The sequence below is a fragment of the Peromyscus californicus genome, unplaced genomic scaffold, assembly GCF_007827085.1.
Source record: "Peromyscus californicus insignis strain IS unplaced genomic scaffold, ASM782708v3 Scaffold_9__1_contigs__length_137607984, whole genome shotgun sequence".
In the NCBI taxonomy this organism is placed as follows: Eukaryota; Metazoa; Chordata; class Mammalia; order Rodentia; family Cricetidae; genus Peromyscus; species Peromyscus californicus.
The window spans coordinates 85,685,751-85,756,509 of NW_026294617.1; the positions used below are offsets into that span (position 1 = coordinate 85,685,751).

The 70,759-nt window shown below is 47.1% G+C and overlaps 2 protein-coding genes across 2 annotated transcripts; one reads left to right on the forward strand and one right to left on the reverse strand.

Annotated features, from left to right (window-relative positions):
* Window positions 1–5,111: 5,111 nt before the first annotated feature.
* Alx3 (ALX homeobox 3) lies at window positions 5,112–15,436 on the forward strand. The gene is made up of 4 exons (XM_052730998.1): window positions 5,112–5,408; window positions 10,474–10,793; window positions 13,899–14,027; window positions 14,415–15,436. The coding sequence occupies exons 1-4, from the start codon at window positions 5,132–5,134 to the stop codon at window positions 14,721–14,723; spliced, it is 1,035 nt and encodes a 344-aa protein (XP_052586958.1). The 5' UTR covers window positions 5,112–5,131; the 3' UTR covers window positions 14,724–15,436.
* A 6,064-nt stretch (window positions 15,437–21,500) lies between these two features.
* Strip1 (striatin interacting protein 1) lies at window positions 21,501–41,191 on the reverse strand. Its single transcript, XM_052731215.1, has 21 exons — window positions 40,989–41,191; window positions 37,470–37,539; window positions 36,687–36,761; window positions 36,223–36,357; window positions 36,002–36,122; window positions 34,759–34,827; window positions 33,487–33,593; window positions 33,251–33,378; window positions 30,731–30,913; window positions 30,151–30,368; window positions 29,217–29,282; window positions 29,048–29,111; window positions 28,095–28,166; window positions 27,496–27,570; window positions 27,206–27,303; window positions 25,992–26,118; window positions 25,649–25,749; window positions 24,902–24,968; window positions 24,337–24,441; window positions 23,588–23,792; window positions 21,501–22,433 (listed from the first exon to the last, which is right to left on the reverse strand). Exons 1-21 carry the CDS (start codon window positions 41,166–41,168, stop codon window positions 22,186–22,188), a joined length of 2,514 nt encoding a protein of 837 aa, XP_052587175.1. The 5' UTR covers window positions 41,169–41,191; the 3' UTR covers window positions 21,501–22,185.
* Window positions 41,192–70,759: the final 29,568 nt, after the last annotated feature.

The window sequence follows — 70,759 nt, forward strand, 5'->3', positions numbered from 1 at the left end:
TGCCCTAGCCAGCATTCTCTGTGAGAGCCAAAATCCCGCCACAGAAGGCTGCACAGAGGGACCCGCCTAGCCCACATCACACACTCTGCCTTTCTACTCATCTCTCCACTTCAAGGCTTCCATTGTGAGTGTGTTTTCTGGCTCTCTGGTCTCAGCCTTCTTATCATTGCTGTTTCTCTGCTGACTTAATGTGTGCCTGCTGGGCTGGGTGCTGGTCTTGGGGGACCTCCTCTTGGAGTAGACTGAATTCCTAAGGACTGGAGCTTTCTCCTTTTCCCCTCCTGTGGGTGAAGAGAGTGTTTGAAGCTAGAGACTAAGCTGATGCCCCTGGAACCAACCTCCTGCTCTCTGGAATGTCTCTAGATTCTGTGGACTCCTCCTCCTCCTCCAGCCTAGGTCCAGCAATATTCACCATGTCTGAGTTCCCGCCAAATGGCCTCCTCTCTCACCTGGGAGCTACTCTTTCTGGGATACCCTCTCTTCCTGCCCCTCCATTCACCTTTACTTAGGCAACCCCCCACTCTACCTTCTAGATTCAACCTTAGAGTAGTACCTCACGACCACCTGTCCCCTGCTGTCCCCGTTACTGAGTTAGGCATCTATCTTGTGAGTCCCTCACAGCTTCCTGAGCACAATCCTATTCTGTGAGATAAAGCTTTGCATCCTTCTCCTAACCATCTGGAAAGGCCCTGGATATAAGTGGTACTGTCTCTGGCCCGATCCTCTGTGCAGTCCCGATCTCGGCCATGTGGCAGGCATTGCACAAATGTTTGATGAACACACATCATTGCATACGATTAATCAAGGTGTTAGAACTTCCCCCAAAGTCTACTATTGCCCATTTCTCCTTTATACCAAGAATGAGTTCATAAAACTCCTCCACAACGTGGCAACATGGTCCACATGGGGCACTTGCTAGAGAATTCATTTATTTTTCACACACAATAAAAGCAAGTCAGCAGTACTATCTCAGGTCCTCCAACACAGTCACACTACAGCCATCCTTCTACTTCTGCTTCCCTCCTCTCATCCACCTAACCCTGGTGAGATAGATAGAGGCCTGTGTGTGTGTGTGTGTGTGTGTGTGTGTGTGTGTGTGTGTGTGTGTACTCGTTCAAAGGTAGATCTAGGCTCAAGAAACATCTGTATAAACACTAGCTCTCTCAGTCCAGGAAAGCTGACTACAGAATCATTCCTCACACTTTTGTAGTATAGAAACTTAGGTATGGAGAGGTTAAGGGGCTTTTCAATCAAACACATTAAATTGATAGAGAAGGGAAAACAGTCCTTAAACTCGCCAGAAATTTCACCCTATAAAGCATAGGATCCAGCCTACATTGTTAAAAACCTAGTCAAGGACCCTGGTTCCCACAATACAAACCTTTCTTAAAAATATCATCCATGGGCGAGGAACACCGGATCTTTAGGTTTATTTACCATTCCATAGCCTGACCTTCCAGGAAGAATGTAGCTAATGAGAAACAATCCACTTGGGCTCCCAAACCCGGCATTTTCGTAAGGATCAATTTAGGATTTCAGTGTCTAAACAGAACAAGGGCAATGCTGACTATCTTCCCTTCCAAGGGAAAAACAAGCAACTGGAAGGCAGTTTTGTATTTATTAAGAAAATCTCAAATGTGAGGTTCCATTGGTACCGTTGTTCTGGCTCCTTTTGGTTATCACAGAAGGATATTCCACTTCATGGGGTAGAGACAGAGGGATGGAGAAAATAAAGGGGAAAGGTAGCTGGAACTGTTGTTTTCCTAATCACAGAGCTGACCTTATACTTGAGCTAGGAGCCAGGACTGACCCCCACTAATTCACATCCAAGAGATGGTGTGCTTAACACCACTGACCCTCTTCACTTCAACAAAGCCTAAGCCCCATGCAAGCAAGGATACCTTTTGTCTCCTAACTGTCACCAGCAGACCCTCCTGGGAGATGAAGTAACTCAACAATCATCAATAAAAGTATCATTTCCATTTTAAAACTTGTCCTACTTGGCAAGTGGAGAATTTTTTTAATAAAGTTTTTTTTTGTTGTTGTTGTTGTTTGTTGTTTTTTAATTAAGGACCTAGAAGTCTCTGGATCATTTATGGGCTCATCTCTTTGTTGAGAATGGATCAGTGAGAAATGCTATTAATTCAATGGTTATTAAACAGCGTGAATAATAAATTCATGAATCCTCTTAAAACTCTGCCCCACATCCAAATTAGTCTTAAAACCACTCAGGTGTTAGACCTGTTCCATTTGGTCTCCATTTAAAAGAAGCCATCCCCTTCCTGCTCCCTTGCCTTTTCTGGCCACCATAGCTGGGTGCCAATTGGTGTTCCTGAAGTCACTGGGACAGCTCAGTTCAAACTAACTCTGTCCCCATCTGGTCTCAACTTCCCTTTGGGGAACAAGCTCCAGCTTTTCCATGGGGAAAACAGAATGTATAAGAAATGATTTCTACCTTATTTTGTTAGCTGAAAAAGAATAGAGAGCCCCGAACTCACAGAGATCCGCCTGGCTCTGCCTCCCGAGTTCCAGGAAAAGGCGCAAAGCTACACAGAGAAACCCTGTCTCGGAAAAAAAAAAAAAAAAAAAAAAAAAAGAATAGAGAGCTTGTAGGGTGGGAAGAATGGATCTGAGAGCAAATTCTGGTTCTAATCCTAACTGGTTCTGCCCACCTTGAACAATCGGCTCTCTTACTGTGTAAAGGTGGTCTAATAATTGTGCCCACTTCATGGGTTGTTGTGAACATACATAAATCCGTGTATGCTGGCTATCTGAGCTAAGTCCAGCACACTGTGTCCATGCACACAGCTATGAAGTGAGGGCTCCTGGGTCTCCCAATGCTCCCCAACTCTCAGGCCACCTAGGAAGGAAAAATAAGACCTTGGAAGTTCTCCTGTGTTATCTATGCACCTGCTTCACCAGACTGCTCTCAACTGGAGACAAAGGCCTGCATTTGGATCAGTGATTTAAGGGGAGCAGGAGAGGCTCCTCCAGGCTTCTTGTTCTCCACAGTTCTGGGAGAAAACCCTTCCAGAAGAGGTAACTTCACCAACCTCAGCTGTCATCTGGGCCCTCCTATCTCCTTAGTTCAGTTAGTAACACCATTACAGCATGGAAATGGTCTCTGTGCAGAGTGAAGGAATGTCAGGAGGAATCTCTAGGGCTGGGAAGGGCAACAGAATCCATCGTTCAGCTCCCGTGCCAGGGCCATTCCATCTGGAGTCAGGAGACTTCCACAGATTCAGTGATAGAACCCTGAAATCTGGGTTCCCATTTTCTTGAGAAATCATTATTGTCAGTAAATTAACACAGTATAGCAAAACACAAGTGTTTCTCAAATACCCCATGTCCATATGTGTGTGGCCCATTTTTATGACAAGAAAACTGAGGCAAACGGCTCAGCGTTTAATCCAGGCTGCCTTGTTTAATTTGGTAGTGACATTTTTCTTGTGTCACACTTTCGTCCTCCAAATTAAGGTGCTTGGTAACTTTGTTGATTAGATGTCCTGAAATGGTACAATCTCCTAGATAGTCAACAATATCCAATTGACAAGTATTGAGAACTTTTATTAGTAATCAATTCAACGGTGTCCACAGCTGAGATCCAGTGGCCTCCCCTCTGGTACAGGCAGAGGGAAAACATCATTTGGAGCCAAGCTTCCCTAGCTGGAAATACCAGCCCCAGGTGCTCCCATCTCTGCCCAGCCTGCAGTCTGTGATTAGGGGCCCTAATGGCCATAATGCCTCCAATGTGGTGTTTAAGCCAATAAGGCTTCAGAGAAGTTACGGTATGTTTAATAATGGCTTAATGACTCCTTGTGAGACGCAAGGCTTCTGGTTCCTGTTTGGCCTTGATTTACAGCCCAACTCTGGCTGAGGACAGCCAAGAAACCCCCTCTAAGCCTCCAACGGAAGAGGGAGGTGTTCACACCAGGCCTCTTGGATTCCTTTAAAAATTGAGAATTCAAATGAAATACAAATGACGTTTGACTCCCTACCCCTCTCGCTAATCTCCAGGGGCACTAAAACTATAAATGGTTTAACCCAGACCTAAGGAATCTTTAAACTAGGATCCGAAGGACCTCTGGCATTTCTTCCCAAATCTTAGGTACAGCAAGGGCTGTTCTATTTCAGAAAAGCTAAAACTATACCCTAATCCCAGGTTTCCTTTGGGCTGGGGAGACTCACTTCACCTCGCATCCTACCCTCACTATGTCCAAAATAGCAGGTCTGAAATAGTCCCTTTGCAGTGGGTCCCTGGACACTCTGAAAGGCATTTCATGCTGCTCAGAAGGACAATGACCCTTCTACTTTTTCCATACCTGACTCAACAGCTACCTGGGCAGACCCCCGTGATGTCCTGGGAACCTGTTGGCTCTGGCCTGCCTGGCTTTGGAACTCACCACTAATATATAGAAGGACCTCCACAGTCAGATGAAAACACTAAGTGATGGGTTCAAGGCACCACAGCAAATTAATGATAGTATCCAGGCCCAAGCTTCCCAAGCCCCCGCTTAGCTTAGAGCTGTTTCCACAGTGTCCAATCACTGATATGCCTGTGCAAAACAAGTGTCTAAGAGAGGTGTGCTTGCTTTTTTCCTCCTGCTACCAGCAAAAAAAGCCAGGAGACCTGTAGCTCAACCACTGTAGGGGGCTCTCCTCTCAGGCGGACGAGGTCAGATCAGGCCTCAGAGAGTATGTTGGAGGAGGGCGTTTACCCACACTGCCTCACCTCTCCAGGGACAAGAGCCACTACGATGGATATCAGGACTCAGGGTGCAGCTCAGAGCCAAGGACTCACCCGAACTGGTAGACAAAGGGGATCCTGCCCTCGAAAGGAAGCAGCCTTCCTCTTCCTCTCTTCCAACTGCTTGTGATATCGGCTCGGGGTGAATCAGGGGGTTCCTGGGCTCCGAGGGGTTAACCCGCGCGGGGCCGCACGTGACGTGGATAGTTCCAGCATTAAGTCAGAGGCGCGGCCCCCTCTCCTGCCCCCCACCCCCCGCGGCGCGCGCCGCTCCCGGGGGCTCCGCGCCCCCGAGCCCAGGTCCCTCCCCCTTGGCAGGCGCTCACAGGCCGCGCGGGTAGCGGGAGCCCCGGAGCCCCGGCGGCCTGTGCGCCCGGAGCCGGCATGGACCCTGAGCGCTGCGCGCCTTTCGCGGTGGGGCCGGCAGCGGGTCCCTACGCGGCCGCGGGGGACGAGCCTCCAGGCGCCCAGGGGACTCCCGACGCCGCGCCTCACCTGCACCCCGCGCCACCCCGCGGCCCGCGGCTAAGCCGCTTCCCGGCCTGCGGGCCCCTGGAACCGTACCTCCCAGAGCCCGCCAAGCCGCCCGCCAAGTACCTGCAGGACCTCGGGCCGGGCCCGGTGCTCAACGGCGGCCACTTCTACGAGGGCCCCGCGGAAGGTAACGCGCAGCCCGACCCCGTGTCGTTCCCTTCCCCCGGTTCCTCCTCGTCTCCCCGACCCCCTCTCCCGCTTTCCTGCTTCCCAACCTTGGGCCCGTCTCTCATTTCCCACGGTTCCCTCTCTTGTTCGCCACCGGCCAGGGCAGGCAAGGCCAGTGCGGTGGGGACCGCACAGTCGTGTCCCCGGCGCGGCGGCAACGGGAGGCAGGAGGTCAAAGGAGGGTTGAGTGGTCACGATCTTGGGCCCATTCCGGCCCCGAAGGCGACAGAACCTGAAAGGAGAAATCATGCTCATCTGGAGCCGGGCCTCTGCTGCCACCGACCCAGAAGTGAGGACTGGATCGAGGGCCCGGGAGCCTAACTGGGCCTCGACGCTGGGAGAGAAGAGCTCGGCTTTTGTGTCTGGCGTCCGATGAGGGCGCAGAGGCTGTGTCTCGACTTAGTGGCCAAGCTGGACTCAGCGAAGGGCTGCGGCCTGGACTTACCCAGCTCTCCAAGTCGGGCCCAGCCTCTTCAGGAAAGGGTGCCGCCGTGGCCGTTAGACGCTCCGCGGATTAGCGGTGGCTGATGCACTTCGGTGCCTGGGACCGGTGTCAAAATCGAATAATTATGCTCTTGTTCCTCAGACTAACCTGGCCTCCCCGCACGGGGATGGCCGCCCTCCTGGTAGTTGGCATCCCGGCACCGAATCGCCACCTCTGAGCCGTCGGAAGCGGCCTTGGACAGTCCTAAACCCCAAGGCGCCTCCCGCTCCGGGGACAGTGCCCTGTGTGCTAAAGCGGGTAGCCCGTGCCATTATCTGAGAACGTGCCTGAATGGCCGGGCCTGGGCAAGACTAGTTTGCCGCCCATTATACCCGCTGACCCACGGGAGCCTCGGCGCCCACGCCCACCCCTTGTATGCTGCCACATTTCGCGGCCCAGACTCAGAGCTGGATCTCTGGAGATCCGCCCATGCGGCAATCGCCTGCGCCTCACCGGCCTCCTCGGAGTGGCTGGGCAGCTAGCAGCTCCGGCCTTCGTCCGGTCAGGGTGGTGGGAGTGTGCAGGGGAGGCCTGGGAGGTGTGTTGGGGTCACCGGAGGAAATGAGCAAGTCCGCGGAGCTTCGCGTCTAATGCCCTTTGAAAGAGGCTCTCCTGATAAAAACCACAGTTGGGACTTAATGAGAAGCAGTTGGCCTGGCTCCTCTGATCCCTGCCAGACGGCGGCATCCGCGCAGCGGCCAGAGCACCGCCAGGGACAGGTACCCGCTTGGGTCGGTGTCGCACCCGGCAGCACCCACCCCACAGTCCAGCATCCCGGCCGCTGCACAGCATCCTGCACCTACAGTTCGGGGTCCTGGACAGCCAAGGGGTTGGGCGCCTGTCGAAAAGCAGCGGCAGCGAGTCTGTTCTCGCAACGAACGAAAGAAAGAAAGAAAAAAAAAAGTAAAAGAAAGTTAACAAAAGAAAAGAAAGAAAGCAACAACCCAAAGGGAGATGAGGACGTTGAACAAAACAACGAATTAGAGGTTGAAGAACAAAGGTAACAGGGGAAGTCAATCGGTGGGGCGGACAGAAGAACGGAAGGGAGTGAATGGAAAAGAGCAAACAGCAGATCGAACGAAGCGGGTAAATGAGGAAGAAAAAGAGAGAGAGAGAACAGAACAAACGAAAGAAGAGGGTACTTCCTAAAGGGATAGCGCACACCAAATAGGAACAAATGAGATAGGAAAATTAATGATTTGGGTTGTGCCGGGGACAGGCCAAACGCAAAGGAGGCGCAGCCGAGCGAGCTCGAGCCTGGGCTGGGATCCTGGCCACTGCTCCCTCTCAACTCCCTGACTGAAACTCCGCAGTTCTGGTCTTGGTTGTACGTGGATCCTTAGTAAAGGTGACCCCCAACCCCCCCCCCCCCCCCCCCCCCCCACACACACACACCAATGTCCCTATCTTTAAACTATCAGTCTCGGAGGCGCGTTGGCTAGTCTTTGCTGAGACCCAGTTGTTGCGCTCCGAGCCTGGCTCACATCTCTTCTCCTCAACCCGGCGGCGTCTGCATCCCGGCTGCCTCTGGCCGCACTTTGCAGAAAGCGCCCTGCCCTTCTCCTGACGCGGGCCTCGTTTCATCCTTTCCAGCCACCCATGCACCCTCCTCGGGTAATACCTGTGTGTGCCGGGATGGTTCCTTCCGGTTCCTCCAGGGCTGCCAGTTTGTCCCTAAGCATGGCTCTCTGACCTGGGAACGAATCCTCTGGAAACGATTCCTGTTGGAGTTCTACCCACCTGCTTCAGTTGAGATCCACAGCCCTAAGACCCGGCCGATCGGGGAGAATTTAAGTCCTTGGCTAAGAACCTCTGAGGAGAACACCACTGCCTCGCTGATGTCCCGGAGCTTGGCGCTTATTATGGTCAGATCTGAGGAAGCCCAGGCTTCAGAGACTACTATGACTCATTTAGAGACCCTAGCATGACGACAGAAAACGAGCTCACCTTAGAGCAAGGCGGCCGTAAACGCTGAAAGCCAGGAGGCTGATTCTGTGACAACAGTGGATGCCACAATCTGGACTTAGGAGCAGCCAGGATTGGTGCTGCTCACCAATCAAGTTTGAGGTGGCTTGAGACAGCATGTGGTAGGGCTGTGGTGCGCTTCTCCCTGGTCAGGGATGCACAGGTTTGAAGGCCAGGTCAGAGATAAAGAATCCTGACCCCTGTTGGTTCGGTAAAGGTCCCGGTTCTTGCACCTGGCTTTCATTCAGAGTGCTGTTGCATTCCTGCAGGTGTACAGGCTCAGGACACTCCTTACACTTTGCTTCAGGCTCCCAGTGACCAACAACCAACTTGAGTACTCTCTCTGGACCACCCACAGTGTGCTATAGTAACTGATAATAGCTCAAACCTCAAATGGACCCTCCTTAACGGAATGGAACGACCTTCCCCTAGAGAGTTTAAACTGCTAGCTTCTACTCCTGGACACCCTTCCTGGTGGCTACTCTCCATTTCTCCCATTTCTGTCTCTGCTCTCCTTAGGCTTGACTATTCAGGAAGCTGCTTGGGGATCTCTGAAAAGTGGCCCTGGCCCTGGAGTCCTCCCGCTAGATCAGGAAGGTTTTGGGGAAACAGTTATGAAGAGGGGAAGCAGTTGTCTGTCACTCGGAGAGGACTGTAGAGAGGGCAGGCATGAGAGAGGAACAGAGGCCAGCAGGCTTAGCCTCTTTTGGAGGGGAGAGCTGCTCTGCTGTGTTTTGATCTCTTGACTTTATAAGCTTATGGGCTCAAGATCAGGAAAGCAAGTGACCGGGCCCTAGATCAGAGTATTTCCTGTGAGCTGGCTCTTATGGGAACAGACACTGGGGGTAAGGAAGCAGAAGACCTCGGGGAACTCTGTGTAGTGAAGTCAGTACTTCTAAGCTCCTGCCCTGAGCTCCTCTAACCCTTTTTCTGCCTGAAGTCCACCCTTCCCTCCCTGAGAACCCAAGACCCCAAGGCTCTTCCCTGCCAGGCCATTTTGAGGGCCTGATATCTCCAGGGTGACCCATTCCAAGCTCCTGACGCCCACTGACAATTTCTTATGATTTAGGTTGAGTTCTTTGATTCCTCCTTCCTAGCCAAACGTGACGATGGGGAGCAGAATGTAAGGACTGCAGTAGATTCCTCCCTGTGCTGCCTGTGGGTCATGGAGGAGACTGTTCTACACGCTGGTGCTGCCAGAGGCCAGGCCTTGGGTGTCTGTCCTAGGTCTTCAGGACACACACGGGAAGCCTATTTCACAGCCTAGGTGGTCCTGAGGGGGTCATGGACCACTTTCCAGCTGAAAAGGGTTTAACCCAAGTTGCCCTCCAGATAGGGACTCGTCTGACTCAGTGTACCCCTCTTCACACACATTCACAGCTATGATCTTGACATTAAGTCTCCAGGAAGAAACTGTTTCTTGGTGCCAGCTAGCTAGGCCTCCTGAGGGCCAGGCCCCCATTGGAGATGGGCCTGGGGCCAAAGAAGGGGCCCTCTGAGTCAGCAGGGCGTCTTTGTGGCATCCTCTTTGTCATGGCTTCCATCCCAGCAGACCGTTGAGGGGGATCTTTATGGGGACACTGCTGGGGGTCTTTTCCAGAGGGAGAGGGTGGGGGGTGATTGTGGTGACCTATTTTTCACCATGCCAGGTCAGTCATATGGGGTTCCTGAGCGAGAGCATATCAGAGTGAGGCTGCTGGGAACTGTTCCCAGCCTGCAATGGCGCCCTCCCGCGCTGCCTGTTAATGGAGGTGATGAGGAAGCATTCAGAAACTCCTGAGGTGGGAGGGGCAGAAATTGTTGAGGGTTATGGGGGAAAGGGAGCTGTGGTACTGGCCTCTCAGAACGCCTCCAAAGCACAGCCTACCTGGCCTCCACCTTTCTTAAGCTGGAGCTTAAGTTCTTGCCCTGACATCACAACTTAGGGATGAAGGAAGGCAGGCAATTCCTATGGAATCAGCATTGTCCCAGCTTGCTCTTCATACCTCAGAGTTGGGAAAATTAATATTAATGTGAGACTTGGACTTCAAAGAATGAGGCGCAGGGAAACCAGCCAGAGGTGGTCTATGCATCTCTGTCCATGCCTGCCTGGCTCTGGTAGCAGAGGCATGAGCCCGAGGGCCTGGGAACCAAGGCCGGCACAGCCAGAACAAGGGAGCCCTCTAGAAGGGGTGGGAGATGTCAACCACCCCATCCTTAACCCCTGCCCCCACTCTTGGCCCTGCCGGGGGTGGCAGTCCCTGCTGTGGCGCCAATCCTGGCACCTCCACACCCTGTGGGAGACACCACCACAGAGCACTTCCCCGAAATGAACCCCCCTCTGGCCCCAGAAGATCTGCCCAGACCACAGAGCACATGGTTCCCTAGGGCCCCCTCCCCAGCTGGAGGCTCAGCAGCCAGGCCTCTGAATGCCAGGCTCCCAGGGAGGGTGGCTGCCAGGAGGAAGACAAGGGGAAGGAGGAGGAGGGGGAGGAGGGGGAGGAGACTAAAGCTTCAGTGCTCTTCCCCTCCCTCTATTCCACCCACAAAACCCCCTGTTAGGTTTCCATTCTCCTTTCTGTGTTTTCCATTGCAGCTGAGGAGAAGGCCTCCAAAGCCGCCAGCTTCCCCCAGCTGCCAGTGGATTGCCGAGGGGGTCCCAGAGACGGGCCCTCTAATGTACAAGGTTCCCCAGGTCCCTGCCTGGCCAGCCTGCGTGTCGTCCCTCTTTCCCCGGGACTTCCTGACTCCATGGAGTTGGCCAAGAGCAAGAGCAAGAAGCGCCGAAACCGCACGACCTTCAGCACGTTCCAGCTGGAAGAACTGGAGAAAGTCTTCCAGAAAACCCACTACCCTGATGTGTATGCCCGGGAGCAGCTGGCTTTACGCACGGACCTGACTGAGGCCCGGGTACAGGTGAGGCCATAGTGGGCACCAGACTCTCTGGCCGCCACAGCCACTCAGGCCATGGACCAGATCAAGGACGAGCTAGGAGAGGTGGGCACTAGTGTCTCAGAGAGGCAGCCTGGCCAGGTCCTCCTGGAGGCCGGCCTTTGGAGCTCACCCTTCACGCTCAGCGCTACTGTGACTACAGACTCTTCTCTATTTCTGATGAAATACATCATTGGGTCAAGGCTTGGGCATAGATTTGCGGATGGTCTCTTGGAGTCCAAATATCTGTATGGGAGTCCTCTATTATTTACGAGCTAGCCAGATGATTTGGTGTTTCTGTTGCCCACTTTTAGAAAAGGAATTACCAGTAGCAAGCCAGAGAATCTTTGAGGGTCGTCAGCTGGGCAGCATTATAGAAGAAGTGAGTGCTGAGCATACATCAGTGCTACTTCTGAGGTGGCTGGCAAGAGCGGGAAGGTCACCAAAGGATGTGTCACACTCATCGTGAGCCAACAACCAGCTTCTAGTTAGGAGGACTTGACCAGGAACCCCTCGCTACTCCAACGGGTCTTCTGTACAGAAACCAACCTTCAGGGCCCCTGTCTATGACCACCTTTTCCCATGGTGGGGAACTCAGCCAATGGGGAAGCCGGAGAGAGGGTGGGTGGATGTTGGAAGTGATGGAGAACATGGAGGCGACTAACTAGCAGGACTGGGATGGGAAGGGCCTTCATTAAGAGTCTGGCTTAAGAGGAAGACTGGTCACTTTTGGCCTTGCTTTGATCCATGGTTTAGTTAGAACAGGCTTCCCAGTGCCAGAGAAGGAGACCCTGGAAGGTGTGTTTGGGGTTCTAGAGAAAGGTGAGGTCACCGCCTGGGCAGAGGCATCTGCCTCTCCTACAGTGAGGGAAGAGAAGTGAAACTTTGTTTATCACTCCCAGGATGGGGGCCCTTCCAGAGACTTGAGAAGATGCTAAGGTGGGGGGCAGTTCTAACAGACTGTGGGGCCCCACAGGCCGCTCTACCGAAGCCGGCACCACCGATTTTCCAAAACCAGAGAGGGGCTAAAGCTGTTTCCTCTCCTCTGCTGTGTCCCCATGCTTTCCTGTCCCATCTCGGTGGCAGCTAAAACTGTCTTCTATGACTGTCCGCCAAGGTTCTCCAAGCTATGGGAACAACCCCAGATTTTATAAGCTAAGGAAGTCCAGAACAGGGAGGCTCTGGAATGTTGTGTTGGGGTGGTGTCTGAATTGCTTTTCCCTGTGGAAATGCATAGTGGGGGGGGGGGCACCTCCCTCATTCCTCTCCTAGGCCCTCTCCTTCTTCTTCCTCCTCCTTTTCTTTTTCTTTTAACTTTTTGGGGAGGGGTGTTTTTGAAACAGGGTCTCACTCTCTCTAGAACCTAGGCTGTCCCCGGAGTCATTTAACAGCCCAGGCTGGCCTCAAACTAAAGATCCTCCTGAGTGCTGTCAATAACACACGCTATAGGCATGTGCCACCAGACCTAGCTCCTCGTCCTTTTGGACCCTGGAAGAATACAAGAGTAGTCATGGGACTCCCAAACCACCAAGGGCCTGGAGAATAGGGAGGTTCTTCTCTGACAGGACCATGATACTCACCATAAACCCCACCCCATGAAGAGGACTAATTAAGAACACACATGTGTCAAATGGAGAGACAAGTCCCAAGCCCAGGCAGAGGTCCACAGTGGAGAGGCTCCAGGGGGAAGTGGGTGGTGCCAGAAAAGTAATTCCCAATAAAGAGGAGGGCAAGGAGAGAGAAGGGCATTCACGGTGGACACTCCTAACCTTGGCCAGGCCTACCCGGGCATCCCAACAACCTGGAAGCTAGGAGAATAGGGGATGCACAGCCTCTTAGTTATCAAGGTGCTGGCCTATGTGAGTAGAGGTGACCAAGGAGAAAGGAATGTATGAGGGCTAGGGATGTCCTCATCCCAAACAGGGTAGTGGAGTTTTACACACATGTACACACATACACAGCTTTTTCTATTTTTATTTCTAGATGGATCCCTAGAAAACAGTGATGGTTTGTGTGTGGTTCATTTTGGCTTTGGTTTTGGGTTCAGATTTTGGCAGGGCTACGCGTATGTTAGACTGGGTTCAAACTCAGTATGTGACTGAAGCTGGACTTGAACACCTAATCCTCTAGCCTCCACTTCCAAGTTCTGGAATTCCAGGCGTGTGTCCTTACACCCACCTTGGTTTGGTTTCAATATTACCAACATCTATTTCATAGCGGACACGACATTAAATGAAAGAAGTCAAACTATACCACCAATTCAAATGGTACATGCCATATTCATCACATGGGTGCTCAGATATGTATAAGACACAGGACCCCTCACCTGCCAGGAACTCATAAATAATCGAGAAGTAGACTCCCGAAGAGAGCATGGGCACAAAATGTGACGAGTACACTGAGAAAGGTCAGAACATTCTAGAAGAACCCAACCTGGAGGCTATGTTGAAGAGACGGATAGTCCAGGAAGGGGAAACTTACTCACTGGTGGGAAGGAACCACAGCAGGTATCTTAAAAAGAGAGGTGGGTGGGAGCTTGGGAAGCATCTAGGAAGAGCAAAGTGCTGTTGTCTGCCAGGACCTAAGACTCTGGAGAGGGTAGAGACCTAAGGAGCCTTTCTAGGAACTGGACTCTAGGTCAGGGATTCCAAGGAGCCACTGAGGGATTAAACAGGACCATGACCTGAACAGGAGTGCCTTAACTGAACAGGAATGCCTTGATTCATTGGATGCTACAAGGTGGATCAATCAGACTAATGCCCACATACTGGCACACCTAGGAGGTATCCTGAGCCCACAAGCCCCCTTCCCCTAAACACTGTGACAAGACCCAGCCAGGCTGGAGATGAAGAGAGTGACTCAGTCTGGGGAATGCTGGGGGCCCTGGGGGCCAGTAGTACTGTTCTGGAATGGGGCCTCTCCCAGGCTCCACTGGCCCTGGGAACAGTGAGGATTTCTAAGCTCCTACCACTTGGGATTTTCTAGCTTGGCTCTAGATCCCAGGAGAGGACTCAGTGATTACCCTCACCCATTAGGCTCCAGTCCTCAGGGCTGCTCTGGCATCCCTTAACCCTCCCCAATGGTCCCCAGGTCTGGTTCCAGAACCGCAGAGCCAAGTGGCGGAAGCGTGAGCGTTATGGGAAGATGCAGGAGGGGCGGAACCCTTTCACCACTGCCTATGACATCTCTGTGCTGCCCCGAACTGACAGCCATCCTCAGGTGAGACCTTTAGTCCCTCCCTTCCACGAGGCCTGTCCTGGACCTGTGGGGGTTGCCAGTGAGAACATGTGCTCTGGGGGAGGGGGAGCTGCAGCATCTGGGTGCTGTGTAATGTGGGCAAATCACTTCTTCCTCTTGAGAGCGTGGCTATTGCCTACTCTGATACATACAGAACATGGGAGAATTAAAGAAGGAAGCATAGTTCTGAGAAGCCATGGTAGGGACATCCTGGATGCCAGTATGGGGAGTAGGAGGGATGACCCTGGACCTAGTGGAGATGTCTAGAAAGCTTCTGAGGTTTCAAGGACAAGGAGAGAGCCGCCAGAGTAAGGCACGCAGCTTCTGGGGCAAGCAGCTCATAGCCCTCCTTTTTCCTTCTCTTTTCAGCTGCAGAACTCCCTGTGGCCCAGTCCAGGGTCTGGGAGCCCAGGGGGGCCCTGCCTCATGTCTCCAGAGGGCATCCCTTCCCCGTGCATGTCTCCATACTCCCATTCCCATGGAAATGTGGCTGGCTTCATGGGAGTGCCGGCCTCCCCAGCAGCCCACCCTGGCATCTATTCCATCCATGGCTTTCCTCCTGCCCTGGGAGGGCACAGCTTTGAGCCTTCTCCGGATGGTGACTACAAGTCTCCAAGCCTCGTCTCGCTCAGGGTGAAGCCCAAAGAGCCCCCCAGCCTGCTGAACTGGACCACGTGATGGGTTACCTGGACACAGACTGAGCTGCCCGCTCCTCTTCCTGCTCTCGCCTGCTCCTCACCCATCTCTACCTGGACACCAGACAGCAAACCCTTTTGCCTCCGTATCCCGGGTGGTTCCAGAAGCTTGGGAGAGGAGCTGGGACCCTCAGCCTCCTTCAGGGAGCAGGCTAGAGGATCTTATCTCTTAAGATAAGGTAGGGCTGCCTAGGAGAAAGAGACTTCAAAGCAGGCAGAACGACTCTTAGTTATAAACTGGGTCCCCTCGTTCAAATTGGGCTAGAGAAAAGGTGACAGACGATGCCCTGTTTCCTCAAGACGGTTTCTAACTCCTGGGAGGAGGATGCTAATGGAACGGGGAGGGGCTCTCTGTGGCACTTAGGGCTGGCCTCGCTTCTGCCTTTCTAACACCAGGGGGCGTTCGCTCAGCGCCTGGAGCTGACAGTACCCAGAAGGCCAGGGTCAGCTTAATAAAAGGTGGGGGTCTCCTCTGCTCCAAGCATCCCTCACTCCTTTCTGCCCTGTGCCCAGTCTACCAAGATACTGTGGAGTCATTTTCTCCAAGTGGGGGAAGAAATTTCACCAAACATTAAATTTCATGGGATCAGGGCCAGGGCTATGCCATAGAAACCATATTGGATGTTGATCAAAATAAAACAGATTTTTTTCCAATCTCTGAGCCCCTGAGACCCGGATCCCTATTTTTGTAAAGATGCTTTTGTTTCACGTAGTAATAAACACAGTGGTGTTTTTCATTCTAGGTGGCTGTCTATCCCCAGCGTGTGGTCCTTAGTTGCTTTAGGGTTAACCTGTATCTATGATCTAGGCTGGGCCAAGCTCTCCTGTGGGACAGCAAGAATCCAGGGGCCTCTAATAAAAGGTGCAGGGTCAGTGGCAGAACCCTCAAGGTCAATGTATACCATGCCTGCAGAAGCTAGGTGGCTTTGGCAGGACCTGTGAGGCTCTAATGTGACAGGGCTTTATTTGGCAGGGAAATTTGGGGGTAGGAACAGGAGTAAGAAAGTTGAGGAAAGCTTGTGGTTGAACTGACCACAGAGAGAATGGAAGGACAGGGATCTTATGGAGGTTTTGAGTGCCTGTGGGCCGGGACCCCAAGTGCTGGGGGTGGGGCAGCTGTCTTCTCCCAGATGCCCCAGAGAGCATGTCTGAGCTGTGGGGCAGAGACAAAAGCCAGAACTCTTTCTTGTGGTTTTAGAGTATTACCCATTCTATCCCTCATCCCCTGCCTTATCTCTGGAGCCTGGAAGGCAGGAAAAAAGCAGGCCTGGCCCTCCCACCCTCCCAGTAAACACAACCACATTGCTCAGAAGAATTCCACTCAGCTCAGCTCAGCCATCCCCCACCCCATGCCTCATCTTTTAGGCACAGAAAAAGCCAAGCACGCAAAGACACATCAATGCTGTGCTTATTTCCAGGGAGGGAACAAGTCTTCCATCAGATTGAATTTCCTAGCCAAGACAGTTACCATGAGGTGGCCATGTATCCCCATAGAAGTGAGTATCTTCCTTCTCTCTTCCTTTTCCAGAGAAAGCTTCTGGTAACTTCCTTCTTCCAACACTGGCCGAGAGAGAGGGCTATCCAGAGCTACCGTAACTCATGGATGGGCCTCCTAGACTTTTACCTACCGGTCAGTAAGGGGATCGGGGCTCAAGTCCCCATTTCTGATTCCAGGGTACATACCACTTCACTAGAAATGTCAGGGATGGTCAGTGACATTTTGGCCCTTAGGCCCTACAAAAACCAGAGAGCTGTTTTTGTTATGTTAGCTAGTTCTCTTGCTGAGACAAAAATCCCAAAGCAAGTTAAGGAAGGAAGGACTTATTCTGGCTCACGGCACAGGTTTGTTGTTTTGTTTCAGAGACAGGTCTCTCTGTGTAGCCTTGGCTGTCTCAGAACTCGCTCTGTAGACCAGTCTGGCCTCAAACCCAGAGATCTGCCTGCCTCTGCTGGAATTAAACGTGTGTACCACCACCACCCGGCTATGGCACAGTTCACACTCTGCTGGGAGGAAGCATGGCAGTGGGAGTGTGTGTTCACAGTCAGGAAGCACAGAGGGGTGCTGCTGCTCAGCTCGCTTTCCTTATTGCAGTCTGGGACCACAGCCTGTGGGATGGTACTGACCAGAGATGCAGAAAGATGTTGAAGTCCTACCCCATGCTGGGCACTGTGCTGTGCCAGAGACAGCACATGGTCAAGAAACACACACTTCTTTTCTCCTCGTTTAGAAAGTTTAGAAAGAAAGATGGAAGGAGAGAAGTAGACTCTCTGAAGCTCAAGCAAAGGAAGCTGAAATACGGACTACGGGACCAGACAGAAGAAAATAACATTTCAAGTCAGCAAGAGTGGTAGACTCTAGGGGCCACGGGCAATACTTGGAGGGACTGTGGGGAGGGCACAGGGAGGCCGGATGCTGGCTACTGGCTCCCATCCAGGTGCATCTGCCCACAGCTCATATTTTTCTGTCCAGTGACAACTAAATGAAGAGAAAGCTAACTTTACAACCGCCCACTTCACACATAATGAATACGAATGGGCACCCCGGAGCCTGTCTCATGGGATTATCTGTGAGCTGACAGGTCCTCCCACTGACTGGGTCATCCCAGCCAGCCTGTCCCCTGGCTGGGGCACAGACAGCCCCTCACCTGCTTCCCATTAGCCATACACCCCTCCTCCTCCATGCCTTTAAGACACAGCCCCCAGGCCTCCAGATACTCTGCCTCCAAGCTCACTCTAGAGGTGATCCGAGACTCCCAGCTAGAGTCTACGGTTTACCAAGGTCAGGCTGGGTTTCTGCTCACTCCTGGGTGGGGAAAAGGAAGTGGTTCTACCTGGAATCCCAGCTTCAAGAGAGTTCTTGTACCGTCTTTGCTGAGGCTCTCCTAGGTCCCACTGAGAGCCAAGCACAGATTCAAGCTTATGCCAGTTGTGGCGATGCACACCAGGAGGCTATCCAAAGAAACGAAGGTAGGAGGGTCACAAATTCCATCTTTAAATCTTGGTTGTGGTGAGTGCATTAACTCCACAGAAGAACTGCAGGGCCCTAGCCAAGATGACACATTAGTCCAGGCCCAAGGTCATGGGTGGAGCAAATACCACTACATCCAGACTTCTACCTCAGTCAGCAGTAGAGACTGTTTCCCATCAGAGGTATTTAGTTGTCCTTCCCCACCTTCCTCAGCCATGGACACATCAATCTGAATTACCAACCCAAAGTGCAGACTCTGCAGCCCCAGACAGGAACAGAACCCAGCCTAGACAGGACCTGAGTAGACATTTTCCTGACCCAGCTGAGGAAGCATATAACTTACCCTTACCCCAGCCTCCTTGGCTCCCTTCCCACTTCATTACTGTAGGGTCCCCGAGCCCAGTCTCTTGTCCAGGAGGAAGGCATGGACCCGGACTCTCGAGCCCATGGTGGGACCTTTGGATGGAAGGGTAGACTGGTACCCTCTTCACCTGGACCTTCAAGAACCCTAGCACAGCACTGGCCCAGAGCAGAAGATGGAAGGAGGTTTTGTCCTTAAAGGGCTTGTTTTCTAGGAGATACAGGAAGAATATGCAAATCCACAGGTCAGAATTAGAAGGGTATCAGCAATGTTAATGGTTACCTATTTATAGTTGTCCCTTGTCAGCCAGGTATATGGAACTCCATTACCTGTTACCCTATTCAGTCTTTACAACAGCTGCTATCACTAAGGCAAACATTACAGATAATGAGGCTTGGAGCCCCATTAGCTCAAGGATATTCGGTGAGTAAAGGTCAAGGCTTGGATTAAAGACAGGGTAGGTGGGTGTGGCAGCACCCACTTTTCATCCAGTACTTTGGAAGCAGAGTCAAACTATGAAGTTAGTTCCAGGCCACCAGGACTACATGGTGAGATCCTCCACACAGTGAGACCCTTATCTCAGAAGGGGAAAAAAGTCAGGGCTGTCTGACTCCCAAGGGAGTGAACCCCTTTTGAGAGCAGCAGTCTAAGGCTAACTGTGCCCAGTGCCAAATGATGATAGCCGCTACTGTGCCATTAAGTTATCAGTTCATTACAGAGCAGACAGGAAGAGAGCCTCCAGAGAGATAAACCCAACAAGTACAGCCGGGTCGCTAGCATAGGAGCCCTCTGAGACCAGGAGAGAAATAAATTGAGGCTCGAGGCTGGACCAAATGGCACAGACCTGTAATTCCAATTATTTGGAAGGCTGAGGCAGGAGGATTACAAGATCAAAGCCTGCCTGGGTTACAAGTCAGTTCAAGGCCGGACTGTGTACTGTGTACACTTATCGAGACCTTACCTCAAAATAAAAAGTAGAGAGTGCTGCGGATGTATCTCAATGGCAGAGTGCTTACCTAGTGTGTATAAGGCCCTGGATTCAACACCTAATGTGTCAAACCAAACCAAACCAAAACACAGCAGTAACCCAAGTCACTGTGAGGGAACATCAGGGTTAGCCAATAGCTAAAACAAGGCTAAGCCTGGGTGGCCCAACTAAGGCCTAAAGCAAGGGACGTTTGCCATGAATCTTCTGTGCTAGGGGCCCAAGTCAGAGCCACTACCAAGTAAGTATGGTAAACAAATGAACAACTGAGCAGTGGCAGCCAGTGCCAAGGGATGGCAATGATTAAGAGGGTGGGGGCGGGGAGGACATGCATACTGCAGAGACTGTGTTTGAGTCCTGGCTCTCTCCCTTACGTTCGGATGCCCTTGGGCAAGTTCTTCACCCGCTCTGTGCCAGTTTGCACATCTTCAGAGCTGGGCTTCCGGCAGCATTTACCTTTCATGGTGCATTAGCTACTTTTCTTGTTGCTATGGCAACAACATTTCTGGCAAAGGCGACTTCAAGAAGGGTTTATTTTGGCTCATAGTTTTAGGGGACACAGGTATCGTGGAGGAGGCATGGTGAAAGGATTGTAGGTGGCTGGTCACACGCTGTCTGTTCACAGTCAGGAAAACAGAGGGACGATGTGGTGCTCAGTCCACTTTCCCCCCCTCTTCTTTATTCGGACTATGTGATGGTGGCACCCACATCCAGGATAAGGCTTCCCTCCTCAGCTAAACCTCTCTAGAAATGTCCCATAGACACACCCTCAAGTGCATTTCTTAGGTGATTTTAAACCCAGCCAAGTTGACAGAGAGGAGCAACCATCAACAGGACTATTATGACAGATGTTCTGTGAATCACGAGACACTTCACAGTGCATCTGGTCCCCGTTTAGCCTGCAGTAAGTGAATCTTTGAAATGATACAAGCCTTGGGGTAATCCATCCCTTGGTACAGTAAGGAACACTGGACCCTTCTGTGTAACTCAACCATTTTCAGAGTGCCTTTATGTCCATCTCATCACCCAGATGAGATGATAGCCAGAAACTGGGTTGTCTCCAAGCCGTTTACATACAAGGACCTGGGTTCTAAGGGCCAACATGTCAGTAACACACCACAGTTGTGAGAAGCTGTTTTGCTCCCTTCCTTGGGGCCCAGCCTGAATCTAAACATGAAGTGATTCACGTGCCCAGGCTCAATGGCCTCATGTGATTTTCTGTAAGGCAGAAAGAGTCTGGGGAAGTCTACAAAGAGAAGCGGGGCTGGTCAACGCCTCAGGCTAAACAATTTCAGAGACCTAGATGCATGTTGGAGTAAGAATGTGAAAACCCACCTTCCCAGACCAAAATCTCAGCATCTGTACTTCCTCTAAGTTCCAGCAAGCAGCAGCAGATTCGCCAGGCACTTTAGGGGAAAAGAGCCAGTCATGGGGCCTTTCCATCCCATAAAGCGATGTGACTTTGAGTTCTGACCTTCCCACCTGACTATTACTAACCACACTGCCACATTAAAGCACAGCCTGAGGCCCAGCAGGCCGGCCACGGGCCCAGCAGGCACCAAATCTAAATACCAACGAGACAGACTTGCCCTGGAATATTTCCTTTATCTGTCAAGACTCTCCCCATTAGAGATTTAAGACCACTTGCATGTTGCCTACAGGGAGCTTCTAGGAATTATGAAAAAGCAGCTCTGTCACTAAAGTCATGAGGAGGATGAGTCTGAAGGAAAAGAATGTTGAGGCAGACGTGACCAGGTACCTGAGCTGAGTGAGGTCCCAGGACTCAAACCAACACATTTCCCTTGTTTCTCCCTTAGCTATAGGAGCCACACGCTCTCTCCACCACCCTCCCACCATGAAACTGACTCCTGTGAGCACACAACTTTCCTCTTTGTCCCAAACACCTCTGTTCCAATGAAGACCCAATCAGCTAACCCTTTAACCTAGCACTAACAGGCTTGGCTGAGGACAGCTCCAGAGTGTGATCCTGAGAAGCCTGAGGTTTCTACAGAAGCTACAGCAAGGCCAGTAATTCAGAATCCCAGGACTCAGAACCCTAAAGCAATCCCAGACTGCTGTGGGCAGATAACGGAAGTATCAACTTCTCCTTCCCTCTACAATAGGAAAGGCAGGCAGACAAGAGATAAGTGGATGGCCTATCATGCTGGTGGGAAGTGGCACTTGGAGAACTAGAGATTTTCAGACCGTATTTCTGAGGGAGAATCTCATGGAGCCTAGGCTCGCCTTGAACTATGTAGATGAGGATGGCCTAGAACCTCTGATTCTCCTCCTTCCAACTCTCAAGTGCTGAGATTCCAAGTGTGTACCACCATGGCTGGTTGATGTGGTGCTGGGGACCAAACCCAGGGGTTCTGCTAAAGAAGCACTCTACCCCTGAGCTACATCCCTAGCCCCCAGAGCCTGTGTACAGACAAGGCAACAGGGATAGTTTTGCTTTCTTTTAATGTAAACAGAATACACAAACACATTAAAAACCCCACCATGACACAAGAGAACACACAGAGTTTTATATATTTACAGGCCATAGTAATCAAGAGGAAACTGGCACATCTGACTTCGGGAAGGCTTGCTCTATCTTCGATTATATCCAAAGCCAGGGTGCAGAAGCTGTGGGATCTATCACTTCTGGACAAAACTCAGCAGGATGCTGGAATGGCATCAATACCCCCAGAGCACAACCAAGGTGCTGACTTTCTGTTCTTGGCCCTCACACAGCCCCTCCTTCTTGACCAGCTGACATGCCAAAGCTGCTCAGGAGTCAGTGTGACCTTGAGATTCAGCTGTCAATAAGAAGGGACGCAAGGCCCATCTCAGCTTTTCCCAGCCTAGGGCTAACTGTGAAATGGGTTGCAATCAATCTGATCCAAGAGGGGAGGGTAGACACTGGGCAAGTGGAGGAGGAGTAGATCCCAGCTTGGAGATGACTGCTCCTGAGTAGGATCCTGGGAATCAACCAACCAGAGGGCATCCTAGATTTACTCACAGGCCCAGGGCTGGCTGTGGAGGACTCAATGGAGCTGTGCTGCCACCTGGAGGGCAATCTGGGCACTGCAGCAATGATGAGGACAGTCCCTCGGGTGTGATGAGATCATGGTCTCTTTCAATCCTCCTCATTGCAGCAACTCTTCCCAGGAAATGGGCTTAGAGAAGACCTCCCTTTCTAGCCACAGGTCATAGTTCATTTGGAAGTCCTCAGGTAGATCTACCCGCTGGCCCAAGACGCTCTGCAGGCAATTGTCCACTGGCAAGAAGTCAGGGTTGCTGTGGGTCCGGTCATAGCGCCGGGCATTGAAACGTTCGATGTTGGCACGAAGGGCACACTCCTCTGCCTGGAAGTCCCAAGGCCGGGCATCAAGATCTGGGACAAAGCAGGAAAACTCAGTTAGGAGTCCAGCCCTACAGCAGCTCCCCATGAGTAAGAGTGTGATCTTTAACCAGGAGATCACCTCCAAACCCCATCCTCAGGAAGATGAATAGAAATTCTTTCCCAGAAGCAAAACATAATCAAATATACGGAGAAAACCCAGATCCACTGAGAAAGAGCCTTGCTCCCCAAAACTCTGTAGACCAGATGGGAGAGCCCCTGGAAAAAGCACTTTTCTAACCCTGAAAAGTTTCTCCTTGGTTCCGGGGACAGAGCCCTGAGCCTGCCTCATTTGCTCCTAGTCTCGCCTCCTTGACAACACATCACGTGCTCCTTGAGCCCGGCCAGATACTGGGTATAGTGTTGCAGTGTTCTGACTGTGACAATGACTGTGACAACGTAACTCACAGCAACACCCAGAGAACAGTTAGACAGGAGAAGATACCAGAGGCCCAGAAACAGGAAGTGCCATGCTAAGGTCCATGGACCAAGTGCAGCTGCCCTCTGTACCTGTGCAGTCTATCCTGACAGAGGGCACACTAAAGAGCAAGGCTTCTGTGTATGCTGGGATCTGCAGAGCAAGCCTTAGCAGGTACTGCGGGATCACACTCTGTCCCAGAGTCCTGGGCGTGACGGAGGCTGGCTGCCAGCAGACAGTGGGCTTTAAAAAGAAAGCTGTGGACTATGGGACAAGGGAGGTGAGTGAGTGTCCCTTCTCTTAGTGTTTGACTTCATCCCTAAGGGAAGTAAGAAGCTGATCAGGAATGTACTCAGGAGGCAACAGTAGAGGGTGGGTATGCTGAAAAGGTTACAGGAGCCAAAGCAGAGGCAGACAGAGGGGCGAAAGTGCAATCAGAGCCAGCCGGGAGCTTTGGATTTAGGCAGCCAGAAGGCAGTTGCAGTAGGGATGAAGAGGGGCAGAATGTTCTGGCAATTTCTAGAAAAGACATGATTTAGATTGAAGGGACAGAGAAGCAGATGAGCCCAGACACTGAGCAGCTTTCCAAAATCTTGCCTGGAGCTCCCACAAAAACTAAAGCCAGACCCCTTTCTGTGCCTCAGGGCAGAGACAACTGAGGTCTCACAGGCAAGGAGTCAAAGTGTACCTTGTCCCACCCTTCCCACTCCTGCTTCCTGAGTGGCCTCACCATTGCCATAGGCCCAGTCATCGTTCAGCCGATGCCGCACCTTCTGGTAGATGGCAGACATGGTCTTCATGTTGCTCTTGCGCCATTGTCGCCCCAGGTACTTGGTCTGCACTTTGAGCAGCTTCAGCACATAGAGCTGCATCATGGCTTGCTTCACCTTCAGGGCCCGCTTCAGGATGGGCGCCGACTTGAACACCACCAGCATCTGGGCAGGCACAGTGGCGGCCATGGTGAGCAAAGGAGTAAGTGTGTGTGCCACTACCACAGTCACTTAACACTTCTGGGGTAAGAAACAGGGCGACAAGCCATGCAGTTTCTCTTGAACTCACTGGTTTGCTGGTACACGGAGTTTTAATCACTAAAACCAGCAGAGCTACAGGCAAACCACAAAGGTTAGTCACCCTAATAATGGATCACTCTGTAATCTCATTTCTGAGAATTCATGGACCTTCCCTGTCCCAAAAGCATCCCAGGGTTAAGGCGGCTCTTGGACTCCTGACTATCATTTCCCAATCAGGACAAAGAGGCTACGGGAAAAGTATCTGTGAGGGTGGGTTTGTTTCAGAACATGACTAAGAGTCTCTTCCAGCTTCCGGTTCTACTCAGCAAAGAACCAGAAGTCTGCAGAACTGAATGAGGACAATGCTGCCTCACAAGCCCCACCCTGAGGTCCCCTTGTCCCAGGTGAGGGGAGGCGCTGCATGTGGTACTGTTCTGTGAGTCCCAGGCTTACTGCAGCACTGACTCACCATGGTCCTTGAATGTTTCCACTTCGTTAGCTTGTTCAAGATCCGAAGCAGATTGATGCAAGAGAAGAGGTTCCTCCAGCAAAACTGGTTGTTGTCACCAGCTTCCTGCAGGAAAAGCCAGGGACAATCACAACTCTCACACTAGCTGCTCAGCAGTGTGCAAAGGCCTTCACAAATACACCACAGTTGGCCATGCCTCAATGTTTCTAGCACAAAGTCCCCTTGTCTCACAGCCAGTTAAAGGGAAAGTCCACCCCACAAGTTGACAGAGAAACAGCAACTCAACAGACTTTTCCTGTAGGAAATATGGCCCCAGACTTCAGTGGGAAGATGCAGGCAGCTTGAGTAGGCAAGTTCTAGGTTAGTAGCCTAGAACATGCTCCCTGAATAACTCTAGCCCAATCCCCAATCATTCTGCTCTATAGCATCCCTCCCCCTGACTTTATGGCCATTTCTGGCACTTTAAAAGCCAAAGGTGACCTATTCTAGAAGACACCTCTATGTTTGTGTTGGGGGAGGCAACCCTCATACCAAAGGGATAGCCAGGAGGATCCCAGCCACTCACCAGACTCTCTGCAGTTAGCTCTGGAAGCTCATTCACCACGCAGTGAGGGTAATCCAGGACGGAAATGCTGCAGAATGCAAGAAGACCCAGGTGCTCACCGTGAGCAAAGGCTGGGTCTGCCAGAGTAGCCATGATTGATTTGAAGCAGAAGTCGGAATCTACCTTCTTGCTCTACCTCAGTTTCTCTGACTGATGAGGAAATGTGTACATGTACAGTTTCCCTGTGCCTGGACCAGTTAGTCTAATGAGTAACTGTAAGGGGTGCAGAAACTACTGCAGCTTTCCCGTTACACAAATCTAGACGGTGAGGCTCAAGACAACTGATTTATACCAAGCCCTCTTAGAAGCCACAGCTAGCTGGACACTTCCCTTGTGACGGCTCACACTGATAAGCAGGTGCTATCAGGTACAGCTGGCACAGGTGGGTATTAAGTATCAGACAAAGCTTTACAGTGCACAAAGCCAAGCTCCTTACAGAGAACTGGGAGGGGAAAGGGAAGAAGGACAGAAGTGGTAGTGAGGACAACTCTAGAGCCTAGGATGAGAGCTCCTGGTCAAACACAAAGTCACTAGACTAGCTAGCCTCAAAACTGACACACTGTCATTTCACTTTGTCTCCTGATGTCAACAAAGTGTTGACTCATAGATGCTCAGAAAAATGTCTGCTGAACAGTCTCCGTGAAGAGACCAGCTGGAAGTCCTGCCATCTGGCTATACCACCCTTTCTTGGTCCCTGGTCCTTATCACCTGTTCTTGGCAGTGATGTAGGACATGATGTTTTGATTGAAGAACTTCAGGATCAAAGGGATGCAGTTGGCAAAGACCAGGTGCTGGGCCATGTATTCAAACTGAAACCAACAGAAGAAAACTAAGCATGCCTCTTGGGACCGTATTCTCTTTTCTCCAGAGACAAAAGCCTTGGCTGGAGAACCTCATATTAGAATGCTCATGCAGAGCTCCAGTGGGCCGAGCCCTATTCTCTTGGGCTAGGGGAGCAGCAGGGACCGAGGCGCTGGCCCAGCGCACAGGCAGGCGGGTAGGGACCGAGGCGCTGGCCCAGTGCACAGGCAGGGGGCAGACCCACGGGTACCTGGTAGACATGGTTCAACTTAAAGTGCTTGAGCAGCAGCAGCAGCACAGCGGAAATGGCCTTGACGATGACCTCTTTGTGGCGGTTCACGTCCACCCCCAGCTTCATGCTCTGCAACACTGTGGTGCTAGAAACACAAGTGCCTGGTGAGTCACCGTCCTCCCAGGTGTCCACAGTGGGGACCGATTCCAGAACCCTCTGGCAAGGGCCCACAGCCCGCAAACATTTCAGAGGTCAGCCTTAGGGGTCCATCTACCCATCTCCCAAGCGATCCAGTTTGGCACAATTTCTATCTTCCCATGATCCGCCCAACACATTCTCAGTCCCTTCCTCTGCTTCTCCTCCAAAAAGGAACTTCTTTTCCAAATTCTCCCTACGCTTTGGCCACCCTATTAACTTGAATTCCCCAAAGTATGTTCTGTGGAAAACCAGCATGTGGAGAAGTTTCATTCTACAGTGCTGCAATGAGGGACCCTGAAGTTCGATAAATTTAGGAAGCACTGTCATATGTTTCTTAATTCAGGACTTCTCACTGCAAATCTTCAGAAGAGGAAATGCAGTATTTGATCATATTTCCTAGGACCATCAAGATGGCCTACTGTTCGGTGAACCTCCCTCTGGTATGAGCCAATCCCTGCCTCCTCCCTCACCTGGCCACCATCACCAGACCAGGGCAGGATCCGCTCAGAACAAGGTGGTCCTAGCCAGCAGGCGAATCAGGTGTGGGCCTGGGTCCTTCTCAACATAGAATATGACCTTAGACTAGACCTCAGGCTGTTCTCTCACATGAAAAGACCTGTTAGCCAGAGAGGAAGAACCCCTAAGAGTTTCACTCTCTCCTCTGAGATGTTTGCCAGTATTCAGCCTGCCAGTTCTCTGGCCAGGAGAGACTCCACCAGCACGGGCTCTGTGGTGGCTAGCAAAGAGACCAGAAGTTACCCCTCCCACTCAGGGGGTGCCAACCACACGGCTCTAGGAGGGCTCTGAGAAAGTCTACTTTCCTATCTATTTTACAAAGGAAAACCGGCATTCCTAATTTACTTAGGATTCTGGCTAAGTCATCTCTCTACCTAGGGAAACTTATGCAGTAGTTTCTTTCATCTGAATCAGAAATACCCTAGACTTAACCAGCAGCAAAGCTAGGCCAGCAAAAGAAACCAACCTGAAAGACACTGGCCCTCTTCCCTCTACCCATTCATAGCACTGATACTCACGGCATCTCCTCAGGCAGAACATCTGCCAGGATGTTGATTGAGTCCGTTTTGGCTTTTGATGTGGGAGCTGCAGCCAGTAGGATCTTCAGGAGGGCAATCTGGAAAAAGCAGACCATTCAGATGGGCATCAGAGTCCAGGGTCATAATGGAGCAAGCCCTGAGAAGTGGAACTCCTGCAGGTCTGCAGGTGGCAGGAGCCTTGTGGGGTGAAGGGGACCAGCCTATGGGGTATCTCACCACAGGTACCTACTGATAGGCCCCAAGAGAGGTCCCAGACCCAGAGCACTCACCATATACTGAGGCAGGCTGGGGAGTAAGCCTTGGTAGAGGGTTTCTGCAGGAACTTGCTCAACTTCCTCTTCTCCCTTTAGTACAGAAGTCACAAACACAAGCCTATGTCCAGGCTACACTCTCCTGAGCCCGAGTCTCTAAGCATCCAGGTGAAGAGTGACACTGATGACAGTGTGCCGAAGCGTCACCTGGGACAGTGTAGTCAGTTCTTACTGTAACACTCTTCCTAAGGCCCCACAGCCACGCTGCTAGCAAACACCAGTAACCCCAGCACTGCTTAGGCCGAGACAGGCCTTTGAGGCCAGTCTGAGCCGTATAGCAAGGCCATCTGGGTTAGAGCTAGATGCTATCAAACCAACAAGTAAATAACAGAGAGAAGGTACTAGTCTATCACTGCTGTTCTTTTACAGGCAGGGAACAGAGCACCGAGAGGTCAAGTTTTGTGCTCAAGTTGCCATTCAGGGACTGAGAGAGAGAGTGGGACATGGACCAGAATCTCTTCAAGGAGAGGCCGAGCCCTGGAGCAACTTTGTAGACCAGGCCCTGCTCAGAGATGAGAGCAGTTGGGGACTCCATGGCTGTAGGCATCTTAACTCACCCCTGAGAGAGGAGAGCGAAGGAATTCCTCCTCCATCTGTGCCTGGACCTCTGCAATCGATGTGTACTTGTGCTGAAGAGAGGCAGGAGAAGGTGCTGAGAAAAACACCCTTAATTCTCTGGCCACACTCCCCACCCCGCACACACACACTGGCAAAGACCCAAGATTTTACTCTGGTCTTCTGAGAGAGGGCTAAGTCACAGCAAAGATTCCCTAATGAAACTGCAAACTTCTAATAGCTTTCTAAGGAGGCATCTACTCTGACAACCTCTGTGAAAAGCCCATAGTCAATTAGCAAAAAGCAAACTAAGTGGAGGAAAGGGCTTTCAACAACAAAAATGACAGGAGAAAAGACATCAGAGGCCAAACTAACTGTGTACTCAAAAAGTGTAGCTGCTGAGACCACTTGTCATTACCAGTTTCAAAATTGGACTTAAAAATATTATAGTCCAGATACATCAGAAGCACTCCTGTGATCCCTCACAGCTCTGCCCCCCACCCCCAGCAGTGAGCACAGGAGAAAACAAGATGGTCTTGGCCCCAGCCCTGTCTTTAGATCCCACCTGCCTGCCTGCTGAGCGCCTGTGTCCTGTCTGCCTGCAGCCGTCTAGGACTGGGTAACTGAGGCTGCCTGATTTCTAAGCATGCTCTTAGCACACCACGATGGTGCTCATACCTCGCTCCCCAACCATCCTATAAACAGCAAAGCTGACAATGTCATCTCCACCTGGCCTCCTCTCCAACCTTAGAGCTTGGCTAAGGAAAAGGGAAGGCTGCTTACGGGCTCCTTGAACTCTGAGACTGCTAGCTAACACATCTCTAAAAGAGGGCACACTTAAGAAGAGGTGCTTCCCAGGCTCTTGCTGGCAGACAATAATCCTGAACAGCTTGTCCCTTCTCACTTTATTCACCTGGGACCAAACAAGGCCAAAAGTTCCCTCCGGGCCACTTACCTGTTTCAGTGTCTTGATGCTTTCGTGGATTGGCCTTGGCAGCCCCACCACTGTGCTGGTGTCACTGGGGAATAAAGAAGGCCTTGTGCTGAGCCCAGACATCCACGCGCCTGTCCGCTGCCCCAAGGCCAGGCGAATGGACTTCAAAAGGAACTCAGGTCACACTCACCTGCCTAGAGTGTAGCCTATGAACTTGCTGCGGCTGGATTCAAGGAACATCTCAATGTCTTTCTCTCTACCAAAGAAGCAGGGACAGATTTTATCAAGTACTGTCTCAAGGTGTGCTACTGTCACAGGCCTGTGTTCTAATAGACAAAGCATTTCCAAATTGTGATTCCAAGACAAGGAAAGATCTCTTACAATCAGGGGAAAAAATCTGAATTCCAGATATTTTGATTTTTACATAATTTTGTTGGGTTCATAAACTTAAAATATATTTATATTTCTATAATATGCATGTCCAGCTGACTCAAAATCAGGGAGGTATATTAAACTTAAAAGCACAGTTTATTCAAACAATAGTAATATTTAATACTTTCAAACACTAAGAAGTGTAAGAGATAAATGAATCGTTTATTTTCTTGTCTCAATAGAAACGTCTTGGCTTTTGGGGTGACCTGTTCTACATTCTTCTCACACAACCCAGAAAGCTGAGGACTTACCCCTTTTACATCAGCTCATATACACATCTATTCATTAAGCTGCTGCCTATAAAGATACACATCTCCAGCTACCTCCCCATCTACTGACTCACCCAATGATACTGTCCAATGCATTAAGTGGTTTTGTAAAACTCTTCATCTATCATTTTTATATAAAAAGCCATATACAACTCCAATGAGTGGGGACAGGTTTGCCTAGATACACATTTTATTTTTTCCCTGTCTCTCTTCACTATCAAGTTTGATCAGTTCAAATTACTGACATAGGAGTTGCACAAGGGTTATTTTGTGTGACATCAGCAAAACCATCCTCCCAGACATGCCCAGGATAGCACAGGACAATTTAAGGTTATCTTAGCCTTGCAGAAGAGCTTAGGTCCACACTGGCCTGAGGATATGAGGGCCCTCACTTCAAGACGATTCTAGAACTCTGAGACTCACCTGACCTTGGGAGCCCAAGGGAGCCCTTTGGGGCAGGTAAGTCTGTCAGTCTGAGGGTGCTGTAGTGGGGGAGGCATCACCTCATCTCGCTCAAGGGGAAAAGTCTCCCCCTCCAGGCTGTTGTCATCATCATTCTCCTCCTCCTCTTCTCGAGAGTCATCAGCCTTATAGGGATCCCGTTCATTGAAGGCATCTAAATTGTCCTGCTTTATCAGAGCCTGAAAGCACAGGGAAGGGGGCTGAGAAAGCTGGACAACTAACGAGATGACGGCAGAGGGAAACCGTTCAGAGGAACGAAAGGTGTCAGATAGGGAGCTGGGAACATAGAGAAGGAGCTGGGACTAGAATGAAATGACAAGTCACTTCTTGCTCTAGCGCCTCAAGAGCTGCCACGATCTAAGTATCCACTATCCACTGGGCCTGGAGCTGGAGACAGTGTCCTTGCTGTGGACTCCTCTGATCAGCCTGATAGGAGCTGATTTCTAATATCCTGCTTGCCTCAAGAGCATGTGCTCACACCCTACCCCGTCCATGTGCACTTTGAGATCTCTCAGGAGTCCTGGGCCCTCTGTTGCCTCACCTTGTGCTCCCGTCGGCCCCGTTTCTGCTGCTGCTCAATCAGGTCTGAGGCAGAGGCTGGTGGAGAGGCAGCCCTCATGTTTCGGATCACCTTGATGCTGTCCTCAGGCAGTGGGGGAAGGCCAAGGAGAGTACGCTTCTCAGCCTTCATGCTCTGCAGCTCCTCAAAGCCTCCCAGTGTGCACTGTGTAAAATGGAGGTGCAGAGCCTAGGTCACCATGTCCTTGTTGATATCACTATACTAAAAAGCATGCAAGACACCATCAGAACCCAAACCTTTATAGAGACCCACACAGCCCCTTGGACAAAAAACTAAAGCCATCCAAGGAGAATTCAGAGCTCTCTCTACAAGGAACAAGAGAAAAAGAGCAAGGAAAGAATGAAACACCAGCTGGTGGAAGCTGGTGCAGGATGCATGCAATTCTGTACATATGATATAGTCTCTCATTTTAAAAAGAAGCAGATTGAGCAGGGTGTGGTGGCACATACTGATAATCCCAACTCTTCTGAAGCTGAAACAGGAGGATCACCAAAATTAGAAGTCCAGCCTAGTGTACATAGCAAGTTCCAGGCTACTCAAAGCTACAGAGAGACCATGTCTTTAAACCAACCAACCAAACAAAGCAGGGTAGAGCCAGTTCTTACAAATGTCAGCTGACTGATGCTTCAAAGCTGTGCATGTCAGTCTTCCAAACAAAACTAAAACCTACTGTGTGTTGCTCAAATAAAATAATATACTAAAAAAATAAAATAAAAACCTCTCTAAATTCACTAAATTCAAGCTCTAGCCCCATAGTCACTGTGGCTACTCAGTGCCACTGTGTCTGAGTAACTCAGCTTTCCTCTCAGCCTGAGTGAGGCTTCCTGAGGAACCAGCAGGTCTGGTCAAGATAAAGCTTGTACAGACCCTGAGAGGCTCTAAACTCACCGAACTCTGGCTGCAGATTAAAGGGAAGACCCCACTCAGCACAGTGCTCCTCCTGGAGAGAGGGCTCCCTGCTTGCCCTGGGCTTGGTATCTGACAATGCCCCATGCTAAGTGTGATGGCCAGCCCACCCAGCATCTACTCCCTCCCCATATAGAAACAGTCCATTTCACAAGACACCCTCGGGAAATAGGCTAGCTAGAGGCTCACTCTTGCTTCCTTCAAAAGACATCTTACCGGGTTGCAGAGAGAGCTCCGCTGTTCAAAGTTAAGTTCAACCCAGGTAACAAGTCATCTGCCCACTGGACTATGACTACATCAATGCCATCTTTGCCTCAAACCACTTTTACAAACACAGGTTTGGGAGTGGTCTCCAAAGAGGCATCTTGTTCGAGGATGGCACTGCTGTATGATTAGAAATGGCTTTAACAAAAGCCAGGAGCCAATCTAGTATGACACAAAGGCCATGTCATGCCTGCCCCTACACAGCACTTTTTTCCCTTGAGACAAGGTCTTACCATGTAGCCCTGGCTGTCCTAGAACTCACTCTGTGGACCAGGTTGCCCTCAGACTCACAGAGATCTGCCTGCCTCTGCCTCCTGAGTGCTGAGATTAAAGTTGTGCACCACCATGCCCTGTATTTCTTTTTCATCTCTTTTTTGGAACTTTTTAAAAACTGAGCCTGGGAGCTATACTGAAGCTGAGGCAGGAATATTTCAAGTTTAAGGCCAGATCTTGTGTCAAAATAAAAAGTAAACAGCTGAGGACACGGCTCAGTGGGTAAGAGCACTTGCTTCAAAAAGATGAGGATATGAGTTTAAATCCCTAGTACCCAGGTAAAAAGCTGGAGAAGTCACACATTAGCTAGCCTGTAACCCAACAGAATCAAGGGGTTTGCTGGCTGCCATCTTAGCACCAGGGTCAGGCAGAGATCCTGCCATAAGGGAATACAGCAAAGAATGACAGAGCAGGAAACTATGGTCTCTTGAGCATGGGTGTGTGCAGCTATACACACATGTTCATGTACTACATACATGTACCAAAAGCATACCACATGCACAGAAAATAAGCAAATAAATAAAAAGTAAAAAGAACACCAGTGTAACTCAATGGAGTCTGTTTGCCTAGCATGCACAAGGTCCTAGGTTCAATCTGTAATACCACTAAACAAATATTTTTTAAACAAATTAGCTACATATTCACATAATTCAGTATTCAAAAAGAAACGTAGTTATTCATCATTATCCATGGGAGACTAGCTCCAGGAATTTCCCCTCCCCCCTCTCCCACAGGAAGATATCACATCCCTCAGAAGATGGAATGGTATTTGCATACAACCTGTGCATAACCTTCTGCAAGCTTGAAATCATACCTAGATTATCTGTACTACCTAAAACTACGTAAGTCATCACTATACTAGTTAGGGAACAGTAAGCACAAAGTCTGTACAGCAGCACAGATGCAAACCTGATTCCTTGACCTGTATTTGGATGCATATATGGATGAGAATTCACAGGTACTGAGGGCCAACCATACAAAGACGTCTCTTTCCTGCCTTGTCTCCTAGCATATAAGTGCCCCCAAGAAGATGCTCACCAATACAGTCTTCCAGAGCAGCAAGAGAACTTTCTTCATGGGGAAGTGGGGGGCATGGCCGCTGCAAAATTTGGTCACCATCCCGAATAGCATGATGGCAAATGGCTCGTTGTTGTACAGAGGGGAGCCTGGAAGTGATTCAAAGATATCAGGACCCCAGGCAGCAACAGGACCCACCCAAAGCCCTCCAGTCTCAGCTCCCAGGCAAGGCCTGAACAGAGGACCTCAGGTCCTACCCAGCTCAGCTCTGAAGGTCTGTCGCATCGTTCTCCACTCGGCCTTGTCACCCTCACAATCCTGGTGTACAGTCTCCACAATCAGGTACATGATGTTGAGCAGAACCCTGGGCACAAGAACCAGTTCATAAGAGAGTAAGACGGGGACCAAGCGGCACTCTCAGCAGGGAGTGGTGGTGTACGCTTGTAATACCAGTTCTTGAAAAGCTGAGGCAGGAGGGTCTCAAGTTTCAGGCCAGCCTGGGCTAGATAATAAGCTCTAGCCTGGCCTAAATCATATATGGAGTCAGTCTCAAACAAACAAAAATGTGAAGGAGGAACCCTTGGGCTTTCTCACTTCCTGACTAAGATGTAAACACCTATGCATGTGGTAGGAGAAGGCTGTCATACAGAGAAAACCCAAGAAGAGAAGTGACACCTGAGGATTCTTGCTCAGGCAGAGCCTGTAACTCATTCTGTATCTCCAAACATGAACAAGAATGGCCTAAAGAATGTACTGCCCTAAGCCTCCTGAAAAGAAAAACAGAACTGACTAGAGTAAGTGACTGAGGCCAAAGCAGGCAGGATTACAGAAAGAGGGCAGAGTTTACCAGCAGAGTGGAAAACAGGAGGTGAAATGCGGAGATCCTGACTACAGTGAGGAGAACCAGAGCTCAATTCCAAAACCAGATTTCAATCCTAAAGCATGGGAGGACGCCCCTGTTCTTTAGCAGGGGCTATTCCTGTGCAGCCAGGAAGCATGGTGGCATTGTCAGGATAACCCCACACAGATGGGGATCAAATTGTGTACAACGGGTGGTGGGAGTCCCAGAGCAACATCCTGGTTTCTGTCTACATATAAAATACTCTACAAACGGCCAGGCTGTGGTGGCGCACGCCTTGAATCCCAACACTCGGGAGGCAGAGGCAGGCGGATCTCTGTGAGTTCGAGGCCAGTCTGGGCTACAAAGTGAGTTCTAGGAAAGGCGCAAAGTTACACAGAGAAACCCTGTCTTGAAAAAACAAAAACAAAACAAAACAAAAAAAAACCCTCTACAACCAACTCCTTAGCAGCTCTATTAAGTGGTTTGACCTTGAGTTCCTCTGGATTTTCCAGGTCCCTCCTCTCCCCTAAGATGGCACCTCATCAAGGCCTACTAACGACTCCCAGAGAGCCTATCACTTGAGCTGATTAGTGTGCAAAAGGAATGCACACACAGCTAAGAAATGCTCAGTCTTGCTCTGAGCTCACTGTCTGGCTGCTCAGGGTATCAGGCTTGCAGCTTGTCTCACCTCAGGTCTGTGCTGTCAGCCAGGGAGATGGCAGGCTTCCTCACTGCACTGCTGCATGCGGCACTGTTACTGCGGAGAGATCGAAACCAGCTTGACAGGGTAAGGGAGGTAAGTGAGCCCTTGACAAGTCCTGTCCCATCAGGCAACAAGATGCCAATATGTTTAGGCTCTACACGAGACCTTAGGACACCACACTAGTTAAGAACTCAAGCCCTGAGCCGGGCAGTGATGGTGCACACCTTTAATCCCAGCAATTGGGAGGCAAAGGCAGGTGGACCTCTGAATCTGAGGCCAGCCTGGGCTACAGAACAAGTTCCAGGACAGCTGAAGCTGTTATACAGAAAAACCCTGTCTTGAAAAACCAGAAGAAAAAAAAAAAACAAACTCAAGCCCTGGACCAGACTGTCAAGTCTCAAAGTATGAACCCTGGCTGTAGCTCTTACGTTTACTAGTTAGGTATACATGGGCAAGGTCGAGTCGACTTCTCTGTGTCTAGTTGTCTCATCTACAAAATCAGGGGTGATAACAGTACTGAAGCCATTAACATGATTTAGTAAACATAATGTCCTGAGAACAGTGCCTGAGGATGTAGTACTCGGTGAGTGTTTTTAGTTACAACCATATTGATTTTAATGTTGTTGTTGTTTGTTTTTGGATATGTTCTAAGTAGCTCTGGCTACCCTGGAACTCACTATGTAGACCAAGCTGGACTCCAACTGACAGCAATCTCCCTTGTTTATGACGGCGGTTGGCCTTAAACGACAGTAGCTGCCCTGTCCAGGGGGACAGGCTTTGTTGTGTGCACGTGTCAGGTCTGGGCTTGGTGTACCGCTGAAGGGAAAACACAGAGGGAGCTCAAGATGAGAAGTTCCCTTCGGAGGGGTGTTTTAGGCATGGGCGGAAGCTGCCAGGTACCAATGCTCCAGCATTACAGACCACGTGAATCCAGCACAGGAACCCATCACTTTCTATTAGTCACCTCTCTCTATTATTATATTTTCTCATCTCTCTCTATTATATTATTTTCCAAGGAATCATTAAGCAGCTTCTCCATTATTCAACCTTATATGTTCCAAGGAGCCTGAGAACAGATCCTTTACCTTCAGTGACCGATTTACCTGTCTCAATGTTATTAGTTCTGTAAGCTCTGACCCACTTCCCACTACTCTCTTTCCCTCCCCTCCCCTCTTCTCCCCTCCCCTCCCCTTCTTCCCTATTAAAGCCCTTCAACAGAAGTGCTCACTCTATTTCCATGTTCAGAAGCTCCACCAAAGCATTGAACGTGCCCACCTCCAGGAGCAGAAAGACGTTGTAGCGCATCCAGAACTGCACTTCTGCCTCTGAGCTGCATTCTCCAAAGGTACCTGCAAATACAGGCCACAGCTTACCAAGACCCGCCATACATAACTAGGCACTGTCACTAGCAGGGGGACCAGGGGGTCCCTGGGGACATCATCACAGTACCTTGGGCAACATAGAGAATTGCACGGGCCACCTTAAGTCTTTTCTCCCGGGCAGTGACTTCCAAGCCATCCAGAAGCCTCATGGCATGGGTACGGTGCTGGTTGGTATCCAGCTCGGTCCACTTCTTGTCTGTCACTGAAGGACAAGAGACACTTATAACTGAACCCACATAATTCCTCACAATAGAATGGACTGTGTTAATCTTTCAAATCAGGACAATAACAGAACCAGAAAGACAAGTTACTCCTTCATAAGGGATAAGGCCACACTGCTGTTCGGTGAATTGGAATTCCCATCAGAAGGCCCAGAAGGCCCATTCTACATGTCACATCTGGCCTTGAACAACTAGTACAACAATTTTCTCATATTCCTGGATGTCTTAGATCAGTTTGATGACGAAGAGAAACCCTGTCCTCTCCTGATACAATGTAAAGAGTACCAAGAAGTGGGGGGAATGATCTCACCATGGATCCGGAAGTCCTCCTCAAAGCATTTTCGATTCATCAAGAATTCTGGTCCTTCTGTATAGCTGTAAAGCTCTGTCAAAGAACAAAGTCTCCTCACCATTACCACACTCCACATCAGTTCTCACATGCAGCAGAGGAAGTAAGGCATTCTACTCAACTCTACTCCTGCGTAAGTCACAGTGATTTTCAGGCTACTCTTTCTAATTACTGAGTGGGGAAGGCCTTAGTGTTCTGATGTACTCGACAGAGGTAACACTGGCCACTTTGAACTGGAATGTCAGTGGAGCATAAATCTGGGCATTTCTAGTATGATATGCATTAGACTACGCTGTGTCAGAGGCTGTTCATCACCCTGAATATGTCTTTAGTGTCACCTCCTGAATAAGGATCATGAAAGGCTGGAGAGGCAGCTCATGCTGTCCTCATATTATACACCAATAACAGTAACAGCGACAGATGTGCAAAGATTCAAGCACAGTTGCTAGCATTCCTGTGACTCCCTACTGTGTGAGAGATCACTGTCCAGTTGGTGTACGGCAAGGAGCACCTTAACTGCCTTACCCGGAGACTGGGCAATAACCAATTCAGGTGACTCCAAACAAGATCCTTCATGGAGATAAAGGACAATTCAAAATTACAAGACATGTGTCCAATCTAAATAGCTAATTGATGTTTTATATACCATTGATAGGAATAACTAGGGAAAAATGATATCCAGTCTTAACTTTCTTAAGACCCCAGTCAAAACTCCTGCAAAGGACACAAAGGTCTAGACCTTACCTGCAAGCTCTGCAGCCCACTTGTCTGTGTCAGCATACTCAAACTCCAGGTCTGGAGACTCAGAATAGCCCTGATGAATGGAAAGAACTTCGCATAAAAGATCCTCCTGAGTGTTTTACAAAGGGATAAACACAAATGCCTCAGAGACACTGTGGCACTACATGACATCACTGCCTCTACTTTTTTGATGTTTTATCATAGTATTTGGTCTCCTAGACTAGCTGAAGTCCTCTTTAAGCCCTCTCCAACGCCCTGTATTTCACCTTCAAAGCACCTACTATAAACTATAATCATTCAATGGATTTCTTTTTTAATCATCTTCCTTTCCATGAGACCGCAAGTTCCCTGAAACAGAAACTCTGTTTTGCTGACCAATGATATCCATTACATAGCTGCTCAATATAAACACAAAATTTCTATTTTGTGCATCGACTGACCAGTCCATACAGTACTAAATATCTAGATGTTTCACTTCTTTCTGGACTGTGGGTTATAAACAGCTAAGGACAAAATGAGTATTGAAACCCACAGTACCCTGTTCTTATCTCAATTTTTAGTGAGAACTGACAGACAGAGAAAGCAGAAATGGAACAGATTGGCCTCCCTCCCACACACAGGAGAGAATGCAATGACAATCTGTTAGAGATAGGTGATTCCTGAGAATGCGCCATCTTGGAAGACTTGTACTGGGAAGAGAGAAGCAGCAAGAAAAAGAAACGAATGAAGGCAGTCTTGATTAAAATGTACTTGGAAGACCAGAGAGTACATTTCAGTGTAGGGTACCTAGTATGTGCTACCCTGGGTTTAATCTTCAGCATTGGGGGCTGGGGGAGAAGCAAGAGAGATGGAGGGCGGGGTGAGGGAGCACCTTATAACAGATAACGACCACTGACAAAATGACATCCCTCAAACAGTAACTCTACTCCTTATTAATGGACAATAGTGGACACTTTCACAAGCTACTGAGTTTCTAGGCTAGGGATACAGTTCAGTGGTAGAATGATTACCTAACATGTATAGGGTCCTGGGTTCACGTCCCAGTACCACCAAAACACAATTAAAATCGACAGCAGCACACATTACTGAGGTTGAGTTTTTCATTTACAGAACAGGAATGACAAAAATCTGCTTGGAACTTTTCTTATGACTTTTTTTTTTTTTTTACAATTTCATACATGTTGTATATATAATGCATTGTGATCACATTCGCCACCAAATCCATTATTCTTTCTTATCCCCTCCCAATGTACTTATGTAGAGACAAAGTTTTACTGTGCAGCCCAGGCTGGCCTTGAACTCTGATCCTCCTTTCTCAGCTTTCTGTGTGTTGAGACTAGAAGCATGCTTGGCTGCCTTGGCTATCTTTGAGGACTAATAAAATTTACATAGCACACATTAGAGCGCTCCTCCAATGTCAGCCTCCCTGTCCTCTAGACACTGATCAGACTCCCAAACTACTGATTTCAGCTGTCACTAGAGGAAGTATGCAGCATCAACATCTCTAAGGCAAGGAGACAGATCTCTCTATTTGATGGGCCTTCCAGATGTTGACTCTGGTGAAATTCAAGGATAGAAAGAGAAATCAAAATGTATAATAGAGGTTGAGGATGTAGCTTGCTTGGCAGGACAGTGTTGGCCTAGCTTGCACAAGGCTCAGAATTTGATTCTCAGCATCACAGAATAAAAAAATGCATAAAAATGTATTTATCTGACTATTTTTCAGCTAGTTAGGAAAATGTAAAACTTCTTTACCTGCTGAGCCATCTTGCCAGCCCTAAAATATTTCTTAAAAAGATTGATTTTAGCCGGGCGGTGGTGGCGCACGCCTTTAATCCCAGCACTCGGGAGGCAGAGGCAGGTGGATCTTTGTGAGTTCGAGGCCAGCCTGGTCTCCAAAGTGAGTTCCAGGAAAGGCGCAAAGCTACACAGAGAAACCCTGTCTCGAAAAACCAAAAAAAAAAGATTGATTTTATTTATGCATCTTCTGTGTGTGTAAGTGCATGTGTGCATGCAAGTTCCCATATGGGTTAGAAGGAGGGTACTGGATCCCTAGGAGCTAGAGTAATAGGCAGTTGTGAGCCGCCCAATATGGGTGCTGGAATCCAAACTCAGGTCCTCTGAGAGAGCAGCAACTGCTTTTAACCACTGAACCATCTCTCCAGCCCCTTAAAACATTAAAAGAAAAGAAAGTCTGAGAGTATAGTTCGAGTCTCAGCATCCTCTTCAGAAAAACTGAACAAGTCTGGTCATTAAATAAGGTGTGCTCTTGCCAGGTGGTGGCGGCGCACACCTTTAACCCCAGCACCGGGGAGGCAGAGGCACTCATATCTCTGTGAGTTCGAAGCTAGCCTGGTCTCCTGAGTGAGTTCCGGGACAGGCTCCAAAGCTACACAGAGAAATCCTGTCTCAACGCCCCCTCCCCAAAAAAAGTAGGCTCCAAACTTAAAACTTTCATACTCCTTCATACTTGAAAGATCACTGAGAAGTAGCCACTGATGATCCATTGTTCCACAATAAAAGATTCCTGAAGGGTCCATCTTCTGTTCTTTTCAAAAAGGCCACTCAAAGCTCAACCTCTCTACTCTGGGCTTGTTCATTTACAACGTGTTTTAGCAGGGTTTGAGCCTGCAACAAAGATGTTTGAAAGGAACTGATTTCAGAGCTCTAAAGACAGTATCATTAGTCTCTGGTTCGAGCTGGAGCATCAAATTTGGATAATGAGGGATTCCCTCTCAGTAAGTGCCTGACTGCTCATCACATTGGGAGTTGTCTCAGGTGGAGACTGCATAGTAAGTGCTCTGGGAATGAATGTGCTGATTAAGAAGCCCTAAAATGCTGCCATGGGTGTGTGTTCATTCATGAATTCTGCAAACGGAAGCAGTGGGAGGAATTTTAACTTGGGGCGAAGTGAATAGCTCGATACTGCTCAGGCAAAGGGAAGCACAGCTCACTAGCAAGGAGAATCCTGCGCCCTTTGTGTACTTCTGATCCTTAACAGTTCAGCACTGGGTTCACTGGGCATCCAAAAATACTTGTCAGTGTCTGCCCATGGCCTGATCCTGCACTGAACTTAGTATGCTCTCTCTGTTACTCTCACACCCTGGGGCCAAGCAGCACTAGAGATACAAACTCTGTTCTAAGCGCCCACAAAACTCTCCGGGGTCCCTTCGCTGACAACTGGCGTCGCCCACCGCCCGCCCAAGAATAGAGGCCGGAAATGATGAGGGGCTAAGAACTCATGCAGACCCCCTACTCCGTACCCCTGGGCTGTGCCTCAGGCCACGCCCCCAGGAGCAGACCGGCTGTCCCCAGGACCTTCCCCCGGGCCGCAGAGGAGTTCGTGGCAGGGCTCCGGGCTTCCAGTTTCTCCAGCAGCACGGTTCTCGGTAAAGTGACAGCCAGCCCCCCAGCCCGCCTGTCAAGCCACCCGGAAGCCCGGCCGGGCCCGGAAGCTGCCCCGGCCCCGCGACCCCCTCGGCCACCCGCCCAGGGGCAGCCTCGCCCCCCTGCAGCTCTGACCTCCGAGTCTTTGCGCTGGTTGCGGTTAAACTCGCGAGCTTTGCCCCCCGGCAGGAGTCCTCCAGCGGCCCTCGGCGCCCCGGGGGGAGGCTGTGCGGTGGTGGGCGGCGGAGGAGGTGGCGGCTGGGGCTGCTTGTTGTTCACAATCAGAGGGCCGGGACCGGCGGCTGCCGGCTCCATCTTGGCTGCTCCACACCCCCGGCTCAATTCTCGGACGGGCTCCGTCAGGCAACTCTCGCGTGATTTCCTCCAGGAAATTTCCCCAATCGCCATATGCAGTGTGGCGGCGTGTGTTGAAAGCCGTAACTGTCAATCATCTTCAGGTCTTTCTCCTCGTCATTTAGTTTCTCTTCCCTCCTTCCAGTGGAACTAAGAGACGTGCCATTGGGCTCGCAGGAACCCCTTTAAAGTGCCTTTTGATCCGTGAGATTTAACACCTTAAGTTAATTTAGTTGTCTCTTCCTTTCTGCATGATGAAAGGGAAAATTAGGGAGACATCAGTAAACAAAGGAATCCCTTACCCATAGGTCTAGCTGAAGCCTCTTACTAGCAGAGAGGAATTTCAGTACAATTAACAACTGGTTATGGCTCCCCAGCCCAAGCTGGAAAACCTGCAAGTTTGTAGGACTCTGCAAGAAACCCCTTGTGCGACCCTAGGGACTCCTGGTTTTGCTTTGTCAGACTATCCACCCAAGGCACCTCTGGAGCCTCGTTTAATCTTATCAAAAGAGAGGGAAAATGCACAGGGGTGGAGGGTCTCTTTTTTTGTTTTCTTTTTTAAGACAGGATTTCTCTGTGTTGCCCTGGCTATCTTGGAACTCACGCTGTAGACCAGACTGGCCTTGAACTCAGAGATCCACCTGCCCCTGCCTCCAGAGTGCTGGAATTAAAGGAGTGCGCCGTCATCACTACCTGGCTGGAGTGGGGGATTTCTTAGCCATGTAACTTGAGAGCCACCAAAATGGTACCTATGGCTAATACTAAGACACCCAATGAAAACTCTTCCTTGAGGAAGACACGCCCACATTTGGATATGTCTTCCTTCCTTTCCTTTAACACCTTTCTCCTAACCCTCATGCTAAAGTCTATATTAGGCAAAAAAAAAAAAAAAAAAAAAAAAAAAAAAAAAAAACCCATACACATAAAAAATAAATCGCAGTCCTGCATTGGCCTGAGTTGATGTCCCTGAAAGAATGGGGGAACTCCTTGGGCTGCTGAGGGTGATAGTGTGGAACTGTCTCTCTGTCCCCGAACCACTGACAGAGACTTTAGGACTATAATAGTGAACGAAATAGCTAGAATTCCGATCTTCGGTGGGGTTTACATTCCCATGGGGGAGATAAACAAATGAGTAAATAAAACAGAAAATGAAAATACATGTAACAGTAGAGAAATCGTGGGGAAGGGGGGATGTATGTTACAGTCGCTTTGAAACTCCTCTTGCTAAAAAGCCTTAACTCCTTATGTGGGCCCAAAGGTAACCAAAAGCAGAAAAGCCTGGCCCCTCTGTCTTCATTTTGCAGCTGTCCCATTTACTTTGGATTACCTGCTCACCTCTGCGCTGAGGTCTATTACTCGAGGAACAGCTGTCTAAAACCTCTGGTGTCTAACCTCATTTTCCTTCAAGTCCGAATGTCAAACACAGAGGAGTAACCAAGACATTGTTACGGCCACCGTTGACAGTGTCCCTCCAGAAACCTTTCTCTCCAAGAGGCACCTAAAAGTAGAACCGGCACCGAGACAATGAGCGACTAGACCACACTTGACCAGGTCTGCTTGATTATTCCTACCTCGTGCCCCGAACCTCAATTCTTCCTCTAAATCTAAAGCTGTTGTAAGTTCCCCAAAGACAGAGTTGGGGTCAGTAGACCCTTTATCGGTTCCTCTTTCCAATGTGCACATTGATAAAATGTCTGCTTTTCACCGGCATCTGTCCCTTTCAGTGGACGTTTGGGGACAGTGATGGAGCTTGAGTTACTGGAGCTGCAAAACCAGCACTTTGGCCCTAAAACTTTGGTTACGGGTACAGACAGGAGTGCAGTTTGATGGAATAATTCTGTGTGTGTTACTGGGAAGTGAAATTGAATCCAGAGCCATGTACACGCTTACCAAGGGCCCTACCATGAAGCTGTGACTTCAGAACAGAGTTACTTCTAGTGTTTTCTTTAACACAGTAGGGTAACTCTGGTTGACAACGGATTTCAAGTAGATTTATAGAAAGAATTTTGAGTGTTCTCAATGCCAAGAAATGATGAATACCTGAAATGATAGATAAGCAAATTAATTTGATTTGATCATCACACAAAGCATACCTCTATTGAAATACCACACTGTAAATATGTACCATATACATTAATTTAAAATGCGTTTGTTATGTAAAATGTTGATACACATTCAGAATCATTATAGAAAAAATTGGACTTTTAATGATACTCATTAAAGATGGCAAGGCAGACTTTATTCAGAAGGAGCCATGGCAGCTGGTATAGGAAGTATTCCAACCAGGTCTTTGGTAGAGGGAGACTGGACCTAACTCTTTTTCAGCATGGTGGGGAGGGGGTAAGGGAGCGCTGACAGCAGGAGTTGGGGGGGGGGCTGTGGGGGGAAAATTGCTGGTCAGTGACATTGAAGATGAGGGTTTCGTGTTGAACTGTTCGAAGGATTGTTCCCCAAATAAGCCAGGGCACCAAGGGCAGAGGGCCTAGATTTTGCAATGTAGTCAAGGTTGGTCTCATACTTGTAGCAATCCTCCTGTCTCAGCTTCCCAAGTGCTGGGATTGCAGGCATGAGCTATTATGCCTGGCTTTATCAGAATTCTTTTTTTTTTTTTAAAGATTTATTTATTATGTATACAGAAGAGGGCACCAGATCTCATTACAGATGGTTGTGAGTCACCATGTGGGTGCTGGGAATTGAACTCGGGACCTCTGGAAGAGCAGTCGGTGCTCTTAACCTCTGAGCCATCTCTCCAGCCCTGTATCAGAATTCTTACTCAAATCAGATTCAATGAGGACAGAGAAAGAACACCACAGCTGAACCTGGTCAAGGAGGGAATTTAAGGGAGCCTCACCAAGGAAAGTCAAAGCTGAGTCACCAGTTTCCTGAGTCACTGAAGGAAGAGGTGATCTCTTTTAAACAACTGTGCTGTTCCTTAAGGACTCACTTAGTTAGTTGTTTGGTAAACATGAGTGTTTTCTTGATTGTAGAAGCAGCCAGACATTTGATGGGGAGAATTCCTTTTTTGTTGTTGTTGTTGGGTTGTTTTTTTTTTTTTGGTTTTTCGAGACAGGGTTTCTCTGTGTAGCTTTGCGCCTTTCCTGGATCTCGCTCTGTAGACCAGGCTGGCCTTGAACTCACAAAGATCCGCCTGCCTCTGCCTCCCGAGTGCTGGGATTAAAGGCGTGCGCCACCACTGCCCGGCTGATGAGGGGAATTTCTATGAAAATAAAAAGAGGGAAGTTTAACAGTTAGAACAAAGTCTCTGGATCCAGAGGACAGTTAGTCAGGATTTCTAGAATGAGCACTAAGCGTCTTTAATTAGTGGAATGCGGATGGCAGCTGCGCTCTGCTGATTTTCCTGGTTTGCACTGTGAATGTCTCTGGTTATGGCATTGGGTATTTAGGTGAGTTTTCTGAATAACCCATATAACAGTGCTGTGAGGTGATTCATGCTTGACCTATTACGGTGAGTTTTTAAAAGATTATATCAAGTCTTAGCATCAGTTTTCAACAAGATTTAGTTTCCAGTGATAGAAAGTCAGGAGAGCAAGAGCAAAACTGCAAACAGTTTGAAGGTCTTCCTAGCCAGATGTTGAGGGAAGCTGACAGGACTCAGGTAACATGCAGGTAACAAAAACTTGGGGACAATGAACATGCTCATAATGGTTATGCTTTAGTTTTCTACTAAAACACAATCTTTCTCTCTACAGTCACCCTCATTTCTACTAAAGATAATCAGAGTAAGGCTAAATGTGGCCTGATTGTTTATAGAAGTGCATCAAGAATAGCAACCCACACACGGGTTCATTTTAAGTATTCTTTGCTGGAACTCTTCATATGAAGGGTGTGTGTGTGTGTGTGTGTGTGTGTGTGTGTGTGTGTGTGTGTGTGTGAGAATCCAGGGCATCGTCAGGCAAGACAAAGTCTCTATTAACTGAGCAATCTCCTACATCACAGAAGGTACTTTTAAAGCCCCCTTGACCTGAAGGATAGAAAGGCCAACCTCCATGTTAGACTTTGATTTGGTTAATTCTTCTACTTTTGGGAATTTCCCAAATATTAGTATGTCAGGCCGGGAATAAGACTGGGAACTCCCTCCTACCCCCACCCCCCAACCCCCAAGACAGGGTTTCTCTTTAAACAGCCCTGGCTCCTGGCTGTCCTGGAACTCACTCTGTAGACCGGACTGGCCTCTAACTCACAGAGATCCACCTACCTCTGCCTCCCAAGTACTGGGATTAAAGGCGTACGCCACCACTGCCCAGCGGCTGAGAACATTTTAAAGCAAAATATCAGGCCAGTTTCATCTGATATTATGCAAGCTTCATACCTTCAATCTCCAGGGAAACTGCCATCTTAACAGAGATGAGACAAAAGTCTACTTTTGTATCAATGTGTTTTTATATTACAGCTTATTTTAAAACATTATAATAAAAGCATTCAAGTTTAGACAATTTGACTTATCTTTTTTCTCTCTACAGCTTCCTACGTCATTTTAGGTTTTGTTTGCTTGTTTTTTAGTTTGTGCCCTTCAGCCTCCTTTTCATTATGAAACAGCCTGTAGAGTGAACCACCACACCCAGCTTAGGAAGTTATTTTAAGTATTTATAATACATACATAATACAAAGCAATCAGAGTTGAGCAATTTATTTATTTATGTTGTTTTTGTCTAATAATTCATTTGTTTGTAACGATTGCAGTTGGTTTACTAATAAAAATCCCATGAGATATTAGTCACTTAAATGTCATCTTTTTCTTATAAGCTTTGTGACAGAGATTACATGAACTTACTTGGCAAACCAACGTGCAGTCAAAGTCATATGTCTGGATTATTTGTAATGCTGCAGCTCTGAGAGGTCATCCTTCCCCCCGACCCTGTTTTACTGTTTTTTGTTTGGTTGGTTGGTTGGTTTTGGAGATAAGATCCTGATAGGTAGTTTAGGTTGGTTTGGAATTCACTATGTGCTCCAGGCTACACTTGGACTTGTGATTCTCTCGTTTTTTTAGCCTCCTGAGAGCTGGGACCAGGAATGGACTACCATACCCAACCTCAAAATCTCTCCCCTAATCCAACAGTGTTTTTATTTAACAAAGATACTCAAAATCTTAAGCGTCTGGATCAGTTCTTGTTCCTGTGAATTTTAGGAATGCTTAATTACGTAAGTGCTTATTTGTTTTAAGCTAATTAAGTAGAACTCTTTTATAAGTTATGTTTGGAGATAGGAGGATATCATTCATATGACACATCATATTGACGGATGCAAACGGAAGTCCTAAAGCTCTTACTCAAAAACTTCAGCCTTTAGGCAGGAGTAATTGTACCAAACACACTACGAGATCTACAGGTAGATCAAAGCTACGCTTCTGACTGGTGGGGTAAGTTATCTATGCCACAGAAGGGAGTTTTCTTACCAGGATCTGTGGGGAGAACTTCGAAGATTTAAAAATGTTTGCTCTGTGTGGGAAGGCCCTCTTTTTTTTAACCCCTTCTGCTCTTCCTGAACTCTCTCTCAGTTCTTGAGGCTGTCCCTCGGGTCCTAGAGATGGCGAAGTGGAAGATTCATGTCTTGAAACACAGAAGTAGGTTGTTTTACTTTTGCTGTGTGTGTGTGTGTGTGTGTGTGTGTGTGTGTGGTGTCGTTGGTTTTTATGCTCCTTGTTGGTTTGTCTTGAGGTAGTGAACACTAAGCTAAGGGCATCAGTCATGCTCAGGCAGCACTCGACAGCTGAGATACGTTCCCAGACTCCTGTTTGCTTTCTAAACTTGTGTTTTATTTTGTTCACTTGCTTTTTTAATTTATTTTTCAGTTTTGGAGTTTCGTTTTTAGGAAGCAGTTTTAAGTCCTACTTGTCTTTTAGAGGTGAGTTTAATGGAGGCTTTGGATTTAGGTGAGTGGCTGAAGTGAAGCAGGGGCTGTTTTGAGTGTTTCCAAAGCCTTGTTGAACAGATAAAAGAGTCATTCCATTTGTAATTAGTCTCCTGGGGATTCCTGTGTCTTTTAAAAGCAGTGAGTTCTGGACTGGGAAAGGGAGAAGTCTGGCAGTGCACAGAAGAACTGAACATGAAGGGATCTAAGAAGGTCATTCAGCCAACCGAGAAGTTCCCGTGGGAGCTGAAGGATAATGGAGAGAACAGAAAGACCTCCCACGGAGCCAGTAAGGACTTCCAGCCCAGGGCGACAGGGAGTAATTCCCACTCAGGAAAGAGGCCCAGGAAGACCACCCAACCTGCAGGTGCCTCTCACAGGAAGCTTGGTACCCCACCGCTGCTTCAGAAACTTTGCTCAGAATCTTAAGACTCATAATCTGACGATGTGCATGAGCTCGATTCGTCATTAAATTCTTTTTCTTTTTTTTTTTTTTTTTTTTTTTTTTTTTTTTTTGGTTTTTCGAGACAGGGTTTCTCTGTGTAGCTTTGTGCCTTTCCTGGATCTCGCTCTGTAGACCAGGCTGGCCTCGAACTCACAGAGATCCGCCTGGCTCTGCCTCCCGAGTGCTGGGATTAAAGGCGTGCGCCACCACCGCCCAGCTCGTTGTTAAATTCTTGATCGCCACTCTTCTTACCGCTGTGACAAATACCTGACAGAATCAACTTAAGGAAAGAAGAATGTGTTTTGATTCACAGTCGGAGGGTACAGTCTAGGGCGGCAGGGATTTGGTGACAGGAGTGTGTCAGCTGGTCATTGCATCAACAGTCAAGAAGCAGAGACAAAGGACTCCTGGAACTTAGCTGGCTCTCCCCCAGCCCCTCGCCCCTGTCTCCAGGATGGCACTGCCCAATTTGAGGAAGGTCTTCCTGTGTCAGTTAATCCTCTCTGGAAATGCCTTGACAGACATGCCCAGGGGGTTGCCTCCCAAGTGATCCTAAGTTCAGTCAAGTAAATGAACCATTACACCGAATCAGTCCATCAGGAACAAGACAAAGGCTTCAACTCTCACAGCTGGGATCCTGGGATCGAATGATAAATCAGATCTTGTCTAAGCCACAGTAACATAATTGTTAAAAATTATCTGTGCTACTTGTTAAAGACGGTAAGCCACAGAGGTGGTGAAGGATCTGTTCGAAATACATTGTATACATGTATGAAATTACTAAAGAATTTTTTCAAAGATGGCAAGCAGCAATCGAAACCGATACATCTACACACAACTTCTCCACCTAAGGGCCAGGGATTGCTGTAGAAGAGGGGGTGGGACGATGGTAAGAGCCAGAACAGTTTGCGGTGAGATTGTGTCTCCTAGAAATGTCAGAAGCTGCACCTATGAAGTCTCACCAACATGACCGCCCGGACAAGAACAACAGCAATAGACATGCTAACCCCAGACAAAGAACTTCAGGCAACAAAGGGATGCTAAGAACAGAAGAAATAGTTTTCCCCAGAGAAGAGCACACCAATCAGTTATTCAATACCAAATGGTCAGCTTTGAAAACATACACATAAAAGTAACATGATATGAACTGAGTAGGTTGTAGTTACATATTTAGGAATATATATATATATATATATATATATATATACATTAATATACATATGTAACAATTAAAAAGAGGCTATGAATTTGAAAGAGAGGGATGCATGAGAGGGTTTGGAGGGAAGAAAGGGAAGAGGGTATGGTGATATTTTATTTTGTACTAAAATGTGACTTGTATGTTAATAAATAAAGTTGCCCGAGGGTTAGAGCTATTAGCAAGCCATAGGAAAGCTGGGCGGTGGTGGCGCACGCTTGTAATCCCAGAACTTGGCAGGCAGAGCTAGGTAAGCCTCTGTGTGTTCAGGGATACAGCCAGCATTGGATACACACACCTTTAATCTCAATACCAACCATAGAAGACCTGGAGGTCTATACAGACAGGCAGTGACGAGGCAGTCATGTGGTTGTGTTTACAACCAATGAGAAGGCAGAACAGAAAGTCTATATAAAGACTTTAACACAGGAAGTAGCTCTCTTTCGGAGAGGTAGGACCACCGCAGGAGGAAGGGTAAGGTTTTAGCTCTTAGCTCTGACCTCTTGGCTTTCTTCTTGGCATTGGCTCTGTGTTTCTTATTTAGTACGATGATTGGTTACATCTACAAGAGGGAAATGACAAAGTATAATTTCAAAGTTTTTAAAAATTATTTTTAAAATTCAAAATAAATGGCAAGAGATTTTATTCAAGGTGAGGTCATGGCAATAGTACATGTAGGAGTCACTATGATTGTGTTTTGCCATGGAGGGAGAGGGAGAGTGGACTTAACTCTGAGTCCAAAAATAGAGAAGTGGGGATCTCTGATGAAGGCTCAGTGTGGAGATCAGTGGGAACATCAAGGATAGGGATTTCTGAATGATGTGATTGATAAGATTATTCAGTGTTTGCAGCCAGGGTGCTAATAGATTGAGGCTGACAAGATACCTACAAATAGCATATTTCAGTCTGTCCTGGTTAGGTTTTTTGTCAGCTTGACAAAATAATAGCAAGAGCTAGCTGTCTGGGAAGATAAGTCCCGACTGAAGAAACGTCTCCATTAGATTGGCTTATAGGCACGTCTATGAGTCATTTTCTTTATTAAGGATTGGTGTGGGAGGGGCCAGCCCACTGCTGGCAATGCCACCTTTGGGCAGGTGGTCCAGGGTGTGTAAGGAAGCAGGCTGAGTTAGACAGGGTGTGTAAGGAAGCAGGCTGAGTTAGACACCAGGAGCAAGCCCACAGCAGTGGTCTCTGCTGCAGTTTCCACCCCGACTTCCTTTGATGATGGACTGTGATGTGGAAGTGTAAGCCAAATAAACCCTGTCCTCTTCAAGCCGCCTTTGGTCCTGGTGTTTTTATCACAGCAATAGAAAGCTAGGACACAGTCTAATACACTTTTTCTCAATGACCCACAGTTAGGATACAATAATGTCTCCATGGGTTCTTTTTTCCTGAGACCTCTGTGAATCACAAAGTTATTATTATTTTTTTTTTTTTTTGGTTTTTTCGAGACAGGGTTTCTCTGTGTAGCTTTGCGCCTTTTCCTGGAACTCACTTGGTAGCCCAGGCTGGCCTCGAACTCACAGAGATCCGCCTGGCTCTGCCTCCCGAGTGCTGGGATTAAAGGCATGCGCCACCACCGCCCGGCTTACAAAGTTATTCTTTATTTTTTCCTAAGATTACAGTTTCAGAAAATCCTAAAACCTTCTGAATAAAGCATTTTAAAAACAAGTTTCTTTTTAAAATAAAGCATTTGTTTGTTTATTTGTTTCTGTTAGTTTGTTGTAGCCCAGCTAACCTCAAACTCACAGAAATCCTTCTGCTTCAGTATCCTAATGCAGGAGGGGGAGCATTACAGGTGTAAGCTACCACACCTGACTTCATTTTTTTCTGGTGCATAGAAATCAGGATTTTCTTAATATTGTTAAGGATTATTTGACTCATCTTTTTGTTATAGCAATAACATATTCCCAATACAACTGCTGAAATTTTTGATTTTCTTTAGCTTTTTTCTAGACATGAAGCAGTAAACTTTAACAGCGTTGACTCATTTTCAATCACTAATAATTATTTTTATTTAAAAATAAAAATCATAGTACATTTTATTTCCAACAATAGTACTTCAATTGTCTATAACTATAAAATGTATCATTACTGATAAATAAAACCACATAGACCCATAAGTATATGCCATTCTTAGCAAAACAAACTGTTTTTGTGAAAACCAGAGGCACACTATATTTTCACTGATGGGCTGAATTTCTCTCAATATTCTCTTTAACAACCATAGTGCTTTGTCTCTTAAGGCATTTAGCAGTTATTTCTGTACTATGGTTATCTACATACATTTTTTTGGAGACAGGTTCTCACACAGTTTTGGTTAGTCTCAACTACAGCTGAGTGTCCCCCACCCCCACCGCCCCCACCCCCCGCCACCTGCCTCTGCCTCTACCTTCAAATTACCAGAATCACATGTCCAGGCCACAGTGCCCAGCAAGGCATTCCTTATTTTTAGAATTCTTTTTTTTTTTTCTGCCCCAGAGCTGAGGACTGAACCCAGGGCCTTGCACTTGCTAGGCAAGTGCTCTACCACTGAGCTAAATCCCCAACCCCATTTTTAGAATTCTATTATCAGCAGCATACATTGAAAGATTTCAATAAACCAGGTATGTTGGCACTCAGGAAGTCAAAACAGGAGGATCAAGAGCTAAAGGTCACCCACAGTTACCTAGTGAGCCTTGAGCTATATGAGACTATATAAAAAGAGAAAAGAAAAAAAGAAAGGGGATGAAGCGATGTCTCAAGCATAAAGTACCCGCTGTGCAAGTGTGAGGACCTGAATTTGAATCCCCAGCACCTACTTTCAAAAAAGAAAAAGAAGGAGCTGGAGAGATGGTTCAGTGCTTAAGAGCACTGACTGTTCTTCCAGAAGACTTGGGTTCAATTCCCAGCACCCACATGGCGGCTCACAAATGTCTGTAACTCCAGTTCCTGGGGACCCAACACCCTCATACAGACCTACATGCAGTCAAAACACCACATAAAATTAAAAAAAAAAAAAAAGAAAGAAAGAAAAGAGAAGTTCAGAGATGCCAGTGTGGACCTATAACCCCAGAACTGGGTCAAAGAACAACAAGTGGGTCTCCAAAGCTCATTAGTCAGCCAGCCTAGCAGAACCAATGAGCTTCGAGCTTCACTTCAGGGAGAGACTCTGTCTCAAAAAGTAGAAGTGGGTAGCAATAGAGGAAGACATGACATTGATTTCTGGCCTCCACTTGCATGAGCAACACCTGTGAATACATACTTGCACACACATGTGCACACACCCACACTAACACAACATAACACATAGACACACATAACAATAGAACTATGTAGAGGAAATAATTTTAAAAACTCAAGTCTTTATCTATGTATCAAACCATCCAACAATTTCCTGGAAGTCTCACAGGCAAATGCTGTGGATATCGCTCTGCATGCTGTGAATGTGTTGCTCTGATTTGGTTGATAAATAAAGTGCTGATTGGCCAGTAGCCCGGCAGGAAGCATAGGCGGGACAAAGAGAGAAGAGAATTCTGGGAACAGGAAGGCTGAGTCAGGAGTCGCCAGCCAGACACAGAGGAAGCAAGATGTAAGAGTACCGGTAAGCCACAAGCTATGTGGCAACTTATAGATTAATAGAAATGGATTAATTTAAGATATAAGAACTAGATAGCAAAAAGCCTGCCATGGCCATACAGTTTATAAGTAATATAAGTCTCTGTGTGTTTACTTGGATCTGAGTGGCTGTGGGCCTGGGCGGGACTGGAGAAAACTTCAGCTACAGGCAAAGCCTTTCTGTATGCATTATTATTCTAAAATGAGTGTGCACAGACATTGCTGTTCATCATCTGAATCATATTGTACATCTGCCCTGTAGCAGCTCTTGTCTTAATATTTCTACTGCACCTGAATGCTGCCTTTCCTGGCTCTATACACACTGCATAAACATCTCCTAGTGTCAGTGTTCTAAATACGACTGGTAATCTTAACTGCAGAGTCCTTGCTTCTACTAACAGCCACTGACTGAAAATTTTGACTCCGTGAAATAAAAAACATGAATTTCAAAATCCTGAAAAATACGAACAAACAAAACCCAAAACACTTAACAGACTACTCAAATTGGACTAAAGGAGAGAAAGGAAGGGCTTGATCAAGCAGAGGACTTGGAGGAGCCTGTCTGTGTCAGTCAGGGTTCATTAAAGGAACAAACAGATAGAATGACTATATTTATGTATATTAAAAGGGGATCTATTAGAGTGGCCTACGGGCTGTGGTTCAAGTAGACCAACAATGGCTGTCTCCTGATGGAAAGGCCAAGGATCCGGTAGTTGTTCAGTCCATGAGACCGAATGTCTCAATCTGGTGCTGGAGTTCCAGGGAAGTCCTAGAGAGCAGCCAGTCTTTAGTCTGTGTTGGAACCCCAAATGAGGAGGTGCTAACATCAGCAAAGGAATGCCTTGGGAAGAGGATAGATGAACTTGCCACCAAGAGTGAGGGCTAGCAGGGAAAATACAGATGTGGGCGGCCACCAGAAGGCCCAGATCTAGGATGGGTCTCCTCACCTCAAATGATGCAATCAAAAGCCAGCCACGGTGGCACACACCTTCAATCCCAGCACTCAGGAGGCAGAGGCAGGGGGAAATCTGTGAATTTGAGGACAGCCTGGTCTACACAGCAAGCTCCAGGTCAGCTAAGACTGTAAAGAGAGAACCTGCCTCAAAACAAACATAACTAAAACAAAGCAAAACAAACAAACTAATAAAAAAAAATCCCTCACAGATACACCCAGCTGCTTGGGTTTTAGTTGATTCCAGATGTAGCCAATTTAAAAATCAAGATTAGCCATCACATGGAACAAAGTTTTGGTCAAAAGAGATTTTTGTCAGAAGAAATAAGAAGGGGAAGAGATTAGAAAATGGCAGTGTGTGTGGTTACGGGTCAGGGTAGGCTGACCAGAGAAGGCAGGCCTGAGCATGACATTTTGCAGGCATCCTGCAAGATTATAGGAGAACTTTGCCAAGATCCAGGAAGAGAACATGGGCAGAGGGACCAGCTAAGTGCAGTAGCCCTGAGGCTCATGAGGCTCAGAGGATATAGAGACTGTAAAATGCATGGCCCTAAAAGATAGGCCTTTTATTTTAATCTAAGTGTTAACTAAGCAAACATCATGGTCTGATATTTACAACTCAATCTGGCTGCTTTGGGAAGAAAGAATGAGAGGCCCTGCAAGAGTGGGTGAGGGTAGGAGACTGTAGGCGGAGGGAATAGCACTACCACGGTGGAAGACTGGCTTGACATGCTATTCCTATCCTGTGTAGGCAACACGATGGTTAGCTTTAATTGTCAACTCGACACAGTCTAGAATCACCCTGGGAAGAGAGTCTCAATTATGAGTTGTCTAGATCAAAATTGGCCTGTGGGCAAGTCTGTGGGGGACTGACCTGACTTAAAGACAGGGGACACCCTTCCCTGGGTCTGAATCATGAGTTGTGCAAGAGTTGAAAGGGAGCTGAGCAGTAGGCACGCAGGCATTCCTTCTTTCTCTTTAACAAACAAGGAGGCAGAAGAGAGGGAACAGGTCCGGGGGGCGGGCGAGGCTTCTGGTTTGGAAGTGTCACGCCAAGGTGGCCATTGCATGTCTAGAGGAACTGGCTAATAACTATCGGCCACGGTCACCTCTGGCTATGCAGTGAACTCCTCACAGGCATCCCATCCATCTTTGTCTCCCCAGTGCTGCTTCTCCACTGCTCCACACCTCAGGCTGAAGCCTCTTCAAGTCCCTGCGATGGAACTCTTGTGGGATTTCCCATAGGGTCTCACCAAGTAGGAGCGTTTAAAGTCTCTGCTGTAAATTAATGAATCCATCCCAAGCTGCCATTTGCTGCTTCCTCCTTCCTGCTGTCCTCCACTTTGTCGTGCTCCTTCATACCCAGTAATACATCTCTAAATAACATTTCACCCAGCCGGGGTTAGGGCAAACAGGTGAGACCTGAAGGACATGTGTCAGTATCCAGAGGCCTCTCTCTCTCTCTCTCTCTCTCTCTCTCTCTCTCTCTCTCTCTCACACACACACACACACACACACACACACACACACACACACACACACACACACACACAGAAGCAGCAGCAGCAGCAGCAAATCACACAGGATCCAACACACAGACAACATCATTTTAGTGCCCATAGCTTGGTCAATTTCTTTTTTGTTATTTTGTCTTTTTTTTTTTTTTTTCAGAGCTGAGGCCCGAACCCAGGGCCTTGCGCTTGCTAGGCAAGTGCTCTACCACTGAGCTAAATTCCCCAACCCCCAAAATAATTTTTTTGTTTGTTTGTTTTTTAAGATTTATTTATTATGTATACAGTATTCTGTCTGCATGTATCCCTGCAGGCCAGAAGAGGGCACCAGATCTCATTACAGATGGTTGTGAGCCACCATGTGGGTGCTGGGAATTGAACTCAGGACCTCTGGAAGAACAGCACGTGTTCTTAGCCTCTGAGCCATCTCTCTAGCCCTTTTTTTTTTTTTTTTTTTTTTTTTTAGTTTTTTTTGGTTTTGGTTTTTTGTTTTGTTTTGTTTTGTTTTGTTTTTTTTGTATGAGTGCTCTATTTGCATGTATGACTGCACATCAGAAGAGGGCATCAGATCCCATTATAGATGGCTGTGAGCCACCATGTGGTTGCTGGGAATTGAACTCACGGCCCTCTGGAAGAGCTACCAGTGCTCTTCACCACTGAGCCATCTCTCCAGCCCCTGGTCAATTTCTTTTTTTTTTTTTTTTTTCCCCAAGACAGGGTTTCTCTGTGTAGTTTTGGTGCCTGTCCTGGAACTTGCTCTGTAGACCAGGCTGACCTCGAACTCACAGAGATCTGCCTGGCTCTACCTCCCAAGTGCTGGGATTAAAGGCATGCACCACCACCACCTGGCCCCTGGTCAATTTTTAAGACTGACTTTCTATTAATGGGGGAAAACATCTTAAACCTTGAAAACACACATGATTGTTTCAATTAATAGAATAGCAGATTCTGAATCCACTACACTATATTACTATCATATACTAGATTTGGCTCAATAACTCACTTCCTAGTAATATTATGGATCCTAAGGAAACATCAGAGATTTTCATAAAGACGAAAATGTTCCAGGCAGGGTATTCTTGAAGGTATAAATTAAGGCCATACCTAATAGGAGAAACAGGAAGAAAGTAGCCACGTGGAGCATATGCAAGCTAGAATGTGAAGAGGCTTCTAGCATTTGTATTTAATATTAACATGAATGCTTGTTTGTTTCAAACAGGTTTTTACTTTATAGGCCAGGCTGTACCAGAACTCACTATGTAGGCCAGCCTGGCCTTGAACTTGTGGTAATCCTCCTGTCTCAACCTCCTAAGTGCTAGGATTGTAGGTATGCACCACCACACTCAGCTCTAGGATGGCATTTTAGTAACAAGTTGTTTGTTTGTTTGTTTTGCTGTGGGATACCCAGCAAGAAAGAACTATGGGACAAAAATCACGTATTTCCTTTATAACTTAGTGGTGTTTTGTTTTTAGCATCAGAAAATAGGCTAATACAAACCAGTGAGGGCTTGCAGACATGAAGGAGTTACAGTGCGATCTGCAGGGCTCATGTCACTGATTTGTAAGGAAACTCCCAGGAAGTTACAACCTAGAGGAGAACAGAAGCTACAGAGTGTCTTCAAGTATTTCTCTTTTTGCCTGGTCTGAACAATGAGGACAATCACACCTACCCTCAGAAGCTATGGGTCAAATCAGACAGACCCTTGAAATTATTCTGAAAATGGCAGACACCGTTTTTAAATGGAAGAGTGATTATTGTTATGAAGAAAGGATGCCCAAGACAAGAAGCTTTACCAGCACCACAAGGAGTCCTGGTTCAGAGCCTGGAGGAAGCACAAGTTCATAATGGAGCCTTCACAGCATCATGGAAGCTGCCCAAACCTGGTGGTCATCCCACTTGAGTTTTGTAGAAGGACACCAGCCCGGGGTATGAATGTATGGGGTGTCAGGTGCTGGACAATGTGCTACAAAGCCACTGCTGCCTAAGTGCATGCCAGAAGACAGAGTAAGCTTGTTTCTGGCAATTTCCACCCTATGCCCTGGCTAAGATGTTCCTGCTCACTGAAATACACAATACAATTCATGAGCCATGGAGCATCTATGGATCTGGTCCTGTACTCTCTCATGGTGGTGCATGCAATTCTTTCTGTGGTGATATTTTATTTGTGCTGAAATGTGGTGATATTTTATTTGTATGTTAATAAATAAAGTTTGCTTGGAGATCAGAGGAAATAGCAAGCCATCAACACAAAAGTCAGGCAGTGATAGCACACGCCCTTAATCCAATCACTTGGCAGGCAGGGTCTCTGTGTATTCAAGGTCATACTAGGGAACAGAGCCAAGTGTGGTGACACACGCCTTTAATCCCAGTACCAACCATAGAGACCTGGAGGTCTGTACAGACAGGCAGTAACAAGGAAGTGAGAAAGCTGGGCTAAGAGTCAACGAGAGGGCAAAAAAGCAAGGCAAGAAAGGCACAGGTTAGACAGGAAGTAGCTTGCATTTTGGAAGCTACAGAGCTGGTGAGGTAAGGTGGTTGGTGGCTCTCACTATTTCCCTGATCTCTAAGGCTTTCACCCCTATATTTGGCTCCATGTTCTTTATTTAGTAAGACCACTTAGAAATTCGTCTATATCTTTCCATTAGTAGCTATGAGAAGAGTAAAAGAGTAATAATATTTTAATGAGATAAACTTGCTATGTAGCTGAGAGATGGCCTTGAACTTTGACCTCCCTGCATCTACCTCTCAAGTGATGGGATTGCAGTGATGTACCACCAGGCCTGGTTTTATGCAGTACTGGGAGTTGAACTAGTGCTTCTTGCATACTTAAGTAAACACTCCACCGACTCAGCTACTTCCTTAACCTAGGCCAGAGTGAGTTATAGCCTCCTGATTTTTTTTTCATGCCCCATGAAATAATCAAGGGAATCTACATACACATCCAGTGACTGATTTGGTCTCTCAGATGTCATGGATATTTCAAATGTGGTTTATTCCTAAGTTCTAGCTCTCATTCCAAACCTGCTTGTGGTGGTTTGAATAGGTCCCTGTAGACTCAAGTATTTGAATGCTTGGACCATAAGGAGTGGCACCATTAGGTGTGGCCTTACTGGGGGACGTATGTCACTGTAGGGGTGGGCTTTGAGGTCTCATATGCTCAAACTATGCCCAGTGTGGGACACAGTCTCCTTGTGCTGCCCGGGGATTAAGTTGTAGAACTCACAGCTCCTTTTTCAGCACATGTCTGCCTGCACACTGCCATGATTCTCACCATGATTATAATGGACTAAACCTCTGAATCTGTAAGGCGGCCCCAATGAAATGTTTTTCTTTATATGAGTTGCTGTGGTCATGGTGTCTCCTCACAGCAATAGAAACCTTAACTAAGACACTACTCTTCCTTATTTCAACAGCTAATGTTGCCAAATACCTATATCTCCTAAACCCAAACTTAGCTGCCTCTTTAACTGTCTGTTCTTCACCCTTTGTATCTAACCTGCCAATCACTCTGGCACTGAGTTCAGATGGTCTGTGGGCCTTTCAGGGCTCTGCTTACACCTGTCAGCTCATCTCTCATGCTCCTTGAACCTCCATGGCCATTTTCTTCCAGCCCATGCTTACTGCAGTTGCACACACTGCCTTTTAGGGGATGGCTGTTCAGGGAGGGTTGGCTTGCCATTTTCTAGATATTAACAATAACAAGGGCTGGAGAGATGGCTCAGTGGTTAAGAGCACTGGCTGTTCTTCCAGAGGTCCTGAGTTCAATCCCCAGCACCCACATGGTAGCTCACAACCATCCGTAATGAGATCTGGTGCCCTCTTCTGGCCTGCAAGCATGCATGTAGGCAGAACACTGTATACATAATAAATAAATCTTAAAAAAATAATAATAACAATGACGAATATTGATGTAGGCTGTCAGTGTGGCAGACACGCTGTCAAGGACCTAAACTCACTCAGTCCTCACAACAAAGTGATGAGCTGGGCACTGGCATGGCTCCCTTTGCAGACAGAAGAAACCAAGACATGAAGTACTTGCTTACTGTCACACCACTGTCTCGGACAGGTTTCCCAGAGAGCAGCAGGCTCAGGGGCAGGCATCTGTGCTTAGTAGGTGTGTTGGGATTGTCATCAGCAGTCATGCCAACGATACAACGGTAGGTCAAACCATGACAGTGCGGCAATGAAATCACCCTCAGATCTGCTGACACCAGAAGTTAAGTCTTTATACTCCTGCATGAACTTGTCCTTGGTAGAAGTCCGTGGAGGAGGGGTCGGGTAGCTCCTTTACTAGAGCCAATAACTGAAGAAAGACCGCAAGTTAGTCGTGGCAGCAGGAGAGCAGCTGCAGTGCTGGAGGGGAGCTTGGCCATGGGCCCACCAGCCAGCATACCCTGACTTTTTACTGACATCCTAACCTCTGGTGTCAGTAAGAAGCCAGTAACCGCAGGGCGGTGGTGGCGCACGCCTTTAATCCCAGCACTCGGGAGGCAGAGCCAGGCGGATCTCTGTGAGTTCGAGGCCAGCCTGGTCTACAGAGTGAGTTCCAGGAAAGGCGCAAAAGTACACTGAGAAATCCTGTCTCAAAAAAACCAAAAAAAAAAAAAAACCCAAAAAACAAAAAACCCAAAAAAACAAAAGAAGAAGAAGAAGAAGAAGAAGAAGAAGAAGAAGAAGAAGAAGAAGAAGTCAATAACCCTAACATGTTAAAACAACCAACATTACCTCATAGTTTCTATTAGTCAAGAATCTGAGGATGTCTTGTTTGGATGCCTCTAACTTCACCTTCTTGATGAAAAACATGCTGACACTCGTTACACGTGTTACAACCATAAGGAAGGCGTTAAGGCCAGTTGCAACAGGTGAGAAAGGGCGTTGTAACTTCCAGAGAGAGTGTCGGCTCAATTCTGAATCCAGTACCAATGGAAAACACAGAACCACCCCCAGATAAGAGGTAGTTTGTTCTCAGCCAAATATGAGTTCTCACTGTCTGGAAACTCAGATTCAGCTTGTCTTGAAAATGCACTCCATGGTAAAAGTGGTTACATGAATATTTTTAAAATTATGTGGAGGAGTGGGGAAGGCATTGTGCATGTGATGCAGAGACTGCTAAGTCCAGAAGAGGGTGTTGGATCCCTGGGATCTGGAGTTCCAGGCAGTAGTGAACAGCCTGACATGTGGGCCAGGCAGGAAAACTCTAGCTACACATCAGTGAAAAATAGTGTGCCTCTGGTTTTCACAAAAACAGTTTGTTTTGCTAAGAATGGCATATACTTATGGGTCTATGTGGTTTTATTTATCAGTAATGATACATTTTATAGTTATAGACAATTAAAGTACTATTGTTGTCTCCAAGAGCAGTATGACCCCTTAACTTCTCTGGCTCTGGTTACATGAACTTTTTATAGTCACAGAACAAAATAAAGGCATAACTTAAACATATGTATATGTATACACAGATTACTTTAAAATCTGGTTCTGTATCTGAGAGAAAACATATAGTAAGAAAGCCATAAATTAAGGAATTGACTAAATATATTAGCAGAGACAGTAGGCAGATGGGTTATAGAAAATGGGGAAACCCCTGACATAGGTCTCAGATGCTACCTGATGTTCTTAGCTTTTGGGTTAGTGCAAGTCGGTGGTCTTTTAAGATAACATATGTTACAGGTTTCACCTGATAGGTTCCTGTAGGTGCATTTTTCTGTCCTGCCTGCCAGCTCCCAAATAACCACATGGAGACTTCTTATCAATTATGAAAGCTCGGCCAATAGCTTAGTCTTGTTCCTAACTAGCTCTTATAACTTAAATTAACCTATATTTTTATTGATCTTCATTCTACCACGTGGTTTTTACCTCTATCTCATTTTCTGTGTCCAACTTGTTCCATGTCTGTCTGGCTTCTCTGACCTTCTTCCCAGAATTCTTTCTGCCTGGAAAATCCTGCCTAGCTATTGGCCGTTTTGCTTTTTTATTAAACTAATCCCAGTGACACGTCTTCACACAGTGAAAAGAAATATTCCACAACAGGTTTCACCTGAATGTGGAGTCACTTGGGTGTTAAAGGAGCTAAAGATAATCAAAGACAAATTGGCTCAGGATCTGTAACATTTTTTTTTTTTTTTTTTGGTTTTTCGAGACAGGGTTTCTCTGTGTAGCTTTTTTTAACCATCTATAACAAAGTTGGAATCATTCAGTCCCCCTCTAGGGTTTTTAACATGGTTTGGTCTTGCAGGAGGGACTGGGGGCAGGAGTTAGTCAGTTCCTGGTGTTGCACCACACTTCCTACCTTCAGAAGCCCATTGTTTTTTTCACACCCTACAGAGCTCCGAAGGCCCCTTCCTGGGCTCTGACAAAAATCATGTAGAGTAGGCAAGAAGGAGGCCTTAAGGAAATAGTGTTAAAGCCTTGAGGAGGTGTAAAGCCTAAAGCAGCTGAATTGTCTTAATACCATTAGTCACCATGATCTGGGTCCCATTTTTTTTTCTTCTGTCCTTTGTATCTGGCTTAACATGTACATGAATATGTGATAGGAGTTATTATACCTAAAGTTAAAATCATCAAGAATGTTCTGTGGCCTAAGGAAGTAAAGGCAGCAGATGAAGGAAGCAGGCGTCCTAACCAACCAAAAAGTCTAGTATGGCAGGGCGCTTCCAGAACCTACCAAGCCTGATGGCAGTATGTAGAGCATCTAGAATTTGAGTTCACCAAATCACTCCTATAAATTAGAGTTTGTGTGGTTGATAGGTAAAGTTAGGACCCATACTATGGGGTATGTAGCCACTTTTACAATTATCCAGATGGTAATCAGGATAGGTCATGCTGTGACAGGAAGTGCACGCAAGCTATAACACACTGACCAATAGGAATTTGTTGTATCTTAACATTTTCCATGTCAATAACAGCATAGATTAGATCCAATTAATAATAAATCCCTTCTGTTTGGAAGGGGTTTTGTTGTTGTTTGCTTGTTTTTTTTTGTTTTTGTTTTTGTTTTTTTTGTAGGGGTGTGGAAAGAGTTTATTGCTTTGGCTCTAGGAATATGCATCTAAAAATAGAGGCACTCTAGGAGGCTAAAGAGATAGCTCAGTGGTTAAGAACAATTGATGCCCTTCCAGAGGACCTGGGTTCCATTCCCAGCACCCACATGGTGGCTCACAACTGACTCCAGTTCCAGGGTATCCAACACCCTGTGGCCTTCAAGGGCACTACAGGCACAAGGTGCACAGATATACATACAGGCAAACATCTATACACATAAAATAAATTAATAAATCTTTTATAAAGAAGTTCTAAATGTGAAAGTGCTTAAGAACTATGCTATGAAGGAGAGACTTGGTAGAGCTGTTGGAGACTTTTGAATTTGGTTCTTGGGACACTTAATTGCTAAGGTAGTTGAAGATGTGCCAGCTTTTCTCAAGTCCACCTGGATGTGTCCTTCCTTAGAAGAGGTCGGCACAAGTTAGAAGTGAGTTATAATACAAAACCCGAAGTTTTAGGTCACAAAGATTGTAAGGAGTGCCCAGTAGGGACTTTTCTATTCTGGCTGACTGGAGTCTTGGATGTGGTGTCTTTTTAAACTGGCAACATCATCTGGCTTTAGTTCTTTCCTATAGATGGTCACCTACTGGGAGCTCACTGTGGAAAGACTCTGTAACCAATTTTGAATTGTAGCTATTATTTTAAAGACTACTTATTTATGTATTTTATGTGTATGAATGTATATACATATATCTACATATATACCTCCATGTCAGAAGAGGGCATTAGATCCTATTATAGATGGTTATGAACCATCATGTAGTTGCTGGGAATTGAACTCAGGACCTCTGGAAGGGCAGCCAGTGCTCTTAATCACTGAACCATCTCTTCAGCCCATAGTTATTATTTTAGAAGTCTCTTACAATAGCGTGCAATGTTTCTCTTTGGGTAATGGTTCAGTCCTTTGTCCGTTGTTCTTTCTGTTTCTTTGATAAACACCAACAGCAAGAGCAACTTCAGGGAGAAAGGGGTTTATTTCATCTTATTCTGCCATTTACAACCAGGGATGTCAGGGAAGTCAGCACCGAAGCAGAGGCCACAGAGGAGTGCTACTTACCGGCTGGCTCTCTGGCTCCTGCTCTACTAGTTTTCTTATACTGTCAGATCTACTTGCCTAGGGATGGCACCGCCCACAGTGGGCTGGACCCTCCTACATCCATTAGCAGTCAAGAAAGATGTCCCATAGACCTGTCCACAGGAGATTCTGATTCATGCAATTCTTCAATTGAGGTTTCCCTCTTCCAGGTGTCTCTAGTTCACGTCAAGTTGACAATAAAAACTAACCAGTACACCCATTAATGGTTTTACAAGGAGATAATTGATGTTTTTGCAAAATAAGTAAATATTAGATTTAGAATTAGTGGGAATGTTTTGGCTAAGGAAGATGAGAGCTTAAAATTATTTTAGCAACTGATTTTTTACGCTGCCACATGTTCATTTAACCACCAATCCAGAGGACTGAAGACCATTGTAGACACAATGACAATATGGTACAACAGCCCAAACTTTACAAAAAGATTTAAACATTTGCCCAGTAAAATGATTTCCATACTTATGTAATTTAGCAGAAATCTCCCAAGTAGGAACAATTATTTCTAGTAAATTTTTTTTCATACTTCTCAGGTAGTGGCCTTCTGACAAGGGAAGAGTCAACCCAGTGAAAAAACACATACATATTGCTATCCTCCTTTCAGACAAATCTGGATTAAAATATAATTGCTAGGTTTTTTTTTTTTGGTTTTGGTTTTTTTGAGACAGGGTCTCTCTGTGTAGCTTTGCGCCTTTCCTGGAACTCACTTGGTAGTCCAGGCTGGCCTCGAACTCACAGAGATCCGCCTGGCTCTGCCTCCCGAGTGCTGGGATTAAAGGCATGCGCCACCACCGCCCGGCTAATTGCTAGGTTTTAAATGGCCCATTCAATAAAGAGATAAAACATAAAATCCCTGTTCTTTGTGTAGGTTTTTGTAAATGTAAAGACTTATTGCTTTAAGTTGAAAATTAGGTTTTAGTTTTATATCTGTGTTTAATTTTGACCTTAGGATTTTTTTTAAAGCAGAAAATGCTAACTTTAAAAATATTAAAAAAATTTTTTTGTTGATGTGTCTGTGTGAGTGTATGCCATGAGTGTGCAGATGCCCTTAGAGGCCACAAGAGGGCACTGCATCCCCATGGAGCTGGAGTTGCAGGACATTGTGAGTCACTCAGAACATGTGCTGGGAATCGAACTTGGGTCCTCTGGAAGAACAGAAAGCACTTTTAACCACTGAGTCACTTCTCCAGCCACAGTAATTTTAATAACTTTAATTATAATGAAGTTAATCATTTACATATTATCTTAATATGTAAATGTTTTATCTTTCACAAACTTTCTTATGACATACTATAAACTTTTAGTTTTGCCTGAGTCTACTTTTTCTTTTTTCTTATCAACGTCTATTTTTTCTTATCAGCAAATACTAGTGAACTAATTTTTAGATTTGTTTAAGTCCTGTCTTAATTTCTTTTTCTGATGCTCTGATAAATGCTTTGACAAAAGTCGCCTGAGGGAGCAAGGGCTTATTCTGGCTCACAGTTCAAGGTACAGCCCGCCATGGCAGAAAGTCAAGGAGGCAAGGGCTTGTAGTCTTGTCAGATCATAGTCACATCCAGAGAATGGAGAGGGTGAGAGGATGCTGCCCCTCGGCACCGCTTCTCCCTAGTATCAGGCAGGAGCCCAGTCAGGTGATGGGGACACCTATAGTAGGCAGCTCTTCCCGTCCTTATCAATGTCATCAAGACAACGTCCACAGGCTCATCTCTCAGGTGGTTCTAGAGTCTACCAAGTTGACGACTGATATAAACCAACACAAGTCCTATCAATAAAAAAGGCATTTGTACTGAATTTACATGACTGATTACATATGAGCCATTTTTAATGGAAGCTTTTTTGGGGAAGACTTTTATTATATAAGCATACTACATAAAACGTATCTAAAAATTGGCATGTAGATAATATAACCCAAGTGCATAAATAGTATCAGGATCACCTTTCTCCCTCCATACCTAATCTTATGAAAAAATTTTAATTTAAATTTTATATTATGCACATATGGGTGTTGTACTAGCTAGTTTTATGTCAACTTGACACAAGTGTGAGTCACCAGAGAGGAGGGAGTCTTGAGTGAGAAAATGCCTCCATAAGATCTGGCTGTAGGAAACCTGTAGGGCATTTTCTTAATTAGTGATTGATGGGGGAGGGCCCAGCCCATTGTGGGTGGTGCCAATCCCTGGGCTGGTGGTCTTGGGTTTTATAAGAAAGCAGGCTGAGCAAGCCAGTAAGCAGCACCCTCCATGGCCTCTGCATCAGCTCCTGCCTCCAGGTTCCTGCCCTGTTTGAGTTCCTGTCCTGACTTTCCTCAGGTGATGGATTATTTTCCAGAAGTGTGAGTCAAATAAACTCTTTCCACCCAGGTTATTTTTGGTCATGGTGTTTCATCACAGCAATAGAAACCCTATGACAAGTGTCTTGCCTACATGTATGTCTGAATACCATATGTATGTCTAGTATCCACAGAAGCCAGAAGAGGGCCACCTGATTCTTCAAAACTGGTTACAGGGTATTGAGTGGGTGCTGGTTGAATTGAACCTGGTTCTCTGGAAGAGCAGCCAGTGCTCTTACCCAATGAGTCATCTCTCCAGTCCCTCCAGGATTGAACTATAAAAATGCTACAACATGTTTCCCTTTTAAAAATGACATTTATTTATTTATGATTTATGAGTCCATGTGTGCACACACATGCCCATGTTATGATGTCTGAGGACAGCCTGCAGACGTCAGTTCTTGTCTTCTATCACGTGGGTCCTGGGGATTGGATTCGGGTCATCAGGCTTGGTGGAGCCTTTGCCGGCTCAGTCGGTCATCTTACCATCTCACGCTTTGACACAGTGCTTCATGCTCCCCAGGATGTTAGAGCACAGAGCAGAAGGAGGGGGAGATAGGACCAGAGGAGAGAAGGTTCCTCAGAAGTCGTTTTTAGTTAGGACACACACAGTCTCTAACATTTTTTTTTGTTAATTTGTTATTCTTTAACAGCCCTCTTTAAAACACTTGATGCGATTTCCAAATTTGTCTTTGTTCGTTTGGTTTTGTTTTTGTCATAAGGTCATAACATGGAGCCTTCGATGACCTGGAACACGTGGCAGTCCTCCTCTTGTCTCTGTCTCTCAAAATTCCTCACAAATTAGCAATTTTATTATATTTTTCTTAGATGTTATTTGAGTAGGCTACCCTTTCCTAATATTTAATTCTATTGCCCAGGACTTCTAGTGTAGTGCAAGTGTGTGTGTATGTGTGTGTGTACAAACACTTGCACATACACATGTGCACACACACATACACACACACACACATACTATCTGGGAACATTTCCCATTTTTGTTCAAATACTTGCAAGTTAAGTTACCATAATTATCAGAAATAAAACCAGCTGAAGAACAAAATGGCAGTTTTTCTCCAAACATTTCTTTCTTCCCTGAACTTCTGTTTCCTGTTTTAATTTTAGTTTTGTTTTCTCCTGAAAATTGCAGCCTTGTTAGCAATCGCGATTTGTGTGTTGGGTGGGATTTACAGACTGCTCATGTAGCTCCCATAGGAGGCGCTGCTACAAGGTTGGCCTCTCCATTGCACTTTGGGTTTATCCCTCTCAGTTATGGAGACACGAAAGCTCACGACACTGGCTAAGCAGCGCTTGTGTCTTCCTAGCTGAGGGAATAAGGTTTCTGCCAATGCAGGAATGTTGGCAGATAGGACTGTTGTCTCCGGGTTTCCCTGTGAGGGCGCTTCCCTGAGGCGTTTCCCCTGACACTGACCTACATGTGCCTCTTATTGTCGTCATCACCTTTATGATTCCTCACCGTAGAATTTCTAAACTAAAAGGGACATTTGCAATAAGCATGAAAGGATGTAGGAAAACCATGAAGTTAGATGTGACAGGTGCGGCGTGAGGAAAAAAGGGGGGAGGGGCAATGTTATCAAAGAAATGCCTTGACCTAAACGCCCTGAAGTAAACAAAGGTTCTGAGGCAAATACCAGGTTCTTTTGTTTGTTTGTTTGTTTGTTTGTTTGACAGGGTTTCTCTGTGTAGCTTTAGTGTCTGTCCTGTAACTCACTCTGTAGCCCAGGCTGGCCTCGAACTCACAGAGATCTGCCTGGCTCTGCCTCCTGAGTGCTGGGATTAAAGGTGTGTGTCACCACTGCCTGGCCCAAATACCAGGTTTTAACAAATAGTTCAGAGACATATTTGCCTGACAAGACAACATGGATGGTTGGGCACACAGACTCATGTTGGTACTTGGTACCAATCTGGGTGATTCATTTGGTGAACGTGGATCATTCTTGGGCCCGCATATTGGGTACCCAAACTGTCAATACAGAACACAGGTCTCATACCAAAGGGAGTAGGGGATAGTTTCACAGATACAAAGCAGCATGAAAAGGTCAGGGGGAGCCCAAGAGACAGATAGGGGTTAAATCCTAGCTCTCCCCATCAAACACATGTTCAGTCTGAAGAGATATTGCCTCTAAAAATTTTATGGCTTTGAACATTTGTTTCAGATGCTGGGTAGTGGTAGTGCATGTCTTTAATCCCAGCACTCAGAGGAAGGCCAGCCTGGTCGACAGAGTGAGTTCCAGGACAGCTAGGGCTGCACAGAGAAACACTGTCTTAAAAAACAAAACAAAACAAACAAATATTGTTTCAGTAGGCCTGGAATAGGCTCTAGGAGTTCATGTCATTTTCACGGAATGTGGTGGCCCACAGATGCTCTCTAGTGAGACCTTATTGAAGGTCAGAGAATCTTAGCTTGCTTTACCCAGCAGGGCTGCATAATGGGATGATTTGACCATGGGTGAGGTTATCAGGTGTTTGGAAGGGTCTACACTTGGTTGTATGGTATGCTTTGATCTTGCAAGGGTGAGATCTTTTGCCTCTCCCCTTGGCCTATTATAAAAAGCCATTTTGAATAAAGCTCTGGGCAGTTGGGTATTGATCCAGGGCCCTCCCAAAGCTATCCTGTGTCTGTCTTTCTCCTCGTCTTCTATCTTTCTACCTAATACTTCCTAATTCATCTCTCTTCCACCCAAGAACTCTTCAAAAGATGGGATCAGGTTGGAGCTAGACTCCCACAACGGAACTGAGACTCAAGCACAGGATCTTGGGCATTTTAGGCAAGCACTCTACTACCAAGCTCCACCTAAGCCCCTGGCTCTAGCTGTTCACTGTGTCCACTGGTTCCCTACCCTGTAAATAGCTGCTGCCACATGCTCCTGATGCCAAGGACTGAGCCATGCCAGCATGTCTTCCCCAGAGTATGGACCAAAACTTCGGAAACTGAGACAAAATAGACTCCTTCTGGAGCTGTTTCCATCAGGTATTTTATTATTTTCTTTTCTTTTCTTTTTTTTTAAAGAATTATTTATTTATTATGTATACAGTGCTGTGTCTACATGGCCAGAAGAGGGCACCAGATCTCATTACAGATGGTTGTGAGCCACCATGTGGTTGCTGGGAATTGAACTCAGAACCTCTGGAAGAACAGCCAGTGCTCTTAACCCCTGAGCCATCTCTCCAGCCCTCCATCAGGTATTTTAGTCACACTGGTAAAAAAATAAATCACAAGCTTGCTCAGCCTGTGTGAAGGCTTGGGGTCAATCACCAGCACCACAAAAACCAAAGACACACCCAAGGGCTACAGACAGCACATTTAAAAACATTGGGTATTTATGTAGCGTGGCATGTGGAGGTCAGAGGACAACTTCCGGGAGTTGGTTCTCTCCTTTCACCCATGTGGGTTCCATTGATCAAACCCATGTTGTTAGGCATGGTGGCAGGTGCCCTTACCATCTGAGCAATCTTGCTGGCCCTAGATAATACATTTTAAAAGTATTTATTTTGTGTGTATAGGTATGCCCCTGACTGTATTATGTGCATCGTGTGTGTGCAGGAGCTTGTGGAGTTCAGAAGAGGCATCAGGTCCATTGGAACTGGAGTTACATGCAGTTGTGAGCCAGCATGTAGGTGCTGGAAACCAAATCCAGGTCCTCTTCAAGAATAACAAATGCTCTTAATCACTGAGCCATCTCTCCAGCCCCTGGACAATACATTTTATGGACAACAAAGGGAAGGATTATTCATGGACTAAGACGGGGAGTTTTCAGAATGGGCTGTAAATTTACCAGAATAGGAGTCCCCCCCCCACTCCCCCTCCTGCTTTTCTGTCCCTTATATGTGGTTTTTAGATGTGTCATGGCATTAGATGTATGATGGAAATGGTTAAAACCACAGTGCTAATAATATGGAAATGTCATAAAAAAGTAAAGAACAGTTAGAGCTTGTCTGTTGACCAAGTTGGTTTCTCTCTGTTGGTTCTGGCGAAGTCTTGTTTTTTCACTAAGCAGTCACATGGTGCCCTGATGTGATGTTCTTTTCTGTTGCATAGCTTTTAGGCGTTTTGAAGTTGCTTAGATTATGACATCCTGTCTCATCTCACTTCAGAGTGGTGATTCCCAACCTTCCAAATGCCGTGATGCTTTAATAAAATTCCTCATGTTGTGGTGACCCTCAACCATACAATTATTTTTCTTGCTACTTCGTAACGGTAATTTTGCTACTGTTAGGAATTGTAATGTAAACATCTGTGTTTTCCAGTGGTCTTAGGTGATCCCTGTGAAAGGGTCGTTAACCCCCAGGTTAAAAACTGCTGCTTCAGCGACTTCCATCCCTTCAGATTTAAAGGTTGTAGAAGGGCAGACATCTGGCACTCAGAACTTCTTCCTGCCGAAGTTAAGGTGGCTGACTTTGCTTGCTGTGAGAGTAGAAATTTCTGGTTGTCTAGGATAGCAAGAAGCACCACAGGCAGTTTTCAAGTTGGGATGATCTCAAAACTTGGCAGAACCATTATGTTAGCCCAGAAATGTTGAACCTTCCAAGGTTCCAACTTCACAAGGTGTGCTGGTTAGATCTTTTTTTGTCGACTTAACAGAAGCTAGAGTCATCTGGGAAGAGGGGGTCTCAACTGAGAAAATGCTTCATCAGATTGGCCTGTGGGCAAGTGTATGCAGCATTTTCTTGTTTAATGACTGATGTGGGAGAGCCCAGCACAACCTGGGTGGTCCTGGGCTGGAGAAAATAGGCTGAGCAAGCCATGAGGAACAAACCAGTAAGCAGCAATCCTCCAAGGCCTCAGCTTCAGTTTCTGCCTCTAGGTTCTTGGCCTGACTTCCTTCAGTGATAGACATGATCAGGGTATATGGTATATAAGCTAGATAAATCCTCTCCTCCCCAGGTTGCTTTTGGTCATGGCGTTTATTGTAACAACAGAAGGCCAATTAGGACCCAAGGCTAAAAATACAGGGACCAAATACTAGAGGTAAAACAATGGCTTCCATAATAATAGAATTCCTTTGGCAATTATTCCCTGATGGTCAGAGGATGAAAAAGTAGTATTCAGGGGAAAGGCGTGGTTAGAGACAGTTATAGTTTTGTCTAAAATCAATGTTCTGCCATTTGGTTTCAGCTGACACATAGCCTACACTAACCCTTACCCTGGAACTGGGCAAGAAACATCATGCCAGAGCCAATAACCAAGAAGGCTATTCTCTGGTTTACATTAGGACTTTTCTAAGGTAGGATTCTGAGAGGGGAAAAGTGGAGGGGAGAGAGCCCAATCCAGGACATCAGCTGCTGAGAGTACTCTCCTTTGGGCATTGTGTCCTTAGTCTGGTGACTCACCTGTTACTTGCCTTTCTGCTGTGGTTCCAAAAACCTCTTTAAAAACTACATTTGTTTAGTGTGTATGGCATAGCATGCTTACGGAGGTCAGTTGACAATTTAGGGGAGTTGGTTCTCTCCTCCTACCACGTGGGTTCCAGGGACAGAGCTCAGGTCATCAGACTTGGTGGTGAC

Coding starts and splice junctions, on each gene's coding strand:
- Alx3 (XM_052730998.1), top strand. CDS start 5,132: ATGGACCCTGAGCGCTGCGCGCCTTTCGCGGTGGGGCCGGCAGCGGGT. Junction 10,794..13,898: donor TGACTGAGGCCCGGGTACAG/GTGAGGCCATAG, acceptor AATGGTCCCCAG/GTCTGGTTCCAGAACCGCAG. Junction 14,028..14,414: donor GAACTGACAGCCATCCTCAG/GTGAGACCTTTA, acceptor TTCTCTTTTCAG/CTGCAGAACTCCCTGTGGCC.
- Strip1 (XM_052731215.1), bottom strand. CDS start 41,168: ATGGAGCCGGCAGCCGCCGGTCCCGGCCCTCTGATTGTGAACAACAAG. Junction 37,540..40,988: donor ACCAGCGCAAAGACTCGGAG/GTCAGAGCTGCA, acceptor TCCATTCATCAG/GGCTATTCTGAGTCTCCAGA. Junction 33,379..33,486: donor GACCTTCAGAGCTGAGCTGG/GTAGGACCTGAG, acceptor AATCACTTCCAG/GCTCCCCTCTGTACAACAAC.